The sequence below is a fragment of the Hyperoodon ampullatus genome (assembly GCF_949752795.1).
Source record: "Hyperoodon ampullatus genome assembly, chromosome: X".
Taxonomy (NCBI): Eukaryota; Metazoa; Chordata; class Mammalia; order Artiodactyla; family Ziphiidae; genus Hyperoodon; species Hyperoodon ampullatus.
This window is the reverse complement of record NC_136913.1, coordinates 48389044-48461132: the sequence shown is the minus strand read 5'-3', so window position 1 is coordinate 48461132 and position 72089 is coordinate 48389044. Positions and strand designations below refer to the sequence as shown.

General features: G+C 41.6%; 1 protein-coding gene and 2 pseudogenes across 4 annotated transcripts; 2 read left to right on the top strand and 1 right to left on the bottom strand.

Annotated features, from left to right (window-relative positions):
• Window positions 1-22602: 22602 nt before the first annotated feature.
• Window positions 22603-23389, top strand: LOC307069943 (small ribosomal subunit protein eS4-like; annotated as a pseudogene). The gene has a single exon. The product of its transcript is annotated as a small ribosomal subunit protein eS4-like (transcript).
• Window positions 23390-24915: 1526 nt separating this feature from the next.
• Window positions 24916-28611, top strand: LOC307069645 (ubiquilin-1-like; annotated as a pseudogene). Its single transcript has 2 exons — window positions 24916-24927; window positions 27200-28611. The product of its transcript is annotated as a ubiquilin-1-like (transcript).
• A 13282-nt stretch (window positions 28612-41893) lies between these two features.
• On the bottom strand, window positions 41894-66604 carry GNL3L (G protein nucleolar 3 like; the record flags this gene model as incomplete). 2 transcript variants are annotated; one of them, XM_079726938.1, is made up of 15 exons in its annotated part: window positions 41894-42195; window positions 44027-44246; window positions 47777-47904; window positions 49719-49855; window positions 50163-50305; window positions 50392-50566; window positions 51053-51140; window positions 53169-53313; window positions 55462-55565; window positions 56491-56626; window positions 57159-57242; window positions 57982-58098; window positions 58840-58947; window positions 59781-59821; window positions 66571-66604. In XM_079726938.1, the coding sequence occupies 15 exons, from the start codon at window positions 66587-66589 to the stop codon at window positions 42113-42115; spliced, it is 1728 nt and encodes a 575-aa protein (XP_079583064.1). In that variant the 3' UTR covers window positions 41894-42112. The 2 variants fall into 2 exon arrangements, with proteins under 2 accessions (XP_079583064.1, XP_079583065.1); XM_079726939.1 differs by having other exon boundaries at window positions 59760-59821; window positions 66571-66589.
• Window positions 66605-72089: the final 5485 nt, after the last annotated feature.

Here is a 72089-nt window from a genome sequence, read left to right as displayed (position 1 = left end):
TCAATGTAATCCTCCAAATTAACAGGCTTAAGAGGAAAACCCATATAATCATATTGATTGATGCAGAAAATCAACTGAAAAAATTCAACGCCATTCATGATTTTAAAAAAAACTCAGCAAATAGGAGTAGAGGGGAATCTCCTCAACTTGATAAAGAGCAATTATGAAAAACCTACAGCCTACATCATACTTAACAGTGAAAGACTAGATGTTTTCCCCTAAGATTAGGAACAAGAAAAGGATGTTTGATCTCACTACACTTTTTCAACATCTAACTGGAAGTCCTAACTAGTGCAATAAGGCAAGAAAAGTAAACAAAAGGCATGTATATTGGAAATAAAGAAATAACACTATACTTATCCACAGATGATATGATGGCTTATGTGAAAAAAAATCACACGGAATCTACAAAAAAAAAAAACTATTAAGACTGCTATGTGAGGGATACAGCCACATCAGCAAGATACAGGACTAGGAGGTCCCAATGTTCATCACCCCCATAAACAACAAATAAATAACTACAACTCAACAAAAATAGGGATTGCATTGAATCTGTAGATCACTTTGGGTAGTATGGATATTTTAACAATTTTAATTCTTCCAACTCATGAACATGAGATATCTTTCCATTTATTTGTGTCCTTTCCAATTTCTTTCATCAATGTCTTATAGTTTTCAGTGTAAAGATCTTTCACTTCCTTGATTAAACTTATTCACAAGTATTTTATTCTTTCTTGTGGTACTGTGAATGGGATTGTTTCCTTAATTTCTCTTTCTAATAGTTCATTATTGGTGTATAGAAATGAAACTTATTTTTGTAAATTGATTTTGTATCCTGTGACTTTATTGAAATTGTTTATTAATACAATAGTTTTCTAATGGAGTCTTTAAGGTTTTCTACATATAATATTATGTCATCTGCAAATAGAGACAATTTTACTTCTTCCCACTCCAAAACTATGCCTTTTACTTATTTTTCTTACCTAATTGTTCTGGCTAGGGCTTCCAGTACTTTGTTGAATAAAAGGGGTAAGAATGGTAATTCTTGTCTTACTCCTGATCTGATAAAAAGTGTTCAGCTCTTCACCATTCTTTCTGGTATTAGTTGTGGGCTTGTCCTATATGGCCTTTATTATGTTGAGGTATAGTCCCTCTATATCCAGTTTGTTGAGAGTTTCTATACTAAAAGGATGTTGAATTTTGTCAAATGTTTTTTCTGCATCTATTGAGAAGATCATATGACTTTTATCCTTTATTATGTTAATGTGGTATATCACATTTATTGATTTGTGTATGTTGAACCATCCCAGCATCCCTGAAATAAATTGTGCTTGATCATGTTGTATAATCCCTTTAATGTATTATTGAATTTGGTTGGCTAATGTTTTGTTGAGGATTTTTGCATCCATGTTCATCAGGGATATTGATCTATAGCTTTCTTTTCTTGTAGTGCCCTTGTCTGGCTTTGATATCAAGGTAATGTTGGCTTTGTAAAATGAACTGGGAAGTGTTCTCTCATTTTCTATATTTTGGAAGAGTTTGAGAAGATTTGGTATTAATTCTTCTTTAAATGTTTGGTAGAATTCACCCAAGAAACCATCTACTGTTGGCCTTTTCTTGTTAAGAGATTTTTTACTGTTTATTCAATTTTCTTTCTAGTAATTGCACTGTTCAGATTTTCTATTTCGTCCTGATTCAGTCATGGTAGGTTTTATGTTTCTAGTAATGTATCCATTTCTTCTAGGTTGTCTAATTTGTTAGCATATAATTGTTCATAGTAATCTCTTATGAGCCTTTGTATTTCTGTGATATCAACTGTAATTTCTCCTCTCTCATTTCTGATTTTATTTATTTGAGTCCTCTCTCTTTTTTCCTTGGTAAGTCTAACTAATGATTTTTCAGTTGTTTATCTTTTTTAGAAAAAGTAGCACTTAGTTTAGTTTTATTGATCTTTTCTATTTTCTTTTTAGTCTGTTTCATTGATTTCTTCCCTGATCTTTGTTATTTCCTTCTTTCTGCTATCTTGGGGCTTATTTTGTCCTTCTTCTAATACATTGGGTGTAAAGTTAAGTGTTTATTTCAGATTTTTCTCATTTCTTAATGAAGGTTTTTTTCACTAGAGACTTCCCCCTTAGAACTGCTTTTGCTGCATCCCATAAGTTTTAGTATGTTTTGTTTTCATTTTCATCTATCTCAAGGTATTATTTTTATTTCTCTTTTGATTGCTTCTTTAACATGTTGGATTTTCCAAAGCATGTTATTTAATCTCCACTTATTTGTGATTTTTTTCCATTTTCTTCTTGTAAATGATTTCTAGTTTCAGATCATTGTAATCAGAAATGATACTTGATATGATTTCAATCTTCTTAAATTTATTAAGACTTGATTTGTCACCCAACACATGATCTATCCTGGATAATGTTCCATGTGAGCTTGAGAAGAATGTGTACTCTGCTGTTCTTGCATGAAATGTTCTATATATATATATATATATATATATATATATATATATATATATATATATATATATATATATATGTTTGTTCCATCTGTCCTAACATGTAGATTAAATCCAATGTTTTCTTATTGACTTTCTGTCTGGATAGTCTATTGTCGAAAGCAGGGTATTGATGTCCCCTGCTTTTATTGTATTGATGTATATTTCTCCCTTCAGATCCGCTAATATTTGCTTTATATATTTAGGTGCTCTTATGTTTGGTGTATAAATATTTAAAATTGTTATACCTTCTAGATGAATTGATCCTCTTATTATTATATAATGACATTGTTTGTCTCTTGTTACAATCTTTGTAAAGTCCATTTTGTCTGATATAAATGTAGCTTCTCCTGCTTTCCTTTAGTTTTCATCTGATGGAATATTGTTTTCCATCTCTTCACTTTCCCTTTATGTGTGTCCTTAAAGCTGTGGGGAGTCTTTTGTAGGCAACATAAACTTAATATACTTGGAACTTTTTAAATTCTTATTGATATTTCTTTCAAGACAGTTTTTTTTTTCTTTTTTTTTTTTTTTGGCCTCACTGTTCGGCTTCTGGGATCTTAGTTCCCTGACCAGGGATTGAACCTGGGACCTCGGAAGTGAAAGCACAGAGTCCCAAAAACTGGACCGCCAGGGAATTCCCCAGCTGGAACTTCTTTTTAAGCCATTAAGCCATTTTATGCCTTTTGACTGGAGAATTTATTCTATTTATATTTAAAGTAGTTATTCATATTATGGACTTACTGTTTCCATTTCATTCATTATTTTAAGGTTGTTTTTTAATTCCTCTGTGCCTTTATTCCTTTCTTGTTCTCTTCATTTGTGATTTGATGTACTGTACTGGTATGCTTAGATTCCTTTCTATATACTGTAGACATTTGCTTTATAGTTACCTTGAGGCTTACATAAAACATATTACACTTATAATAGTCTATTTTAAGCTGATAACTAACTTTTAACACGTAACAAACTCCTCCACCCCCAAATTGTATATTTTTGATGTCAAAATTCCACCTTTTTACACTGTGTATCCATTAAAAATTTATGTTACAGTTACAGTTATTTTTAACACTTTGGTCTTTTAACCTTCATACTAGAGTTATATGTGATTGACCTAACAGCATTATATTAGAATATTTTTAATTTAATTATATATTTAACTTTACCAGTGAGTATTTTACTTTCATATGTTTTCCTGTTGCTAATTAGCATCTTTTTGTTTCAGCTTGAAGAACTCCTTTAATATCTCTTTTAAGGCAGATCTGGTGATGATTAAACCCTTCAGCTTTTATGTGTCTGGAAAACTTTTAATCTCTCTTTCAGTTCTGAAGGACAACTTTGTTGAGTAGAGTATTTTTGGTTGGCAGGATTTTTTTTTCTTTCAACACATTGAATATATTATCTCACTCTCTTCTGGCCTGCAAGGATTCTTCTGAAAAATTGGCTGATAGTCTTATGTTGGTTCCCTTCTAGGTAACAAGTTCTTTTTCTCTTGCTGCTTTTAAGATCCTCTACTTGTTTTTAACTTTTGACAATTAATATGTGGATTATTCTTTTTTTTAACATCTTTATTGGAGTATAATTGCTTTACAATGGTGTGTTAGTTTCTGCTTTATAACAAAGTGAATCAGTTATACACATACATCTGTTCCCATATCCCTTCCCTCTTGCATCTCCCTCCCTCCCACCCTCCCTATCCCACTCCTCTAGGTGGTCACAAAGCACCGAGCTGATCTCCCTGTGCTATGCGGCTGTTTCCCACTAGCTGTGTATTTTATGTTGGGTAGTATATATATGTCCATGCCACTCTCTTACTTTATCATAGCTTACCCTTTCCCCTCCCCATATCCTCAAGTCCATTCTGTAGTAGGTCTGTGTCTTTATGACCTTTTACCCCTATGTTCTTCATGACCTTTTTTTTTCTTAGATTCCATATATATGTGTTAGCATATGGTATTTGTTTTCCTCTTTCTGACTTACTTCACTCTGTATGACAGACTCTAGGTCCATCCACCTCACTACAAATAACTCAATTTCGTTTCTTTTTATGGCTGAGGAATATTCTATTGTATGTATGTGCCACATCTTCTTTATCCATTCATCTGATGATGGACACTTAGGTTGCTTCCATCTCCTGGCTATTGTAAATAGAGCTGCAATGAACATTTTGGTACATGACTCTTTTTGAATTATGGTTTTCTCAGGGTATATGCCCAGTAGTGGGATTGCTGGGTCGTATGGTAGTTCTATTTTTAGTGTTTTAAGGAACCTCTATAGTGTTCTCCATAGTGGCTGTATCAATTTACATTCCCACCAACAGTGCAAGAGGGTTTTCTTTTCTCCACACCCTCTCCAGCTTTTATTGTTTGTAGATTTTTTGATGATGGCCATTCTGACTGATGTGAGGTGACACCTCATTGTAGTTTTTTTTTAACATCTTTATTGAAGTATAATTGCTTTACAATGGTGTGTTAGTTTCTGCTGTATAACAAAGTTAATCAGCTAAACATACACACATCCCCATATCTCCTCCCTCTTGTGTCTAAGACTTGGCACTGCCAAAATAAATATATTTTAAAAATAAAAACAAAACTAACAAAAACAGAAAACAAAAATCAAAACAGGGACTTCCCTGGTGGCAGAGTGGTTAAGTTCTGCCTGCCAGTGCAGGGCACATGGGTTCGAGCCCTGATCCGGGAGAATCCCACATGCCGCAGAGCAGCTAGGCCCATGTGCCACAACTACTGAGCCTGCTCTCTAGAGCCTGCAAACCACAACTACTGAGCCCACGTCCCCAGAGCCCATGCTCCGCAATGAGGGAAGTCACCACAGTGAGAAACCCTCGCACTGCAATGAAGAGTAGCCCTTGCTCACTGCAACTAGAGAAAGCCCTTGCACAGCAACGGAGACCCAACACAGCCAAAATGAATAAATAAATAGATAGGTAGATAGATAGATAGATAAATAAATAAATTTTTTAAAAATCAAAACCAAAACAGAAAGCAAACTAAGAAAAAAAGCAAAGAATACATAAAACAAACACACAAAAACAGTGGGAAAAAGATAAAAGCAAAACAATAGAAAATAAAGAGAAAAACCAAAAAATGAAAGAACAAAAACGTAAAATAAAAATGGAAAAATAAAAAATATATTACACAAATTTTTTTAAAAGAAAAGAAAAAAATTTTAAAAAGTGAAAGAATAACAGCAGAGCAAAACAAAATAAAACAAGAAAATTTTTCCTGGGGTCTCAGCTGTCAGTGTTCTTGCCCCCACAGTGAGGCACCGCCAACCCCGACCTCCCAGGAGGCCCTCCAATACCTCTAGGTAGGTCTCTGGACCCACTGTGGGCACTCTGGGGGTAGTTCAGCCTCTGACCCGCCCCAACTCCTGCATGTACTTGCCCCCAAAGTCCACGGCTGCTAAAGCTAGACTGGTCTCAGTTGTGGGAGCACTCACTGTCTATTCAGATATTCCACAGGTGCAGGATTTACCAAGCTGATCATGGGGATTTAACCCACAGCTTGTGCAGCTGTACAGAGAGATTTCTGTTCCTCTCCCTTGTGCAGCTGTACAGCCCCTGGGGCTCAGCTTTGGTTTTGGTCCCACCTCTATGTGTGGGCCACCCTCAGGCATCTGTTCCAGGTGAGAGGGGGCGAAAGCAACAGCTGACTGGGGCACAATTGCTTGGTCAGGCCAGGGAGGGATAAGGTGGGCACAACTGGGGCACTCGCACTCACTCTGATGGGATACCCCTCTAGTGCATGCAGCTGCAGAGACCAGCAGGAAGTTGCAACAGTCTGAGGCACTCTGGTGGGCAGTTCCCACAGAAGCAGGGGCTGGCGTGTGGGGAGAGAGTCCACGATGGCAGCCCAGCCCCTTGCGCACCACTCAACAATGGCACCTCATTTCCAAGGCAGATCACGCTTCCTCCAGGAGGATTCCCAATCACAGAACCCCTCACTCTTGTCCCCTCAGGTTGTCTCCGTGCACCTGAGCTCGTCATTCCCATCCCTTCAGGCCATCTCCATGCAGCCAACAGCAGCCTTCTCTCCAGGTCCACTCTCACAACCCCACACTTTAGCACTCAGCCCCCGCCAGCACTGGCAGATTCCCCTCTCAGGCTGGGGCACCCAGGGCTGATTCCCTGGAGGCTTTGGTTGGGGCAGCGCTCAGGACCCTGGACCCTATGTGGGCAGAGGAGGCCTAGGCTTGAGGTGCAGGCTAGCCTGCTCAGATGTGTGCCCCTCCACTGCATGCGGAGTCAGGGGCCGGAGGGTAGGGAACAGCATTGCAATGGTGGCCCCGCCCCTTGTGTACCACTCAACAGTGGTGCCTTGTTTCTATGGTGGCCTGGCTGTGGATCTCCTTATTCCCATCCCTTCAGGCTGTCTCTTCACAGCCAACAGCTGTCCCCTCCCTGGGTCCACTCTCCAAACCCCACTTTCCAGTACCCAGCCCCCCTCCACACCAAGAGACACACAACTCAAGCTGGGGTGCACAGGGCTGCAGCAAGGACCATGTGCATAGATCTTACACTGTCCTGCCTTCCACAGACCTGTTGCTGTGTTCTCCTCTGATCTCCCAATCCCGCAAAGGTCCCTCTCTGTCCCAGCTGATTTCTCCACCATGAGGGGGCTTCTCTGAGTGCAGGAAGCTCTCCTCACCTTCATCTCCCTGCCAGCGGTGCTGGTCCTTTCCCGTTTCCTCTTTTCTTTTTCTTTTTTTTCTTTCTTTCATCCTACCCAGTTGCTGGGGGGTTTTCTTGTCCTTTTAGGTGTCCAAGGTCTTCCACTAGGATTCAGCAGGTGGTCTGTGAGAATTGTTCCATTTGTAGATGTATTCCTGAGGTACTTGTGAGGAGAGGCGAATTCCATGTCCTCCTATTTCACCATCTTGACTCCTAGAGTCAGCAATGATTTTTTAAATATGACACCCAAAGTATAAGCAACAAGAGCAAAATGAAGCAAGTGGGTTACATCAAACTAAAAACCTTCTTCATACCAAAAAAAAAAAAAAAAACCAAAATGTAAAGGCAACCTATGGAATGGGAAAGAATGTTTGCAAATTATATATCTGATAAGGGGTTAATATCCAAAAATATATAAAGAACACATACAACTCAATAGCAACAAAAACCAACAACCCAATTTAAAAACAGGCAAAGGAAATGAATAGACATTTTTCCAAAAAAGATATACATATGACCAAAAGGTACATGAAAGGGTGCTCAACATCACTAATCATCAGTGAAATGCAAATTAAAACCACAATGAGAGGGACTTCCCTGGTGGCACAGTGGTTAAGAATCCACCTGCCAATGCAGGGGACGTGGGTTTGATCCCTGGCCCGGGAAGATCCCACATCCTGCGGAGCAACTAAGCCTGTGCACCACAACTACTGAGCCTGCGCTCTAGAGCCCACGGGCCACAACTACTGAGCCCGCATGCCACAACTACTGAAGCCCATGTGAATTTATATACATATGTGTGCATGTATACATATATAACACTCACAAATAATGGAATATTATTCAACCATGAAAAGAAGGAAATCTTACCATTTGCAACAGTACAGATGGACCTTGGGGGCATTTATGCTAAGTGAAATAAGTCAGGCAGAAAAACACAAATACTTATGATCTCACTTATATGTAGAATCTAAGAAAGCCAATGTCATAGAAACATAGTAGAATAATGGTTGCCAAGGAATGGAGAGTGGGGGAAATGGAGACATGTTGGACAAAGGATACAAACTTCCAGTTAAGATGATTGAGTTTGGGGGATCTAATGTAGAGCAAGGTGAATACAGTTAATAATACTGTATTGAATACTTGAAAGTTGTGAAGAGAGTAAATATGAAATGTTCTCACCACAACAAAAAGCAATTATGTAACATAATGGAGGTGTTAACTAACCTTATTTGGTAACCATTTTGCAATATATACATGTATCAAATCATCATGTTGTACACCTTAAACTCAGACAATGTTATATGTCAAATACATCTCAAGATAGCTCAGGAAAAAATCAATTGTATTTCTGTGCACTACCAAAGTTCAACTGGAAAATGGAATTTTTAAAATTAACACTTATACTAGCTCCACAAAAATGAAATATGTAAAAACCTAAAAACATGTACAGGATATGCAGGATGAAAACTAAAAAATACTGATGAAAAATCAAAGAACACCTAAATTAACTGAGAACCATACCATGTTCATGGATTAAAAGACTTGTGTAGGTGCAGGAAATTTTTCAGCTGTCTCCAAATTGACCTAAGGATTAAACATAATTCCAATCAAAACTCCACTGGATTAGTTGTAGATACAGACAAGCTGATTTTAAACTTTACATAGAAAGGCAAAAGAACTAGAAGAAAAGAATATTAAAAAGAAGAAATTTGGAATAATCACAGTAACTTCAAGACTTACTATGAAGCTATAGTAATTAAGACAACATGGAATTTGCATTGATAGACATAAATCGACATAATAGTCGAGAAATAGACCCACGTGAATATAGTCACTTGATTTTTTTTTACAAAGATACAAAGGCATCTTGATGGTGGGAGAATAGTAATTCTTTTAATGGTTTTGAGAAAATTGGGTATCCATATTTTTTAAATGAACCTCAACTTAAACTCCACACCTTTTATAAATATTAAGTCAAAATGGATCATAGATCCAAATATAAAATTACAAAACATTCAGAAGAATACAGAGAGAAAATCTTAATGGCATTGGTATAGGCAAATAGTAGATATGACACTAGAGATACAATCCATTAAGATATAATTGATAAATTAGAATTCATTAAAATTTAACATATTTGCTCTGATAGTCACTGTTAAAAGAAGGAAAACATAAACCACTGACTGGGAAATAATATTTGCAAATTACATATCCAATGACGACTTGTAGCCAGTACTCACAACACTCAATGCTAAGAAAATAAGTGACACAATTCGTATGTGGGCAAAAGACATGAGCAGGCACTTCACAAAAGAGGATTATAGGATGACAGATAAGCAGATGAAAAGATGTTCACCATCATTAGCCATTAGAGAACTAAAAGCTAAAACTATGAGTACCATTACACACCTATTACGATATCTAAAGTAAACAATTATAACAACTCCAAGTGCTGGTGAGGATGGAGCAGAACTATAGTTGGCAGAACTATAACTCTCATACCTGCATAGTGGGTGGGCAAAATGGTAGAGCCACTCTGAAACACAGTTTGGCAGTTTCTTACAAATATAATTCGTATCACCAAAAAAAAAAAGGATGAAAGGAAACTTGTAGAGGTGATGGGTAAGTTTATTACCTGATCGTGGTGATCACGGGTGTATGAATAGGTTCAAACTCATCAAATTGTATACATTAAATGTGTGCCCTTTTAATATCAATTATAGCTCAATAAAGCTATAAAACGTTAAACATAAATGTACCATAAGGACCAGCAATCCTAAACCAAGTATTTGCTCCACAAAAATAACAATTCTGTACCTGCAAAAAGCTCTACACAAATGTTTGTAAAAGCTCCATTCATAATCCCCATATATTGGAAACAACCCAAATAGTCTTCAATGAGGGAATGTATAAACAAACTGTGGTATATCCATACAATGGAGTACCACTCCAGAATTAAAAGGAATAAAACACTGATACATGGAACAAAATTAACTAATCTTAAAGCTAAGTGAAAATAAAAGCTGTTCTCAAAAGTCCTATATTCTATTCTGTGATTCCATTTATATACTGACAGAAAACAGACCAGTGGTTGTCAGGATTTAGGAATGGAAGGGAAACATGAAAACAAAGGGATAACACAGGCAGTTTAAGGGGTAATAGAACTGTTCTGTATTCTGATTGTGCTTGTTTTTAACCAATCTATACATTTGAAAATTAATACAGGAAACCTCAACTAAAATTAAAAGTTGGGAATGGCCTGTAGAGGGAACTCTCATGCATGCATTATCACTGGCCATCCTTTGCATGCACTGACTTTGATTTGCATGCCCAACAGGAAGAAGCATAAATTGCACTCCCAAACAGAAAGTGCAACTACTTTAGTATCCTGAAGGAAGAATTTTACTTGCTCAGCAACAGCCCAACCAATAAAGAATGGGTGCAGCTCAGCCAATGAGAAACCATCATCACCATGAACTCCTACTTTTCTCCAATGAACTTTTATTTAGAGCTGTTCCTCTCAACTACACCTGCTTCCCTATAAAAGCAGCCTCTTTTCCTTTGCTCTCTGTACCTGTCTATGGTTTGACATAGATTGCATGTCTCAAAGTGCAATTAATTGCTGTTTCCCAAATAAAACCCATTTTGCTGGTAAAATAACTTCTGTTTTATTAGTTTTCAGTTAATACATGTTGAAATTCATATGACAGACAAATCTGAAATCCATGAGGCAGTATGCAAAAAATATATTTTAAGGAAAGTCTTTAAATATTGTATTTTATTATTTTACAGCAGTTTTAGGTTCACAGCAAAATTGAGAGGAAGGCACAAAGATTTTACATTCACCTCCTGTCCCCACACATGCATAGCTTCCCCCACTTTCAACATCACTCACCCGAATTGTACATTTGTTATAATTGATGAATCTACATTGACACATTATAATCACCCAAAGTCCATAGTTTACCTTTGGGTTCACTCTTGGTGTCATACAATCTATGGGTTTGGGCAAATGTATAATGCCATGTATCTATTATTATAATATCATACAAAGTATTTTTACTTTCCTAAAAATTCTCTTTGTTCCACCTCTTCATTCCTCCCTCCACCCCAACCCTTGGCATACACTGATCTTTTTACTGTCTTCACAGTAAAAATGGAGACAAATGTTTTCTTTACCAGAATGTCATAAAATTGGAATCATACAGTATGTAGCCTGTTCAGATTGGCTTCTTTCACTTAGCAATATGCATTTGTTTCCTCTATGTCCTTTTATGACTTGATAGCTCATTTCTTTTTATTATTGAATAATTTCCCACTGTCTGAATGTACCACAGTTTATTTATCCGTTCACTTACCAAAGGACATCTTGGTTGCTTCCAAGTTTGGATAATTATGAATAAAGCTGCTATAAACATCCATGTCCAGGTTTTTGTGTGGACAAAATTTTCAACTCCTTTTGGGTAAAAACCAAGGAATGTGATTGCTGGATTATATGGTAAGAGTATATTTAGTTTTGTAAGAAACTGCCAATCTGTCTTCCAAAGTGGCTGTATAGTTTTGCATTTCCACTAGCAATGAATGAGAGTTCCTGTTCCACATCCTCACCAGGATTTGGTGTTATCAGTGTTCCAGATTTTGGTCATCCTAATAGGCGTGAAGTGGTATCTGTTGTTTTAATTTGCATTTTCCTGATGACATAGAATGTAAAGCATCATTTCACATGTTTATTCACTATCTGTATATCTTCTTTGGTAAGGTATCTGTTAAGGATTTGGGCCCATTTTTAATCAGGTTGTATGTTTTCTTATAGGAAACTTTTAAGAATTATTGGTATAGGGCTTCCCTGGTGGTGCAGTGGTTGAGAGTCCACCTGCCGATGCAGGGGACACGAGTTCGTGCCCCGGTCCGGGAAGATCCCACATGCCGCAGAGCGGCTGGGCCCGTGAGCCATGGCCGCTGAGCCTGCGCGTCCGGAGCCTGTGCTCCGCAACTGGAGAGGCCACAACAGTGAGAGGCCTGTGTACCGAAAAAAAAAAAAAAAAGAATTATTGGTATATTTAGGATAACAGTCCTTTATCAGTGGTGCTTTTGTAAATATTTTCTGTCTGTAGCTTGCCTCCTATTTTTCTTGGCATCTTTCGCAGACCAGAAGATTTTAATTTTAATAAAGTCTTGTTTCTTATTTCTTTCATAGATCATTCCTTTAGTGTTTTATCTAAAAAGTCATCACCATACCAAGGTCATCTAGGTTTTCTACTATGTTATGTTCTAAGAGTTTTATGGGTTTACATTATACAATTAGGTCTATGATCCATATTGAGTTGATTTTTTGAACTGTGTAAGGTCTGTGTCTAGATTCATTTTTATGCATGTGGATATCCAGTTTTTCCAGCACCATTTATTGAAGAGACTCTCTTTGCTCTATTTTATTGCATTTGCTCCTTTGTCAAAGATCAGTTGACTATATTTATGCAGGTCTATTTACGGGCTCTCTATTCTGTTCCACTGATCTATTTGTCAGTTCTTTCCCTAATATCTCACTCTTGATGACTGTAGCTTTATTGTAGTTCTTGGAGTCAGATGATGTCAATCCTATAATTTTGTTCTCTCCTTCAATATGTGTTGGCTATCCTGGGTCTTTTGCCTCTCCATGTAAACCTTTTTTTTCTTTGGCCAGCGGCTTGCAGGATCTTAGTTCCCCGACCAGTATTTGAATCCCAAGTCCTAACCACTGGGCCACCAGGGAATTCCCTATAAACTTTTGAATCAGTTTGTCAATATCCATTAAAAAACGTGCTGGGATTTTGATTGGGATTGCATTGAATCTATAGATCAATTTCAGAAGCACTGACATCTTGACAATATTAAATATTCCTACCCATGAACATGGACTCTCTCATCATTTACTTAGTTCTCTTTTGATTTCATTAATCGGCATTTTATAATTTTTCTCATATAGATCTTGTACATGTTTTGTTAGATTTATATCTAAATATTTCATTTGGGGAAGCTAATGTAAATGATATTACATTTCTAATTTCAAATTCAACTTATTTGTTGCTGATATGTAGAAAAGAGATTGATTTTTGTACATTAAAATCTTATTCTGCAACCTTGCTATAATCATTAGTCCCAAGAGTTTTTTGTTGATTCTTTCAATTATCTACAAAGACTATCATGTTATCTGAAAACACAGTTTTATTTCTTCCTTCCCAATCTGTATACATTTTGTTTCCTTTTCTTGTCTTGTTGCATTAGCAAGGACTTTCAGAAATGGAATGGTGAGAGAGGAAATCTTTGCCCTGTACCTGATCATAGTGGGAAAGCTTCAAGTTTCTCACCATTAAGTAGGATGTTAGTGATGGATTTTTTCATAGATAGTCCTTATCAAGTTGATAAAGTTCCCCTCTGTTCCTAATTTACTGAGAGTTTATCAGGAATGAGTGTTGGATTTTGTCAAATGTGTTTTCTGCATCTATTGATATGAACATGTGATTTTCTTTTTTAGTTTATTGATGTGATGGATTTCATTTATCGATTTTCAAATGTTGAACCAGCCTTGCATACCTGGAATAATTTACACGTGGTTGCAGTGTATAATTCTTCTTACACATTGCTGGATTTGATTTGCTAATATTTTATTGAGAATTTTTGCATCTGATAAGCCAATCTTAAAAATAAAAGTTAAGATAATAGGGTTCAAAATGGCAGCATAAAAAGAGCCTGAACTTACCTCCTCCCAAGGATACAATAAATATACAGCTATATAAGGATCATTTCACCTGAAAAGAATGTGAGAATTGACTTGAGATGTGGGGGCGAGCAGTCACAGCACTATCCCACCACCTTGCTGAAGCTAGGGAATGTCTGTGGTTGCAGCACACACACACACACACACACACACACACACACACACACACACACACACACACACCATTCCCTGGCTGGGACGAGCGAGTATGACAAGTTGCAGTATTATTCCTCTCCCAGCCTAAAGCCAACTCAACACTTCCCTGCCACCAGGCTGGGTCTTGCAAATATGAGCACTTTCAGCATTCTCCTACACCTGGCCTAAAGCTGACATGCACTCAGACAAGGCACTCTACTGCTGTGTTGCTGAAGCCTGCAACTGTATGCAGTCGTTTTCCCACTGCCTTTCTGAAAAAAGGGAACAAGCTCTGCACCATACACTCTCCAGCTTCCTAGCTAAAGTTGTTGGGCATGTACAATTCACAAAAGGGACAGCACTTGATTGCCTGGCCCTGTTGACCAAGAGGGCTGGCATTCCAGAGCTCCATGGGACTGTAACAATCAGAAAGACAGTTCTCAGCAGGCCACCAACACCAGGGTACTGCACAGACAGCAGACTGAAACACAATCTCAGTCTTCCTGTGAAAAAGGCCTATTTACTTAGTCTGGAACTTCACCATGAAGTAGAGGCTACAGGTTTCCCACACATCTAGAGGTTAAGGAGGTGCTCCCAGGGTACATAAGCAGGGAGACACCATCCTTGCCCACCCTCTTGGCCTCACTAATGCTCAACAAGGCTCCCTGGAGTGTAGCCTATACACTAGTCAGGAGCCCCAATTTTTGCAGCTGTTACCCAGAGGACAACTCCAGGTCTCCTGGTCTGGAAGCCAGCAGAGAATACAATTATGGCTCCACTGGACTGTATATATCTGCATACTTTAAAAGTACTGCCTAAGGGTCTGGCTTCCAATCAGACTGACACTTGTGTTAAATGAGATTCCTCCCCTTGGAACACTGAGAGGTCTCAGCACATCCTCAACATCAGGGGCATATCAAGAATAAATCAGGTGGTATAGACAACTGCAAAGATTTGTGAGACAACCAAGTGCTAGGACGAGGTTGAATGAGAAGGATCATCACCTACACTAGGTCACTCCTTCAAGAATGAGAGAGGTAGCAATATTGCCTAATACATGGAAATAAACATAGAGACCAAAGCAAAGTGAGGAAACAGAAAAAATATGTTCAAAATGAAAGAACAAGACAAAACCCTCAGAAATAGATCTTAATGATATGGGAATAAGTAATATAATTTATAAAGAATAAAAATGGGCTTCCCTGGTGGCACAGTGGTTGAGAATCCGCCTGCCAATGCAGGGGACATGGGTTTGAGCCCTGGTCCAGGAAGATCCCACATGCTGTGGAGCAACTAAGCCCGTGAGCCACAACTACTGAGCCTGCATTCTAGAGCCCATGCGCCACAACTACTGAAGCCTGTGCGCCTAGAATCTATGCTCCGCAACAAGAGAAGCCACCACAATGAGAAACCCACGCACCACAAAGAAGAGTAACCCCTGTATGTGGCAACTAGAGAAAGCCTGTGCACAGCAACGAAGACCCAACGCAGCCAAAAATAAATAGATAAAAATAATAATAATAATAAAAAAAGAAGTGGTGGCCCCTTAAAAAAAAAGAATTCAAAGTGATGGTCATAAAGATTCTCATTGAACTTGGAGAAGAATGGATGAACACAGTGAGAACTTGAAAAAAAAATTATAAAATATAAAAAAGAATCAATCAGAGGTGAAAAACACATAACTGAAATGAAAAATACACTAGAGGGAATCAATGGAAGGTTCGATAATACAGAAGAACAGACCAATGATCTGGAAGACAGGGTAGTGGAAATCACCCAATCAGAACATCAAAAAGAATACAGAATTCTGTGGAATGAGGATAGTTTAAGGGAACTTGGGGCAACCTCAGGCATACTAACATTTGAATTATAGGGACCTCCAGAAGGAAAAGAAAGAAAGGGGCAGAAAACTTCTCTGTAGAAATAACGGCTGAAAACTTCCCTAACCTGGGGAAAGAAACAGACATCCAAGTATGGAGAGTCCTAAACAAAATGAACCCAAAGAGATCCACACCAAGACACATTACAATTAAAATGTCAAAAGTTAAAAATAAAGAGAACTTTTAAAGCAACAAGTGTAAAACAACTAGTTACATATAAGTGAACTCCCTTAAGATTATCAGTGAATTTCTCAGCAGAAACTTTGGAGGCCAGGAAGAAGCGGCATGATACATTCAAAGTGATGAAAGGACAAAACTTACACCAAGACTACTCTATCCAGCAAGGTTATCATTCAGAATTGAAGGAGAAATAGTTTGCCAGACAAGCAAAAACTAAAGGAGTTCATCACCACTAAACCAGCCTTACAAGAAATGATAAAGGGACTTCTTTAAGCAGAATGGAAGAGTCCATAAATAGAAATAAGAAAATATGCAAAAGAAAAATCTTCTTGGTAAAAACAAGTATATAACAAAGCCACTTATGAAGCTAGAATGAAAGGTAAAAAACAAAAGTAGTAATATCAACTAAAAGTACAGTAAGTAGTTGAGGGATACACAAAATAAGAAGATGTAAAATAGGTTGTTAAAAATATTAAAAGGGGGAATAATTTAAAATATAGTGCTTTTAGAATGCATTTGAATTTAAGCAACTATGAACTTGAAATAATCTGCTTTATATACAGATTGTTATATATGAACCTCATGGTAACCAAAATCAAAAAACTTATAATAGATACACAAAAAATAAAGAGAAAGGAATCCAAATATAACACTAAAGAAAATCATCAAACCACAAGGGAAGAGAACAAGAGAAACAGAAAAGAACTGCAAAAAAAAAAAAAAAAAAAAAACCAACCAGAAAACAACGAACAAAACGGCAAAAAGTACATACCTCTCAAAAATTAACTTAAAGGTAAATGGACTAAATAATCCAACCAAAATACATGAAGTGGCTAAATGGATTAAAAAACAAGACCCATATATATGCTGCCTACAAGAGACTTACTTCAGATGTAAGGACACACACAGACTGAAAGTTAAAGGATGTAAAAAGATCTTCCATGTAAATGGAAACCAAAAGAAAGCTGGAGTAGCTATACTTACACAAAATAGACTTACAGACTGCAATAAGATACAAATTAGGTCATTAGATAATGATAAAGGAGTCAATCCAACAGGAGGATACACAGGCATACCTTATTTTATTGCCCTTTGTTTATTGTGTTTTACAGACATTGCATTTTTTTACAACTCAAAGCTTCATGACAACCCTGCACTGTCTGATGATGGTCAGCATTTTTTAGTACTTTTTTTTAAGATATAATGTTGTTGGACACAGTAGACTACAGTGTAGTGTAAACATGCCATTTATATGCACTGGAAAACCAAAAAATTCATGTGACTCACTTTATTGCAATATTCACTTTATTGAAGTGATCTGGAACCAAGCTCTCAGTATTTCCAAGGTATGCCTATAATAATTTTAGATATTTATGCACCCAACATAGGAGCACCTATATACAAAGAAATATTAATAGACCTAAAGGGAGAAGAAAAGGCAATACATAATTGTAGAGGGCTTTAATACCCCACTTTTATCAATGGATATATCATCCAAACAGAAAATCAACAAGGAAATATTGACCTTAAATGACAAGATGAATTTAACAAAATATACACAACATTCTATCCAAAAGAAACAGAATACACATTCTTCTCAAGAACACATGGAACATTCTCCAGGATACATCATATGTTAGGGCACAAAACTGGTCTTAATAAATTTAAGGGACTTCCCTGGTGGCACAGTGGTTAAAAATCCACCTGCCAATGCAGGGGCACAGGTTTGATCCTTGGTCCAGGAAGACCCCACATGCTGCGGAGAACCTAAGCCCATGTGCCACAAGTACTGAGCCTGCACATCACAACTACTGAAGCCTGCATGCCCTAGAGCCCGTGTGCCGCAACTATTGAGCCCACACACCACAACTACTGAAGCCCATGTGCCTAGAGCCCATGCTCTGCAACAAGAGAAGCCACTGCAATGAGAAGCCTGCGCACTGAAACAAAGAGTAGCCCCCTCTCGCCACAACTAGAAAAAGCCCATACGCAGCAATGAAGACCCAACATAGCCCAAAAAAATAGATAAATAAAAAATAAAATAAAATAACTTAAGAAAATAAATTTAAGAAAATTGAAATCATATCAAGCATCTTTTTGGACTATAGAAACTAGAAATCTATTAGAAGAAGAAAAGTGGAAAATTCACAAATAAGTGGAGATTAAACATGTTATTGAAAAACCAATGAATTGGTCAAAGAAAAATCAATAGAGAAATAAAAAATGCCTTGAGTCAATGAAAATGGAAATACAACATACCAAAACATATGGGCTACAGCAAAAGGAGTTGCAAGAGGGAAATCCATGGAGATAAATGCTTACATCATAAAACAATAAAAAGCTCAAATAAACAACCTAACTTTATACCTCAAGGAACTAGAAAAAAGAACAAATGAAGCCCAAAGTCAGTAGAAGGAAGGAAATAATAAAGATCAGAGTGGAAATAAATGAAATAGAGACTAAAAGGACAATCTAAAAAAATCAATAAAATTAAGAGCTCATTCCTTGAAAAGATAAATAAAATTGACAAAACTTTAGCTGCACTCACCAAGAAAAAAAGAGCAAGTCTCAAATAAATAAAATCAGAAATTATAGAGAAGATGTTACAATTGATACCACAGAAATACAAAGGATAATAAGAGACTACTATGAAGAATTATATACCAACAAATTGGACAACCTATAGGAAACTGATAAATTCCTAGAAACATACAACCTACCAAGACTGATTTAGGAAGAAACAGAAAATATAAATAGACCAACCACTCCCCAAAAATTAAAAGCCCTGGATAAGATGGCTTCAATGGTAAATTCTACCAAACATTTGAAGAATAAATACCAATACTTCTCAAACTCTTCTAAAATATAGAAAAGGGAGGGGGCAACACATCTAAATGCATTTTTTGAGACCAACATTACCTTAATCTCAAAATTAGACAAGGACACCAAGAAAAGAAAATTACAGTCCAACATTCCTGAGGGACACAGAATCAAAAATCCTCAAAAAAATATTTGCAAACAAAATTCAGCAACACAATAAAAGAATTGTAACCATAATCAAGTGGAATTTTTCCAGAGATTCAATAATGGTTCAACATCCACAAATCAAACAGTATGCCATACCACAGTAACAAAATGAGTGACAAAAATCATATGATCATCTCAAAAGACAGAAAAGACATTTGACAAATGTCAACATATATTTATGATAGAAACTCTCTCTCAACAAGGTGAGTATAGAGGGAATATATCACAACATAATAAAGGCCATAGAAGACAAGCCCATGGCTAACTTCATGCTCAGTGGTGAAAAACTGAAAGCATTTCCTCTAAGGTCAGAAACAAGACAAAGATGCCCACTCTCTTCACTTTTATTCAACATAATATTGGAAATCCTAACCACAGCAGTCAGACAAGGAAAAGAAATAAATGGAATCAATATTGAAAATGAATAAGTAGAATTGTCACTGTTTGCAGATGAAATGATACTACATATGGAAAATCTTAAAGACACCACCTAAAAGGGGTGGGATGAACTGGGAGATTGGGATTGACATATATACACTAATATGTATAAAATAGATAACTAATAAGAACCTGCTGTATAATACAGGGAACTCTACTCAGTGCTCTGTGGTGACCTAAATGAGAAAGAAATCCCAAACAAGGAGATATATGTATACATATAGCTGATTCACTTCACTGTACAGCAGAAACTAACACAACATTGTTAAGCAACTACACCCCAATTTTTAAAAAAAAAAAACACCTAAAATTTATTAGAACCAATTAATGAATTCAGTAAAGTTGCAGGATACACAATTAATACACAGAAGTCAGTTGCCTTTCTATACAATAATAATGAATTATCAGAAAGAGAAATTTTTAAAACAAGCCTTTTTACAACTGAATCAAAAAGAATTAAATACCTAGGAATAAATGTAACCAAGAAAGTAAAAGACTCATACTTGGAAAACGAATAGGTATTGATGAAAGAAACTGAAGATGATACAAATGGATGGAAAGATATACCATGTTCATGGGTTGGAAGAATTAATATTGTTAGGCAGAACACTCTATGACATAAATCACAGCAAGATCCTTTTTGACCCACCTCCTAGAGGAATGGAAATAAAAACAAAAATAAACAAATGGGACCTAATGAAACTTAAAAGCTTTTGCACAGCAAAGGAAACAATAAACAAGACGAAAAGACAACCCTCAGAATGGGAGAAAATATTTGCAAATGAAGCAACTGACAAAGGATTAAGCTCCAAAATTTACAAGCAGCTCATGTAGCTCAAGCAGCTCAATATCAAAAAAACAAACAACCCAATCCAAAAATGGGCAGAAGACCTAAATAGACATTTCTCCAAAGAAGATATACAGATTGCCAACAAACACATGAAAGAATGCTCAACATCATTAATCATTAGAGAAATGAAAATCAAAACTACAATGAGATATCATCTCACACCAGTCAGAATGGCCATCATCAAAAAATCTAGAAACAATAAATGCTGGAGAGGGTGTGGAGAAAAGGGAACACTCTTGCACTGTTGATGGGAATGTGAATTGATACAGCCACTATGGAGAACAGTATGGAGGTTCCATACAAAACTAAAAATAGAATTACTATACAACCCAGCAATCCCACTACTAGGCATATACCCTGAGAAAACCATAATTGAAAAAGAGTCATGTACCAAAATGTTCATTGCAGCACTATTTACAATAGCCAGGACATGGAAGCAACCTAAATGTCCATAAACAGATGAATGGATAAAGAAGATGTGGCACATATATACAATGGAATATTACTCAGCCATTAAAAGAAAGAAAATTGAGTTATTTGAAGTGAGGTGGATGGACCTAGAGTCTGTCATACAGAGTGAAGTAAGTCAGAAAGAGAAAAACAAATACCATATGCTAACACATATATATGGAACCTAAGGAAAAAAAAAAGGTCATGAAGAACCTAGGGGCAAGATGCGAATAAAGATGCAGACATACTAGAGAATGGACTTGAGGATATGAGAGAGTGGCATGGACATATATACACTACCAAATGTAAAATAGATAGCTAGTGGGAAGCAGCTGCATAGCACAGGGAGATCAGCTCGGTGCTTTGTGACCACCTAGAGGGGTGGGATAGGGAGGGTGGGAGGGAGGGATATGCAAGAGGGGAGAGATATGGGGATATATGTATATGTATAACTGATTCACTTTGTTATAAAGCAGAAACTAAGACACCATTGTAAAGCAATTATACTCCAATAAAGATGTTAAAAAAAACTTTCTGTTATAAACAAACAAACAAACAAATAAATAAATAAAGTGGCAGAGCCGGGGGTGGGGGGAAAGAATTAATATTGTTAAAATGACCATACTACCCAAGATGATCTATAGATTTGATGCAATCCTTATCAAAGTACCAATGAAATATTTCACTGAACTGGAACAAAGGATCCTACACTTTGTATGGCATCACACACACACTAAAACCCAAGTAGCCAAAACAGTCTGAGAAAGAAGAAAAAGCTGGAGGTATCACACTCCCTGATTTCAAACTATACTAAAAAGCTACACTAATCAAAACAGTATGGTACTGGCATGAAAACAGACACATATATCAATGTAACAGAATAAGGAGTCCAGAAATAAACCCACATTTATATGGTTAATTAATCTATGACAAAGGAGGCACAAATATGCAATATGAGAAAGACAGCTTCTTCAGTAAATGATGTTGGAAAAACTAAACAGCCATATGCCAAAAAAAAACAAACTGGACTACTTTTTCATACCATGTACAAAAGTAAACTCAAAATGGATTAAAGACTTAAATGTAACACCTGAAACCATAAAATTCATAGAAGAATCACAGGCAATACATTCTCTGACATTTATCTTAGCAACGTGTTTTTGGATAGGTCTCCTCAGGCAAGGGAAACAAAATGGGACTACATCAAAATAAAAAGCTTTTGCACAGTGAAAAAAATTATCAACAAAATGAAAAGGAAATGAGAGATTATATTTGCAAATGATATATCCAACAAGAGGTTAATATGCAAAATATGAAAAGAACTCATACAACTCAACATCAAAAAAACAAACCCAAGTAAAAAATGGGCATATGGGGCTTCCCTGGTGGCGCAGTGGTTGAGAATCTGCCTGCTAATGCAGGGGACACGGGTTCGAGCCCTAGTCTGGGAGGATCCCACATGCCATGGAGCACCTAGGCCCGTGAGCCACAACTACTGAGCCTGCGCGTCTGGAGCCTGTGCTCCAGAACAAGAGAGGCCACGATAGTGAGAGGCCCGTGCACTGCGATGAAGAGTGGCCCCCGCTTGCCACAACTAGAGAAAGCCCTCGCACAGAAACGAAGACCCAACACAGCAAAAATAAATTAATTAATTTTTTAAAAAATGGGCATAGGGCTCTTTTCGTGCCTAGTGCAGCCATGGCTCGTGGTCCCAAGAAGCACCTGAAGCATGTAGCAGCTCCAAAGCATTGAATGCTGGATAAACTGACTGGTGTGTTTACTCCTCGTACATCTACTGGTCCCCACAAGCTAAGGGAATGTCGCCCCCTAATCATTTTCCTAAGGAACAGACTTAAGTATGCCCTAATAGATGAAATAAAGAAGATCTGCATGCAGCGTTTCATTTGGATTGATGGCAAGGTCCGCACTGATATAACCTACTGCTGGTTTTATGGATGTCATCAGCATTGACAAGACTGGAGAGAATTTTCGTCTGATATATGGCACCAAGAGCCGCTTTGCTGTTCATTGTATTACACCTGAGGAGGCCAAGAATAAGTTGTGTAAAGTGAGAAAGATCTTTGTGGGGACAAAAGGAATCCCTCATCTGGTGACCCATTATGCTCCCACCATCCACTACCCTGATCCCCTCATCAAGGTGAATGACACCATTCAAATTGATTCGGAGACTGGCAAGATTACTGATTTCATCAAATTTGACACTGGTAACCTGTGCATGGTGACTGGAGGTGCTAACCTGGGAAGAATTGGTGTGATCACTAACCGGGAGAGACATCCTGGTTCTTTTGATGTAGTTCGTATGAAAGATGCCAGTGGCAACAGCTTTGCCACCTGGCTCTCCAACATTTTCGTTATTGGCAAAGGCAACAAACCATGGATCTCTCTTCCTCATAGAAAGGGTATCTGCCTTACCATTGCTGAGGAGAGAGACAAGAGACTGGTGGCCAAACACAGCAGTGGATAAAATGATCTCTAAGTGACATGATTGGAAAAGTCTTTGTACTTAAAGATAATACCACATTAAAAAAAATGGGCATAGGACCTAAATAGATATTTTTCCAAAGAAGACATACATATGGCCAACAGACACATGAAAAGATGCTCAACATCACTAATCATCAGAGAAATTCAAATCAAAATCACAATGAGACACCACCTCACACATGTCAGAATAGCTATTACCAAAAAGACAACAAAATACAAGTGTTGGTGAAGATGTGGAGAAAAGTGAACACTCCAGCACTGTTGGTGGAAATACAAGTTGGTGCAGCCAGTACGGAAAACAGTATGGAAGTTCCTTGAAATTTAAAAATAGAACTGTCATATAATTCAGCAATTCCACTTCAGGGGATTTACCCAAAGAAAACAAAAATACTAATTCAAAAAGTTATGTGCACTTCATGTTTATTGCAGCATTATTTACAATAGCCAAGATAGTAAAGCAACCTAGGTGTCCATCAATAGACAAATGGATAAAGAAGATATGGTATTGTATCTCAATAATTTTAAAAAAAATTTTAATACACTGAATTGGATTGAGTTGGATGGAAATGAAAATAAATCATATCAAAATTTGAAGAATAAAGCTAATGCAGTGCTAACATGGCTGTTTCCACATTTGTAATCAACCAGTGTAATCCATCACATCAACAGACTAAACAAGAAACATCATATAATCATATCAATTGATACAGAAAAGCCTTTGACAAAAATTCAACATCCATTCATGATAAAAAATAATGCTCAGAATAATAGTGATAGACAGAAATTTTCTTAATTTGACACAGAGAATGTAAAAAAGAAACTATAATGTTAAACAAAATGGTGAAAGACAATGTTTTCCCCTAAGATATGGAATAAGACAAGAATTCCACTTTCACCACTTCAACATTATACTGGAAGTTCTCACCAGTACAATGGGCAAGAAAACAAAATAAAAATCATACATACTGAAAATATAGAAATAAAACTGTCTAAATTTGCAGAAGGCAAAGTAATCTACATAGAAAATCCCAAGATATTCACATACACAAAACCTAGTACAAATAAGTGAGTTCAGCAAAGTAACAGTATACAAGAAAAACATACAGAAATCAAACATATTTCTATACGCTAGCAATGAACATGTGGAACCTAAAATTAAAAGCACAATCCCTATTACAATTGTTCAAAAAATTAAATAGATGTTAACCTAACAAAACACACACAATACTTGTATGCTGAAAACTACAAAACTGAAGAAAGAAATCAAAGACCTAATTATGTGGGGACATACCATGTTCAAGCTTTAGAAAGCCTATTATAGTAAAAATGTCAATTATCTCCAATTAATACACAGGGTTAATGGAATTCCTATCAAAACCCCAATGCCCAGAAAGATTTTTTAAATATTGAAAAGAAAATTTACATTTTTATATGAAAAGCTGGGAAATGAGATGTCCACAGGGTCCTTGAAAAGCTCCAATGTATTCCTGGGAATCAGAGTGCCACATGCATATGCAGGTCTGTGTTTATGACTAAGGTTGTGTGTACACTGGGGAAATACCTGAGAAAGCCTTAGGCTCTCACCTCTGCCTGTTAATGAGGCTCTGTGCTAGTAGGAAGTTAAGGTCAAGACAGAGTTGTAAACTGCCTGATGAACTGATAAAAGCATGTCACCAGTAAAAACACAGAGCCCCTCAGAAAAGACAAGGAGTGTTACTATTTCCAGATATTTAAAGAATCTCTGTTGGGGGCTTCCCTGCTGGCACAGTGGTTAAGAATCTGCCTGCCAATGCAGGGGACATGGGTTCGAGACCTGATCCAGGAAAATCCCACATGCCGTAGAGCAACTAAGTCCATGGGCCACAACTACTGAGCCTGCCCTCTAGAGCCCATAAGCCATAACTACTGAAGCTAGCATGCCTAGAGCCCATCCCCCGCAACGAGAAGCCACCACAATGAGAAGCCGAGGCACCGCAATGAAGAGTAGACCCCACTCGCTGCAAGTAGAGAAAGCCCGCGAGCAGCAACAAAGACCTAACTCAGCCAAAAATAAATAAATAAATTTATTTTTTTTTTAAAAAAGGAATCTCTTTTGGTCATTAGCTAACCACTTTGCTCACCAAGCAGAGACTTCAGTGCTCACACATGACAAAGAATACAGGCTTTACAAAATTAATTCAGAAAAGACACTAAATTAAAAAAAACAACAAAGAGCAAAAATAACAAAGCATGGGAAAATGGAAGAACCTGACTTCCAGAGTTGCCACATTTTAGATATACATACATATACACACACATATATGTTACTGAGGTAACACTGATTTATAACATTATATAAGTTTCATGTGTACAACATTATATTTCTAGTTCTGTATAGCCTACATGCTCACCACCAAAAATTTATTTTCCATCTGGCACCATACAGTTGAGCCCCCTTACCCATTTTGCACTACCCCCCCATACCACCCCCTCTGATAACCACTACTCTGTTTTCTATATCTATGTGTTTGTTTTTGTGTGGTTTGGTTTGTTCATTTATTTACACATTATAATATTGCAAATGTCCAGTTTTCAACAACAACAAAAAAATGAGGCATGCCAAAACCCAAGAAACTATGGTTCATATACAGGAAAAAAGCAATCAGTTGAAACTGTTCCTAGGGAAGCCCAGAGGGTAGACTTAAAGATAAATATATTAAATCAACTGTCTTAAATATGTTCAAAGAGCTTAAGGAAGTTATGTGAATAATGTCTAAATACATAAAGAATATCAATAAAGAGATAAAAATTAAACAAAGGAACAAAATTAAAATTCTGGAGCTGTAACGTTAAATACTGAAATACAAAATTCACTAGAGGGATTCAATAGTAGATTTTTGCAGGAATAAAAAAGAATCATCAAAAGAAGATCAATTAGAGTATCCAATCTGAAGAGCAGAAAGAAAAAAGAATGAAGAAAAATGATTCAGACCTAGGAGACCTGTGGGACAGTAATAAACATATCGACATGTGCATAATGGAAGTTTAAGCAAAAGGGGAGGGAAATGGAGAAAAAGAACATTTGAAAAAATAATAGGGGCTTCCCTGGTGGCACAGTGGTTAAGAATCCACCTGCCAATGCAAGGGACACAGGTTCGAGCCCTGGTCCAGGAAGATCCCACATGCCGTGGAGCAACTAAGCCCATGCGCCACAACTACTGAGCCTACACTCTAGAGCCTGCGAGCCACAACTACTGAGCCTGCATGCTACAACTACTGAAGCCCATGCACTTAGACCCTGTGCTCCACAACAAGAGAAGCCACTGCAATGAGAAGCCCACGCACCGCAATGAAGAGTAGCCTCCACTCGCCGCAACTAGAGAAAGCCCACATAGCAACAAAGATCCAACACAGCCAAAAATAAATTAAATAAATAATTTTTTTTAAAAATAGCTAAAACTTCACAAATTTAATCAAATACATGAATCCATACATCCAAGAACCTCAAGGAACTCCAATGAGTTAAATTCAGAGAGATCCACACCAAGACACATTATAATCACATCACTAAAAGATAAAGACAAGAAGAAAATCTTGAAAGCAATAGGAGATAAATGACTCATCATATATAAGGGATTCTCAATAAAAATTAACAGCCGATTTCTTATCAGATACAATGGTGATTACATGTTTAAAGTGCTGAGGGCCTGCGCTGGAACCCACACTGAGCTCTGTGCCCCCTAGCCTGCCACGGCGGCCCTGCACCCAGCTGTCACTGAGGCAGTGTGCCCCACATTCTCCGCTGTCCCAGCCGGCCAGCTCAGGTGTTGCCTGGCTTCCCTTTGCTCGCCCACTCTCTCCTGCACACCTGAGGCACTGCTGTCCCTTGGCCAAGAATGATGAAAGTCTCAGCCCTCCAAGCTCCCAGGACAGCACCACCGCTGCCGAAGGTGCCGGCCCCCCTGCCACCGCTGCCTCCACAGAACGCAAGATCACGAAAGTCACCCTGAAGACCCCGAAGAAGAAGGAGTACTTCACAGTGTCCAAGAATAGCTCCGCCCTGCAGTTCAAGGAAGAAATCTCTAAATGTTTCAAATCACATACCAACCAACTTGTGTTGATATTTTCTGGAAAAGTTTTAGAAGATCAAGATACTTTGAGTCAGCATGGAATTCACGATGTACTTATTGTTCACCTCGTCATCAAAACACAAAACAGACCTCAGGATCATTCAGCTCAGCAAAAAAACACCAGTAGAAGCAGTGCTACCACATCATCAGCTCCTAATAGTAACTCCACATTTGGTTCTGCAGCTAGCAACCTTTTTGGTTTAGGTGGCCTTAGAGGACTTGCAGGTCTGAGTAGCTTGGGTTTGAATACTACCAACTTCTTTGAACTACAAAGCCAGGTGCAGCAGCAACTTGTGTCCAATCCTGAAATAATGGTCCAGTTCATGGAGAATCCCTTTGTCCAGAGCATGCTTTCAAATCCTGACCTGAAGAGGCAGTTAATTATGGCCAATCCACAAATGCAGCAGTTGATACAGAGAAATCCAGAAATTAGTTATATGCTGAATAATCCAGATATTATGAGACACACATTGGAACTTGCCAAGAATACAGCAATGATGCAGGAAATAATGAGAAACCAGGACCGAGCCTTGACCAACCTAGGAAGCATCCCAGAGGATACTACAATACTTTATGGTGCATGTACCCAGATATTCAGGAACCAATGCTGAGTGCTGCACAAGAACAGTTTGGTGGTAATCCATTTTCTTCCTTAGTGAGCAATATATCCTCAGGTGAAGGTAGTTAACCTGCCCGTACAGAAAATAGAGATCGATTACCCAAAACGTGGGCTCCACAGGCTTCTCAGAATTCATCAGCTTCTGAGGGAGGCACTCAGAAGTGCCTAGGAGGCACTAGTGGTAGTGCTGTCAGTGGCACTGCTGGGCAGAGTTCTGTGCCAAATTTGGGGCCTGGAGTAAGAGCAAGTATGTTCAACACACCAGGAATGCAAAGCTTGTTGCAACAAATAACTGAAAACTCACAACTTATGCAAAATATGTTGTCTGCCCCCTACATGAGAAGCATGATGCAGTCACTAAGCCAGAACCCTGACCTTGCTGCACAGATGCAGACTGCTGATAAGTTATTGGCAATGTCAAACCCTAGAGCAATGCAGGCCTTGTTACAGATTCAGCAGGGTTTATGTCTGTAACAATAGGAAACATCAATGAAATTAAAAGCTGGTTCTTTGAAAAGATAAACAAAATTGATAAACCTTTAGCCAGACTCATCAAGAAAAAAAAAGAGAGGGCTCAAATCAAAATTAGAAATGAAAAAGGAGAAATTACAACAGACACCACAGAAAAACAAAGGATCATAAGAGACTACTATAAGCAACTATATGCCAATAAAATGGACAACCTAGAAGAAATGGACAAATTCTTAGAAAGGTACAATCTCCCAAGACTGAACCAGGAAGAAGTAGAAAATATGAACAGACCAATCACAAGTACTGAAATTGAAACTGATTTTAAAACTCCCAACAAACAAAAGTCCAGGACCAGATGGCTTCACAAGCAAATTCTATCAAACATTTTGAGAAGAGTTAACACCTATCTTCTGGAACTATTCCAAAAAAACTGCAGAGGAAGGAATACTCCCAAGCTCATTCTATGAGGTCGTCATCACCCTGATACCAAAAACAGACAAAGATACCACGGAAAAAGAGAATTACAGGCCAATATCACTGACGAACATAGACATAAAAATCCTCATCAAAATACTAGCAAACCGAATTCAACGATACATTAAAAGGATCAGACAACATGATCCAGTGGGATTTATCCCAGGGATGCAAGGATTTTTCAATATATGCAAATCAATCAGTGTGATACACCATATTAAAAAACCGAATACTAAAAACCATATATGATCATCTCAATAGATACAGAAAAAGATTTTGACAATATTCAACACCCATTTATGATAAAAACTGCAGAAAGTGGGCATAGAGAGAACACACCTCAACATAATAAAGGCCATATATGACAAAACTACAGCTAACATCATTCTCAATAGTGAAAAGCTGAAACCATTTCCACTAAGATGAGGAAGAAGACAAGGATGTCCACTCTCACCACTTTTATTCAACATAGTTTTGGAAGTTCTAGCGATGGCAATCAGAGAAGAAAAAGAAATAAAAGGAATTCAAATTGGAAAAGAAGAAGTAAAACTGTCACTGCTTGCAGATGACATGATACTATACATAGAAAATCCTAAAGATGCTATCAGAAAACTACAAGAGCTCATCAATGAATTTGGTAAAGTTGCAGGATACAAAATTAATACACAGAAATCTCTTGCATTCCTATACAATAACAGCAAAAGATCAGAAACAGAACTTAAAGAAACAATCCCATTTACCATTGCATCATAAAGAATAAAATACCTAGGAATAAACCTACCTAAGGAGACAAAAGACCTGTACTCTGAAAACTATAAGAAGCTGATAAAAGAAATCGAAGATGACACAAACAGATGGAAAGACTGTGTTCTTGGATTGGAAGAATCAATATTGTCAAAATGACTATATTACCCAAAGCAATCTACAGATTCAATGCAATCCCTATCAAATTACCAATGGCACTGTTCACAGAACTAGATGAAAAAATCTTAAAATTGGTATGGAGACACAAAAGACCCCATATAGCCAAAGCAATCTTGATCTGGAGGAATCCTGCTCCCTGACCTCAGACTATACTACAAAGCTACAGTCATCAAAAGAGTATGGTACTGGCACAAAAACAGAAATATAGATCAATGGAACAGGATAGAAAGCCCAAAAATAAACCCACACACCTATGGTCACCTAATCTAGGACAAAGGAGGCAAAAATATATAATGGAGAAAAGACAGCCTCTTCAATAAGTGGTGCTGGGAAAACTGGACAGCTACATGTAAAAGAATGAAATTAGAACACTTCCTAACACCATACACAAAAATAAATTCAAAATGAATTAAGGACTTAAGTCTAAGACCAGATACTATAAAACTCCTAGAGGAAAAACATAGGCTAGACACTCTTTGACATAAATTGCAGCAATATTTTTTTGGAATCATCTCCTAGAGTAATGGAAACAAAAACAAAAATAAACAAATGAGACCTAATTAAACTTAAAAGCTTTTGCACAGCAAAGGAAACCATAAACAAAGCAAAAAGACAACATATGGAATGGGAGAAAATATTTGAAAACAATGCAACCAGCAAGGGATTAATCTTTAAAATATACAAACAGTTCATACAGCTTAATACAAAAAAAACAAACAATCCAATCAAAAAATGGGCAGAAAACCTAAATAGATATTTCTCAAAAAAAGACACACAGATGGCCAAGAAGCACATGAAAAGATGCTCAACATCGCTAATTATTAGAGAAAAGCAAATCAAAACCACAATGAGGTATCACCTCACACCAGTCAGAATGGCCATCATCAAAAAGTCTACAAACAATAAATGCTGGAGAGGGTGTGGGGAAAAGGGAACCCTCCTACACTGTTGGCGGGAATGTAACTTGGTGCAGCCACTATGGAGGACAGTATGGAAGTTCCTTAAAACACTAAAAATAGAGCTACCACATGATCCAGCAATCCCACTCCAGGGCATATTCCCAGAGAAAACCATAATTTGAAAAGATACATACACCCCAATATTCATTGCAGCATATTCACAATAGTCAAAACATGGAAGCAACCTAAATGTCCCTCGACAGACGAATGGATAATGAAGATGTGGTACATATATACAATGGAATATTACTTAGCCATAAAAAAGAACAAAATAATGCCATTTGCAGCAACATGGATGGACTTAGAGATTATCATACTAAGTGAAGTAAGTCAGACAGAGAAAGACAAATATTATGATATCATTTGTATGTGGAATCTTAAAAAATTATACAAATTAACATATGTACAAAACAGAAACAGACTCACAGGCTTAGGAAACAAACTTATGGTTACCAAAGGGGAAAGGTGGGGAGAAGTGATCAATGAGGAATTTGGGATTAACAGATACACACTACTGTATATAAAAGAGATAACCAACAAGGATCTAGTGTATAGCACAGGGATTTCTGCTCAGTGTTCTGTAATAACATAAATGGGAAAACAATCTGAAAAAGAATAGATATATGTATATGCATAACTGAATCACTTTGCTGTACACCTGAAACTAACATCACATTGTAAGTCAACTATACTCCGATATAAAATGAAAATTGAAAGAAAATACAACGAGATATCACCTCACATCTGTCAGATGGCTATCATCAAAAAGAACACAAATAACAAATGTTGGCGAGGATGTGGAGAAAAGGGAACCCTCATACACTGTTGGTGGGGATGTAAATTGGTGCAGCCACTGTGGAAAACAGTATAGAGGTTTCTCAAAAAACTAAAAATAGAACTACCAAGTGACCCAGCAATTCTACTTCTGGGTATTTATCCAAAAAATACGAAAGCATTAATTTGAAATCATACATGCACCCCAATGTTCATAGCAGTATTATTTACAATTGCCAAGATATGGAAGCAATCTAAGTGTCCATCAGCAGATGAATGGATAAAGGTGTGATATATATATGCAATGGAATACTGCTCAGCCATAAAAAAAGAATGAAATTTTGCCATTTGCATGGATGGACTTGGAGGGTATTATGCTAAGTGAAATAAGTCAGACAGAGAAAGACAAATACTGTATGATAACATTTATATGTGGAATCTAAAAAATAATAAAAAGAAACTAGTGAACATAACAAAAAAGAAACAGACTCACAGATATAGAGAACAAATTAGTGGTTACCAGTGGGGAGAGGGAAGAGGAGAGGGGCAAAAGAAGGGTGGGGGATTAAGAGGTACAAAGTACTATGTATAAAATAAATAAGCTACAAGGATATATAGTACAACACAGGGAATATAGCCAATATTTTATAATAACTATAAATAGATTATAAGCTTTAAAAATTGTGAATCACTATGTTGTACACCTGAAAATTACATAATAATATACATCAACTACACCTTAATTTTTTAAATTTCTTATGCAAAAGTAAAAAAAAAAAGATGTACAATCCTTATTTCCAGAACCTTTGAACATGTTACTTTACGTGGTTAAAGGGACTTCCCAGATGTCCTTAAGGATTTTGAGATGTGGAGATTATCCTGGATTATGCTAGTGCATTCAGTGTAATCACAAGAGTCCTTATAAGTGGAAGGCAGGAGGATTAGAGTGAGATAGAGAAGATACTACATTGCTGCTTTGAAGATGGGGGAAGGGGACATGACCTTAGTAATCTAAGCAGCCTTTAGAAGCTGGAAATAGCAAGGAAATGGATTTTCCCCTAGAATCTCTGGAGGGAGTGTGACCCTGCCAACACTTCTATTTTGGCCCAGTGAAAGTCATGACCAACTGGGATTTATTCACATGATTGAAGGTTTGATTTGACATTAGAAAGCCAATCAATGTAATTCACCATAAAAACAAACTGAAAAAGAAAAACAATGTGATTATCTCAATCAATGTATAAAAACAATTGAGAAAATCCAAAATCCATTCCTAAAATAAAACAAAACAAAACAAAAAACCTTGTATCTCATACTGGTAAAGGGAAATACAAAAAAATCTACAGCTAACATACTTAATGGTTAAAGACAGAATGTTTACCCCTATGATCAGGAAAAAGCCAGGGATCCCCAAACACACCATTCTTATTCAATGTAGTACTGGAAGTTCCAGCCACCACAATAAGGCAAGAAAAGAAAATAGAGGTATGCATATTAGAAATGAAGAAGTAGCACAGCAAAGGAAACCATAAACAAAATGAAAAGACAGCCCACAGAACAGGAGAAAATATTTGCAAACTATGCTACTGACCAGTGATTAATTTCCAAAATATACAAACAGCTCATACAGCTTAATAGCAAGAAACAAATGATCGAGTCAAAAAATGGGCAGAAGATCTAAGTAGACAGTTCTCCAAAGACATACAGATGAGCAAAAAACACATGAAAAGATGCTCAACATCACTAATTGTTAGAGAAATGCAAGTCAAAACTACAATGAGGTATCCCCTCACACCAGTCAGAATGGCCATCTTCAAAAAGCCTACAAACAAATAAATGCTGGAGAGGGTGTGGAGAAAAGGGAACCCTCCTATACACTTGGTGGGAATGTAAATTGGTACAGCCACTATGGAGAACATTATGGAGGTTCCTTAAAAATCTAAAACTAGAGTTACCATATGATCCTGCAATCCCACTCCTGGGCATATATCAAGAGAAAAACATGGTTCGAAAGGATTCACACCCCATTGTTCATTGCAGTGCTGTTTACAATAGCTAAGATGTGGAAGAAACCTAATGTCCATCGACAGAGGAATGAATAAAGAAGATGTGGTACATATCTACAATGGAATATTACTCAGCCATAAAAAAGAATGAAATAATGCCATTTGCAGCGACATGGATGGACCTAGAGATTATCATACTAAGTGTAGTAAGTCAGACAAAGACAAATATCATATGATATTGCTTATATGTGGATTCTAAAAAATAAATGATACAAATGAACTTATTTAAAAAACAGGAACAAACTCACATATTTAGAGAACGAACTTATGGTTACCAGAGGGGAAGGGTGGGTAGGGGATAGATTGGGAGTTTGGGATTAACATGTACACACTGATATATTTAAAATAGATTACCAACAAGGACCTACTGTATAGCACAGTGAAGGTTGCTCAATATTCTGTAATAACCTAAATGGGAAAAGAATTTGAAAAAGGATACATGGATATATCTAACTGAATCACTTTGTTGTACACCTGAAACTAACACAACATTGTTAATCAACTATGCTCCAATATAAAATAAAAAATTTTTAAATACAAATTTTAAAAAATGGGCAGAAGATCTAAGTAGACATTTCTCCAAAGACATACAGATGGGCAAAAAGCACTTGAAAAGATGCTCAACATCACTAATTATTAGAGAAATGAAAATCAAAACCACAATGAGGTATCACCTCACACCAGTCAGAATAGCCATCATCAAAAAGTCTACAAACAATAAACGCTGGAGAGGGTGGAGAAAAAGGAACCCTCCTACACTCTTGGTGGGAACGTAAATTGGTACAGCCACTATGGAGAGTAATATGGAAGTTCCTTAAAAGATTAAAAATAGAGTTACCATATGATCCTGCAATCCCACTCCTGGGCATATATCTGGCGAAAATTCTAACTCGAAAAGATACATGCACCCCTATGTTCACTGTAGCACTATTTACAATAACCAAGACGTGGAAGTAATGTAAATGTGTATCAACAGATGAATGGATAAAGAAGATGTGGTATATATATACAATGGAATATTACTCCACCATTAAAAGAATAAAATAGGGACTTCCCTGGTGGCGCAGTGGTTAAGAATCTGCCTGCCAATGCAGGGGACACGGGTTCAATGCCTGGTCCGGGAAGATCCCACATACCGCGGAGCAACTAAGCCTGTGTGCCACAACTACTGAGCCTGCGCTCTAGAGCCTGTGAGCCACAACTACTGAGCCTGTGTGCCACAACTACTGAAGCCCATGCACCTAAAGCCCATGCTCAGCAACAAGAGAAGCCACCGCAATGAGAAGCCTGCACACTGCAACGAAGAGTAGCCCCCACTCACCACAACTAGAGAAAGCCCATGCGCAGCAACGAAGACCCAATGCAGCCAAATAAATAAATACATAAATATTTTTTTTAAAAAAAGAATAAAATAATGCCATTTGCAGCAACATGGATGGACCTAGAGATTATTATATTAAGTGAAGTAAGTCAGTCAGAGTAAGACAAATATCATGTGCTATCAGTTATCTGTGGAATCTAAAGAAATCATACAAACAAACTTATTTACCAAACAGAAATAGATGTAGAAAACACACTTATGGTTACCAGAGGGGATAGCGGGACGGGGGAGATAAATTAGGAGTTTGGGATTAACATATACACAGTACTATATAACATAGGTAAACAACAAGGACCTACTGTATAGCACAGGGAACTATGTTCAGTACCTTGTAATAACCTACGATGGAACAGAATCTGAAAAAGAATATATATATATATTACATATATATATAATATATGTATAACTGAATCACTTTGCTGTACACCTGAAACTAACACAACATTGTAAATTAACTGTATTTAAATTTTTTAAAAAAGAAAAGAAAACCTTAAAAAAATCTTGAAGATAGGAACAAATTTAAAAAGAGAACAAAAAAGAAAAAAACAATCTTTATTCACAGAGAACACGATTATCTACGTAGAAAGTATAATGAAATCTAGAAAAAAGCTACTAGAACTAAGTAGGTTTAGCAAGGTTTCAGGATATAATATCTATATACAGAAACCAATTGTATATGTATATACATTTTTGGCCATGCCGTGAGGCATGTGGTATCTTAGTTCCCCAACCAGGGATTGAACCCGTGTCCTCTCTGCATTGGGAGTGCACAGTCTTAACCACTGGACCGCCAGGGAAGTCCCACAATTGTATCTTTATATACTAACAGTGAATGACTGGAAATTCACTGCTACAATTGTATTTTTATATACTAGCCGTGAATGACTGGGAATTGAAAATTTTTAAATACCATTTATAATAGCATCCAAAAATATGAAATAAGTGGGGATAAATCTGAAAAAATGTGATAGACCTGTACACTGAAAACTACAAAAAATATTGCTGAGAAAAATTAAAGGCCTAAATAAATGGAGGAATACATCTTGTTCATGAGCCAAAGACTCAATATTGTTAAGAGCTCAATTCTTCCCCCACATTAATCTATAGATTCAATGCAATTCCAACCAAATCCCAGCAGACTCTTTTGTAGAAATAGACAAGCTGATTCTAAAATTCATGTGGAAATGCAAAAGACCCCCAAAGAGCCAAAACAATCCTGAAAAAGAACAAAATTGAAGGCCTAAGACTATCTGATCTCCCAAATTATTATACAGCTACAGTAATCAAAACAGTGTAATACTGGCATAAAGGTAGACAAATACATCAATGGAACATAACAGAGGGTCCAGAAATAAACCCACGCATATACAGACAATTGATTTTTGACAAAAGTACAAAAGCAATGCAATGGAGAAAGGATAGCCTTCTCAGCACACACTGCTAGAACAACTGGGTAACTATATGCTAAAAAAAAAAAAAAAAAAAATGAACGTGGTGCCATACCTTCTGCCATATACAAAAATTAACCCCAAATGGTTCATGGACCTAAATGTAAAGCCTAAAACTATAAAACTCATAAAAGGAAACATAGGAGAAAACCTTTGTAATCTTATGTTAGACGAAGATTCCTTAGATATGACACCAAAAGCATATTCCATAGAAGAATAAAATAACATTCATCAAAGGGAAGGGGGGATGGGATGAACTGGGGGCTTGGGATTCACATATATACACTACCATGTATAAAATAGATAACTAATGAGAACCTACTGTATAGCACAGGGAACTCTATTCAATGTTCTGTGGTGAACTAAATGGGAAGGAAATCTAAAAAAGAGTGGATATATGTATACATATAACTGATTCACTTTGCTGTACCTCAGAAACTAACACAACATTGTAAAGCAACTATACGCCAATAAAAAATTTTAAGCTTCATCAAAATTTAAAATGTCTTCTCTTCAAAAGACACTGTTTAGATAAAGAATAGAGTTGAGAAAATTGGATATCCACATGCAAAAGAATGAAGTTGGACCCTTTCCTTATACCATATATAAAAACTCAAAATAGATCAAAGATCTAAATGTAAGAGAGAAAACTACAAAACTCTTAGAAATAAACATAGGCAGAAAGCTTCATGACATTGGATTTGGCAATGATTTTTTGTGTATGATACCAAAAGTACAGGCAACAAAAGAAAAAACTGAACTATATCCAAATTTAAAACTATGCATTGAAGGACACAATCAACAGAATGAAAAGGCAATCCAGGAGATGGGAGTAAATATTTGCAAATCATATCTGATAAGGAGTTAATATGCAGAATATATAAAGAACTTCTACAACTCAATAAAAAAAATTTTTAATGGGTGAAGAAGATATACAGATGACCAATAAGCACAAGAAAAGATGCTCAACATCACTAATCATTAGGTAAATGCAAATCAAAATCACGTATCACTTCACACCCTTTAGGATGATGAAAGAAAAAGAAGGAAGGGAGGGAAGGAGGGAGGAAAGGAAGGGAAAGAAAGAGAAAGGAAGAAAAGAAAAAGTGTTGGTGAGGATGTGGGGAAACTGGAATCCTAGAGCACTGTTGTTGGGAACATAAGATGGTGCAGTCTCTACAGAAAATCGTATGGCAGCTCCTCAAAAAATTAAAAATGAGTTACCATATGATCCAGCAATCCCATTCTTGGGTACATACCCTAAAGAATTAAAAGCAGGGACTCAAATAGGTATTTGTTTACCCATACTTAAAGCAGCATTATTCACAACAGCTAAAAGGTAAAAGCAACCCAAGTGTCCATCAATGGGTAAATGGATAAACAAAATATGGTGTACACTACAATGGAATATTATTTAGCCTTCAAAAGGAAATTCTGCCACATGCTACAACATGTATGAACCTTGAAGACATTATGCTCAGTGAAATAAGCTAGTCACAAAAGGATAGATACTGTATGATTCCACTTACATGAGGTACACCAAGAGTAATCAAATTCAGAGGCAGAAAGTAGAATGGTGGTTGTCAGGGGCTGGGGGGAGGATGAATTAGTGTTTAGATGGTAGACTTTCAGTTATGCAAGATGAAAAGAGTTCTGAAGATGGATTGTGGTGATGGTTTCACAAATGTGAATGTATTTAATGCCACTCTATACTTAAAAATTGTTAAGATGGTAAATTTTATATGTATTTTACCACAATATTTTTTAAAATTTTAAATGTTTTAAAAGCTTTTTCAGGGGACTTCCCTGATAGTCCAGTGGTTAAGACTCCGGGCTTCCACTGCAGGGGGCACGGGTTCAATCTCTGGTTGGGGAGCTAAGATCCCGCATGCTGTGTGGCCATAAATGAAAAGCTTTATCAGAATGAAAAAAGACACTTTTTAAAGAATGAAAAGACAAGCCACAGACTGGGGAAAAATGTTACAAAACATACATATATCTGATAAAGAATTTTTATCCAATTATATGTAGAATTCTCAAAACTCAACCATAAAATGAGCAACCCAATACAAAATGTGCAAGAGTTGAACATTTTACCAAAGAAGATATTTGGATGGCACATGAAAATACTCTCAAATCATTAGTCAGTAGAAAAATGCAAATCAAAACTACAATGAGATACCACTACATCCTACTAGATTAGCTAATGTCAAAAAACTGACAATGCCAGCTGCTGAAAAAGGTGTGGAGAATTTTCACACACTGATGGGAATGCCAAATGGTAGAGCTACTTTGAGAAAGTTTAGCAGTTTCTGAGACTGTTAAACATATACTTACCATATATCCCAGCAAACCAACTCTAAGTATTTAAAGAAATGAAAACACAAAAAAATCCATGCAAATGTTTACAGCAGGTTTATTTGTAATCACCCAAACCTGGAAACAACCCAATGTCCCTTCAACTGGGGAATGGATAAACTAATGGTGGTACATCCATACAATGGAGTGTAACTCAGATAAGGCACTATTGATAAACCCAATAATGTAGATGAATCTCAAATGTGCTTAGAGAAAGAAGCCAGTCTCAAAAGGCTACATATTGTATAATTCCATCTATATGACATTCTCCAAAAGATAAAACTATAGGGACAAAAAACAAATCAGGGTTGCCAGGAGTTAAGAGGTAGGGAGGTTTTTACTATAAAGTAGCAGGGATGAATTTGATGGGGGAGAGCAGAGGGTAATGGAACTGTTCTATACCTTGATTGTGTTGGTTACACAACTCTATGCATTTGTCAAAGCTTATAGAACTGTACACCAGAGGTTATCTTATTCTAAGTACACCAAAGGTTATTTTATTCTATGCCTATAGGCATAAAATAAGCCTACATGCTGTATGATTCTTTTTACGTGACATTCACACGAAGGCAAAACTATATGGACAGAAAAAAGATCGGGGGCTCCCAGAATCTGAGGGTGGGGGTAGGGGTTGACTACAAAGAGTTCCGGAGAGTTTTGGAGGTGATGTAAACTATACCTTGATAGTGATGGTAGTTCACTACTGTATACATTTGTCCAAACTCACAGAACTTATACTATAAAGGGTGAACTTTATTGTATATAAATTATACTTTAAAAAAAAAAGCAAGAGGGAAAAGACTCGAAAAATAGCATTGTAAGAAACTTGTGATAGGGCTTCCCTGGTGGCGCAGTGGTTAAGAATCCGCCTGCCAATGCAGGGGACACGGGTTCGAGCCCTGTTCCAGGAAGATCCCACATGCCGCGGAGCAACTAAGCCTGTGTGCCGCAACTACTGAGCCTGCGCTCTAGAGCCCGTGGGCCATAACTACTGAGCCTGCATGCCACAACCACTGAAGCGCGTGTACCTGCAGCCCGTGCTCTTCAACGAGAAGCCACTGCAATGAGAAGTCCACACACCACAACAAAGAGTAGCCCCCACTCACCGCAGCTAGAGAAAGCCCACACGCAGCAACAAAGACCCAACTCAGCCATAAGTAAATAAATAAATGATTTTTTTTAAAAAAACTTGATATGCTGTAGAAAATCTGGAATCCCAAATTCTTATCCTGACATGACTACTTTAGTCCTTCTGTTTGACTTGGGCCAAATTTTGTTCCCATGATGTTTCTTACTCAACGAGATACCTCTTATTCCTAGTATTTAGTTACCAGTATCTCTTAGGAGTACTAGAAAATATTTTTAAAGTTAAATTATGAATTGCCATATGGTTATGAAGCGGCATTAGCTGTCCTGGTATGCAATTTTTCATTGTAGCACTATTATCTATCAGGAGACTTTGATAGGATACTGTGAAGTAAGTTGGACCCCATTAAAGAGTATTTGGAGTGGCATTTTGTCAAGGCCCTATTTTTTAAAGCCAAAAAAAAGAGAGAATGTATTTAAAAGACTTGATAACAGAGGCTGGCACACCATAGGTGCTTAATGTTAAGAAGGCAGTACAATGCAGAGGAAAGGGACTGCATAACGTTTTTATCACACCTGGGTTCCAATCCTGGCACCACCACTTAGTATGTTGTCTTGGGTACTTCCTGACAACTTTGAGCCTACTTATCTTTCATACGGGGAGACTAACCTCTTATTGGCAGAGCTGTATTCAAGGCTAAAGGAGGTAACAGGTTTCCAGGGTCTGGTACAGTTTGTGTTCAAGCAGTATGTAATTCTCTCCTCTGGCTGCCCCAGAATGCAGAAGTGGTCTGCACTTCCCTGCCAACCATCCTGCAACCAAGGGCCTATCAGGCCATCACACGGTTCCAGTCTCAGGATTTGAATAGGGTGACAGCAAGAGAGGCAAGCCTAAGATGTGGCTGTGGATCCACAGATGATGTGGAAGTTTGGGGTGGGGGGCAAAGCCTGCAATCTAACACCCATCCCCTTCAAACATGTCCAGTCTCAGGTAGACTGCTGGGAACTGAGGTCCTATGCATAACCCAAACAACCCCTGGTAAAGTAAGATTCTGTGTTTCTGTTGCCATCATTTACCCTAGTCCCTTTCTGAGGGGCCCTGACACTGCCTGGGCCTTTGTCTGATGGAGTATGCTCCCCAGAAGAGGTGGCTAATATTTTTATGGGGTATAATGTCTTCTAGACACCAGAAAAGGAGTTTGCTGGTGTACCCCTGATATAGCAGCTCTTGAGGATGCAGCCTATGAATAGATGATACCAGAACTCTTTTGAATCATGGAATTCAAATGCTGGTGTTGGGTGAGACATAGTCACACAATGACGGGTCCCAGCCAGAGTGCTTCAGTTCAAGCGATTCCAACTCACAGTCTGCCCAGAAATGCCCCACAGCAGCAACCTACCAAGAGGTACCTTATTTTCCCTTTGTGTGAACAGGCAGTGCTTACCTCACCTCAGCACCAGTCAGGCTTGTGTGTTGTCTTTCGTCGATTCTATCCCTAGACCCTTCCAGAGACTCAGAAGGCTCATCACTGTTCCCCCTACTCCTGCTGCCACCCAAGCGAGGATCTGTGGGCTTGGGTGGGAGGAAGATGTGTGACCTGCAGCCCATTGCAGGGATGTCTTGCTGCTGAGCTCTGTTGTGGACTGGTAAAGAAATCATCACCCCCACCACCACCGAGGAAGCCCCAGATCTACAAGCAGCCTAGCCTCCAGTTGCATGTTTAGCTCTCCAAGAGGGTTTTGTGAGGGGTCGGCCCTCCAACCAGCCCAACCTATAAGGTGGGGGATAAATTGTTAGCATAAGGGATCTGCTGATAATTTTTTTTTATTTCTCTTGAAAACAGAGTACGGATTAAATAAGGGTATTCGGTTTGTCAGTTTCAGACACTTGGGACTTTTTTTCCCTGGAGAATGGAGGGAAGGGGGGTTGGGGGAAGGGGCTCTTTTAATATGTAGGTGCTTCAGGGAGAAGCAAACCATTTCATCTGTTATTTCCACCAGAACTGATGCTTGGAGTGGGGAAAGGAGGTGAGATCAGTCACCAGCACTGTCATCAGCGTTGCCAGAGAGGTCAAGGGCGGACATCATGGAAGCAGACAGCTTGCTGGCGAGTTTATCTGAAGATGGAGAAAAATGGGCAGTCACTTGGTGGCTGGCTTGCCAACAGGAGGCCTGCAGGAGCTAGCCTACATTTACCTTGGTCTGCACCAAACTCCCAAACTGGCTCCCTAACCGCCCCCTCCCCACCCAACACTAAACAAAACAACTGGTGAGCTACTGGCAGCCACTGCTCAGCCTCACAGGAAGACCCATTTGTCTACCTATGAAATGATCACCCCAAAATAGCTTGTATCTCAGAGTGTCAGACTACTGAGCTTCAAGTATTTTTATCTCTTCCTAGTATCAAAACAGCTGTTTTCTTTTACTGTGATGAACTTATTAGCACTCTGCCATGACCCTCAAAGCTCTCACTGCAAAGGGGCAGGATGGCAGTAGGGGCTTTGAGCCTGAATGCTCACCTCCATCCTCCAGGCACACCCTATTGTTCCTCAGGATTCCCCTCAGACATCACCTCCTCCTGGAAGCCTTCTCTGATCACCCCTACCCCACCACGACCTCCAGGCTGGGTTAGGTTCCCTCACTGTGCTTTCTATGTCTTCACAGTGATCACGTTGTGTTGCCAATGTCTGTTTTCTTGTCTCCTCCCCACTCCCCAATAAGACCAGCAGTTCAAGGGCAATTCATCTCTGTATTCCCAGGACTCAGCGTGGAACCAGGCCAAGAGCGAACGGCTATGAACATAGTCTAGTTCAAAGAACAGGGCTCATGCGATCAGTCAAATCTAGGTTTGCATTTTGGCCCCATCAAATACCTTGAGTGTGTCACTTAATGTCTCTGGGCCCCAGTTTCCTCACTTACCAAATGAGAATAAGACTTTTGCAATGAGTTAGTGAAAATTAGTATAGCATGAAGACCTAAATGGACCAGCCATACAACAGACCACCATTCAAATGAAGGGAGAAGTTCTTTTGTGAATTGATGGGGAAATATCTATAATATATATTGAGTGGAAAAATGATGTGGCACAACTATATGTTCAGGAGACTAGCCTCTGTCTACAAAAAGAGAACAAAGAATATACAGATATTTGCCTGTGTACCTATCTCAGGAATGAGATACAAGAAATTAACTGGTTGCCTCTGGAGGGATGCCTGGAAGACTGGGGGACTGGAAGGAGACATTTTATTGTATATTCTTTTGTACCCTTTGGATTTTGAGTATATCGCCTGTTGATAAAGTAAACATATATAGCCCGAAAGCTTCTTAACACATAGAAAGCAGGTGATAAATAAATGGTGGGTATTTGATACATAAAACTAGGCCAGGGCTTCCCTGGTGGCACAGCGGTTGAGAGTCCACCTGCCGATGCAGGGGACACGGGTTCGTGCCCCAGTCTGGGAAGATCCCACATGCCGCGGAGCGGCTGGGCCCGTGAGCCATGGCTGCTGAGCCTGCGCGTAGCGAGCCTGTGCTCTGCAACGGGAGAGGCTACAACAGTGAGAGGCCCGCGTACCGCAAAAAAAAAAAAAAACTAGGCCAGTGGTTCTCCAAGTGTGGTCCCCAGAGGAGCAACATCACCACTAACTGGCAACCAGTTAGAAACACAAATTCTCAGCGCCCTGCCACCCACCCACCCAAGGTCCAATTACTCAATTAGAAACTCTGAGGGTGGGTCCCAGAAACCTGTGTTTTAATAAGCCCTCCAGGCAATTCTAATACAAGCTGAAGTTTGAGAACCACTGTGCTAGCAGGTAAGCCTCCTAACCCATCCCTGCCCCCTAACCCTGGCCTGTGGCTGGACACAGAGAGATGCTCATTCAGGAGCCCCTAATTAAGGCCTCAGGTAGGTTCTTTTTGGAGCACAGGGGGGTGGTCAGGTACCCCTACCTGTACGCTTCTGGAGCTTCTTCTTATTCTTCAGGGCAGATGTCAGAGCCTGGCCCTGCTGCAGGGGGTCTGTCTCCATGATCCTCTGTAGCATCGGGCGGCGGTCCACTGGGCAGACATCCACTGAGCTGTTGTTCCTGGGGTGAAGGTCCACATTGCGCTTAGCCCACCCCATCTGATGACGGTTTGGATTGGTGCAATACCCAGTGAGATCTCCAATCTGGGGAAAGAGAGGACAACAGTGAGGTCTGGGCCCCCAGAGTACCTCCAAAGACTTCTGCAGAGGAGGCAGGGACAGGCTTGCATAAGAACAGGAGCCTTGGAGCCACACAGAACTAATAAGCTTCAAGTCTGGCTCCACCACAGACTAGCAGGTGCTTCGTTATCCTTTCAGCCACAATTTGCTCATCTGTCAAATAAGGGTGGACAGTAGGTAGCTTGCATGGCTTTTACAAGAATAAAATGAAAAAGCAGAATTACTTGTCAATGACAATTGGTATTACAATGATTCTTTGTTCAAGTGACCCTTCAAGGTCTTACTCAATTTAACAAATATGTTCTGACACCTATTTTGTGCCTAGCTCTGTATCGGGAAATGTTGGAAAAATGGCTCGGATACAGTCCCACCTTCGGGAAGCAACCAGGCTAAAGAGGAAAAAACCCAACCACACCACAAGTTAGAATGTGGTAAGTGCCCACCAAAGAAATGCAGCATAAGTGACAGAGGCTGAGGGGATGGTGGTGGTCAACATACTTCTGCTGATGGGAGGGTCATTCCTGACTGAACACTGGAAAAGCAGAGAGCATACCTGGGCACCCAAAAGGGTGTCTATGTGGCTGTAATAGAAGGTACATGTGGTCAGTAAAAGGTAATATTGACAGGAAGCTCACTATGTGCCAAGTACCTTTCTAAGCATATACATATATGTGTGTGTTATACATATACATACATATGTATATGTATACATGTACTCACACACACCTGTGTATTAACTCATTTAATCCTTGCAACAATGTCTTTGACAAACAAGGCACGTAACGTCACACAGCTAGTAAGCAGTAGAATAAATGAGAACCCAAGCAGTCAGGATTCTGTATGTATGACTACCTGCTACACTACAGTGGATAAAAGGCAAGGCTACCACACTGTACAACTGTGGGGTTGCAGGGGTGGGAGGGGGCACCATTTACAATATAGCACACCTAAATGGAGTTGTGCAATGGAGTGGCCCTACTCAGGGCCCTGAACCTGAGCCTAGAATTTGCAGTATGGAGTAGGGAACTACTGCTGGTCCTTGAGGAAAAATGGTATGTTCTGGGGCTTATGGGCTCAGTGAGCAATATCAGGGGATGGCCTTAAACTCACAACTTTAAACTGATTTTCCTATAAGCACTGGCGGGACTTTCAAAACTATGTGAAGATGGGAATGGCATGATTCCTACCACTGCCCTAACGCAGGCCTCATCATCTCTTACAGAGCTCAGGCAACAGTTTCCTTCCTGGACTTTTTACCTCCACTCTGGCTCCTTTCTTTCCAACTTGATTTTTACCCCAGCCACTGGAGTGATAGTTCTAATACATAAACTTGACCATGTTGCTTCCCTGCTTAAGAAACCCTTCCAGATATTATATAGCCATCAAAAATGGAGGACAGAGGATTTCCCTGGTGGTCCAGTGGTTGAGAATCCGCCTTCCAATGCAGGGGACGTGGGTTCGATCCCCGGTCGGGGAACTGAGATCTCACATGCCGTGGGGGCAACTAAGCCCACGCGCCACAACTACTGAGCCCCCGCATGCCACAACTAGAGAGAAGCCCTCGCGCTGCAACAAAGAGCCCACATACCGCAGTGAGGATCCTGTGTGCCACAACTAAGACCCGATGCAGCCAAATAAATAATTTTCTTTTTTAAAAATGAAGGACTGTTCTTTAAGTAATCATGTGGAACAATCTACAGGATGAATTTGTAAGTGAAATAAGCAATGTACAGAACAATAAAAACAGCATACGACTATTTGAATTGAAATTGATCTGTTGGGACTTCCCTGGTGGCTCAGTGGTTAAGAATCTGCCTGCCAATGCAGGGGGCATGGGTTCGAGCCCTGGTCCGGGAAGGTCCCACGTGCCGCGGAGCAACTAAGCCTGTGTGCCACAACTACTGAACCTGCACTCTACAGCCCACAAGCCGCAACTACTGAAGCCTGCACACTTAGAGCCCGTGCTCCACAACAAGAGAAGCCACTACAATGAGAAGCCCATGTACCGCAACGAAGAGTATAGCCTCACTCACCACAACTAGAGAAAACCCGCGCACAGCAATGAAGACCCAACACAGAAATAAATAAATAAATAAATAAATAAAATTTTTTTTAAAAAGCATTGAGATAGATGTTATCTGTTTTTATGTATATGTGTGTATAAAGATGGAATAGCTCTGAAGGGACACTCAGGAGTGGGCAGGGTGGCTGGGAGAGAGAAGCAGGAGAGAGATTTACTTTTACTGTATACCCTTTACCTTTCCCTTTTTTTTTTTTTTTGGCCACGCCACACGGCTTGTGGGATCTTAGTTCCCCGACCAGAGGTTGAACCCAGGCCCTCAGCAGTGAAAGCGTGGAGTCCTAACCACTGGACTGCCAGGGAATATCCTACCTTTTCAGTTTTATACCATGTACCTAATCAAAAAAATATCTTAAATAAAATGGGGAAAAAATTTTAAACCCTTTGCCTCCCCTCCCCCACAAAACATAACCAACTTTCAGTGTTTACCTATTACCCATGGTTTAAAGTCAAACTCAAGGCCTTCAATGATCTGATACCAGATTCATCTTTCCCCGCCTCTACCCTCACTCCAGCCACCTCAGACCACTAGTGATTTCTGCAAAATAACACGCTCTCGCCCTTTTGGGTCTTGGCACACGCACAGGCTGAGCCCCTGACCACAGGCTGCTGCCCACCTTGTCCAGAGAATTCCTCAACCTTCAAGACGTGGCACAAGCATCAAGGCCCGCTGGAATACTTCCCTGACCCACAAGTAGTATAGGTTAGGGCCCTTAGATCCATGCTTTCCCAACCTCTGCCCCCAACCCCAGCCTGTGTGTCTCCCATCACAGTGTAGATATCTGTGGATGAAACCACTAAACTGTGGCCTCTTGAAGGGCAGCGATGGGGGACTGGCCGACATAGAGGCTGAAACAGCCTCCAGAAATCATAGCACAGCATACCAACTTGATCCTGTAGGTGCTGGGGAGCCATGAAAGGGCAGGTGACCTTTGGGACCTGCCATATGGAACAAATGTCCAGGTGGGAGACAACTGGAAGCTTAGGCTAGGGTTACAGGAATGGTAGGAATAGAAAGAGGCCAGGAGCATCTCTTAAGATTCAGGAGGGAGAAGGCACAGACTTGGTGACTGACTGTACATAGGATCCAGGATACTAGCTAGAAGGAAGGAAGAATCAGGGTTGCCCAGGTTTGTAACTTGAACAAGCGGGTGGATAGACGGGGATCCTGTTCTCTAGGCTAGAGCTGGGCTGGGAAAGCTGCTTGAGAGAGCATGCCTCCTCCTTGGACCTGCCACTGGTTGGCAAAGGATGCACCCTGCCTAGCACCGAGGAAGCCCACAGGGTGTGAATGAACAACCCGCATCTCCCCAGTATTATAGGCGGACCTTGTGGGAGCCAGGTGGAAGGGACTGACCATTTCCCAGAGCCCAGGGTAGAGGAGAGTGTTGCCATGAAGAAAGAGAACAGGTACCTTATACACCGTGGTTTTATTTTCCATGGCATCTGCTATTTTCACCATCGGAGAATGGAGCCACTTGATCTCCATTTCGAGCGGGTCCATGTCACCCAACAGCTCATCAGATTCTCCAGTGGCCAAGCCTTTAACACAATAAATACCACTGTCAGGGCCCTGGCTCCTCCCTGCTACTAGCCCCCTGGTCAGGCCTCAGTGGAAAGGATATGTGGACGCTGCCCAGGGGAGTCAGGAGGGAAGGCTCTTTTATTCCTGCTGGGAGGCCACATGACAAAGGATTCAAGATGTGGGTTTTGCAGTAGGGTACTCGCCTGCTGGGAGCTCATCTTGGAGCCTCAGCTTCCTCATCTGGAAAATGAGAATGCCACAAGCCCTATAACAAAGGGCTGCTGTGAATCACAGCAGAGGGTGCCTGAAATGCACTGGCCTGAGACACTGCTCTGTAAATGGCAGCTACTGGGATTCCCTCCCCAGGACCGGGCCGGGCCTCTCTCCCTCTCTCTCTGGTGCCTTGCCTACAGCTGGCCTCCACTGCAAACCACAAATGTGTCCATTGCCCTGGGCCCACACTACCTTCCCACCTTCTAAACTTTGCCCCATCCCCTTCCCTGGGCCTCTAATCCCTAATCACTCTTCAAGATTCAACACTAGGGCAACTAGGAAATTCTCACTATTAACCACTCCCTCTTCTCAATTTCTGGGACCTCAATCTTTTGCCAAAGTACATTCTCACTGCCAGAGCCCCGCTTGCCCTCACACACAGCCGGAGTCAAGCATCATCATAAAAATGTGAGCACTAATTCCTCCCAACTACCCACCAGATAGAAAAGCAAAGTTCGGAAAGAGGGCTGACTTGCCCAAAGCCACATGGGGGTAGGCAAGCCTCTTGTCCTCATTTGTAATCCAAGCACACTAAAAGGCCCAGAGAAGGAAAGCTACTGGCCCTCAAGAGAAACAGGGTAACTAGAAGCCAGGCCAGCCAAGGCTTTCTCCACTACCCCGGAGTGTCCAGACAGGCCCAGAGAGCAAGGGCACCTTTCTTGGGTGGGGTAGAGAAGAAAGGAGCCATCAACCAGAGCTGCAGATGGTAGAGTATCTGAAGAGAACAAACTTCCTACAGGAGTTTCTGAAAGTCATACCTCTGTACCTCAACAAATAACCATCTTAATAACAGCTAATATTTACCAAGCATGTACTATATGCCAGGCAGTGTTTTTACATATCAAGTAAGTCTTCACAACTATCTTATCAGGTGGGTGCTATTGTCCCCATCTTACAGATGACATCATTGGACATGGAGAGCTTAAGAACTTGTACAGCACCACACAACTAACAAAACTCAAATTTTAATCCAGGCAGTCCATTCTTTTAACCACTTAGATACTGAGTTGGGAGAATCTTCAAAACAAGGCAAGAGAGCTAGTTTGAATGCCACGTCTGCCTGTCAATGACCATGCACCATTTATCAAATATCACCTTTCTGTGTCTCAGATGTCTCACCTGCCAATGCAGATAAAAGTAAAACTCTAGAAATGGACATGCAATGGCTGTGACAAAACCTGGAGCAAAATGAGAAAAGGGGTTTTTGAGAGGAGTATCTCAGTCCACTCCAGGCCTCAAGAGATGGGGAAAGGAAACTCATACTTCATAAATACCTCACCATGTTCCAGGTACTGTGCTGATTTTTTGCCTATCTACCAAGAGCCCACAACCAGCTGCCTCCCTACCCGACCCCACCCCCATATTCCCGTGACCCAGATTACAATTCTCCACCTTGTGGGAAAAGACATTAAGGTTAAAGCTAGTTAAACAGTTTTCCCCAAGCCAGAGTAGAGCCAGAGCAGGGGGAGGTCAAATGTGGGACCTGTTGTCAGGTCTGTGTGGCTCCACTAGGGCAGGACCAGGTGCCAGGCAGGCCGACCTACTCGCCCTTACTTACATTCCATGGTGTCCTCATTGGCCTGCTCAGTATCCTCAATGTCGAAGACCTCAGTCATCTCCTTAACGATCTCAGCACTGAGATGGGCAGGCAGAGTGTGGGTGGAGGGTGGGAGTGTATAGAAGCTGATCTTCCCGCTGAATTGGGAGGTGGGAAGAAATTGGTGATCTCATTAAGACAACAAATGACCAATCAAAGAGAGAATGAGTTCTCAGGTCAGAAACACTGAGGGTCAACTAGAAAACCCAGACAGTTGCTTCTGAACAAGAAGTTGAGCTGCTGGATAATCACTGGGCATAAGTTGCCAAGCAGTATGTGACCTGGTGCCTTGGACTCCCCTACCCAAGAAGCTAGGCTGCCCCGCCGCTGCAGTGAACACAGATGATCCCCTTTGTGGAGCCTGACTCCCAGCAGGCTTCATCCTTACGCTTACCCCCTCCTCACCTCACCCAGTCAGCCAGGACAGCTTTGGCTGCCTGCTCCTGACTGTATATGCCCCCCTTCTTCTTCTTCCCCAAGCGGTGGGCCACTGCAGTCAGAAAGTGCTCAGTGGTCTGGAACCCAGAGACACCGTAATAGTTGGAAATCTGGTGAAGAGAGGAAGAAGAGAAATCATGAGGAAGAACGAAGGGCCCTTGGAGCAGGGTAGGGCATAAGCAAGAGGCCCGCGTACCTCCTCCAGGTTGCAGCGCTGCAGAATGGTCTCCACTGGGGTCACAGGATCCGCCAGCTTCTGCACATGAATGCAGTTGCACAGGATGGTGCCCACCTCCGAGTTGGGTCCTGGGACAACGCCCGGGGCATCCAGCAGCCTGATGAATTTGTCCAGGTAGACCTCCTGCATGAACCTGGGGCGGGAGAGGGGAGATATGAGGACACAGGACGGTGATAAGCCCAGATGTGCCTGGCATCCTCTAGGCTCCAAGCACCCAGTTGAGAGATAGGGTGGGACAGATGGCACATAGATGAAGGTGGAGAGATGTGGGGTCTGATTCTAGTCTAGCCTCCACCACCGGGGACTGAGCTGCAGGACCACAGGCAAGCTTCTGACTCTCTGAGCCTGCTGCTTCACCGAGGAAGTGGAGCTGCTTATTCAGAGCCCAGTCTTGCGTGGTGTCGGGGAAGCTTCAGGGAGCTAAGTGGGGGAAACACCCAGCTGGGTGCCTGGCCCACAGCCAGGGTGTGCCAGGTAAATGAGGGCTATTAGTGGGACTCCCATGCCCAGGGAAGAATCAAAGGCTGGTCCAAGATAAGGGACAGGGGCTGAAGGCGTGGGAGTTGGGGGAATGGTAGGGTGAAGGATCTGTGAAGTGGGGGAGCAGGCAGGTGCTTACTTGGTGACCCCAGGAACGGCTCCCACACTGCACGCACGGCTGCGCTTCAGACTATTGATCAGGCTGCTCTTCCCAACATTGGGAAGGCCTACAAAGGAGCAGCAGATGGCTCAGGGCAGGAAGGGTCCGCGGGAATATCTGGGACAGCCTGTGTGTGGGAGGCCCAGGCAGGGGCAGTGTGACCAGGCCATGGGGAAACCAAAAAAAGAGCCTGGCCTCCTGCCTTCCCATCCAAGGCCCTGACCAACCCCCTCCATGACCTTTCTACCCCTCTTCTCCATATGTGAGCACCCTGGCTAGACGTGTCCCTCTCTCTAGATGTGACACTCACCTCCTACCTACAAACAACCTGGGAAAGACGCTCAATGCAAGGCCTCTGTGACAAAATCCAGTGGAGGGTGGACACTGGGAAATGTTGTAAGACAGAACCATCCATCCTGGTGTATAATTCACCTGGCAGGGGGTGGGGGGAGCTCATCTCCAGATGTCAGTCTCTGAGCAGCTTTCTGCCTGTGGTGTGTGTTTTTTTGTTTGGGCATCTGTGAGCACCTCTCAGCCTATGGATGTCCTTGTCTATTTCTTCCTCACTGGGTCTCTCATTCCCACCATTCTCGTTCTCTGTGTGCTAGAACTTACATGTGTACTGCTCCCTCACAGATGTGCCTGTGTATATATCCCTCGTGTACAGAAGTCTCTGTATATCTTCTGTCTCTTGGTTGTTCTCATTCTAAATACCACTGCTTTTCCCATTTCTGTCTTTCCCACTCCATCTTTTTCTCTATCATATCTTTGTCTGTGTATCTCTGTGTATCTAAGCACCTCTTTCTCTGCCGGTTTGTCTCACTGTATCTCATTCTGGCCATTGTCCTTTCTAATTCTCCCCACCCCACCAATTCTCCCTCTTTGTAATTCCCTCTATGTCAACTCCTCTCAGCTCTTTCTGTACATGTTCCTTCTCTCCATGGGCTTGTCTCTATACATGTATGTCCTTCCATACGTGTTCCACTGTGTCTCTTTTTCTCTGTGCCTCCCTAATGCCCTCTGTGTCTCTATTTCTCTATATATACATATATATCCGTCTCATCACAGACGTGTATCTGTCTCTGTGACTCTGGGGTGTGACTACGTCTGAGGGTCGAGTGTATCCAGGCACGTGTCTCTCCGTGGCTCTATTTGATTGGGGAGGGGAAGCAGAGTTGGGTGAGTGTATGGGAAGAGCTTGGTCTGCATGTATTTTGCCTCTGGGTCTGTACGTGTCTCCATACATGTGGATGTGTACATGTGTTTGTGGACCTGTATGTGTGCATAGGTCTGGGGGTGCATTCCTCTGTGTCTGCATCTTTGTTCCTGCCTCTTTCTATGTGTATCTCCCTCTGAATCTCTCTCTATCCCTGTGTTTTTCTCACTCATTCTTTCCTTGGGTATGCATGTCTGCCTCTCTACTTACATGGGAGGGTCTCTAGCCCTCTTACGTTTCTCTGCAAGTCTCTGCGCACACGTCTTTGTGATCATATCTCCTTCTCTCTGCATGCCTCTGTCATTCACATCTGTCTTCCCTTTCCACTCCCCACCAATCCCACCATTTGGCTTCCCAAATCTTCTGTGTCTATTCAGGTATGCAAATCTACACCTTTTTCTCAGTGTCCAGCTTCACTTCCTCTCCCTGCGGGTCTATCTCTGCCTCTCTCAATTTCCCTGTTCCCTTCCCACCAGCCTTCCCTCAGTACCCTGGGTTCCAGGTTTGAGCCTCAGCTCTGCCTTGTCTCACCCAAGGCTGAGCCCTACAATCCCTTTCCCTCCCCTGAGCCCCAGAGTTCTTATCTATGAAAAGGAGGTGTTCACCCTTCCCTCCCACAGCTCTGGTAGAATGAGATGGGGCCAACTCCAAGCCTGGCCCCGCACATTTGGTCCACGGTTCTAACGCTCAAACCACGGTGGTGATCCTGAGTATGCCTTCCCACGTCCACCTATCCAAATTACAAATCACAAGACCCTTCCTGAACAGCTCCTCTCCTCCCCCCACGAAAGTAACATGAAGTTCCCAGAATCCTCTGCCCCAGTGAAGCCCCTGCACAAGGAAGAAGCCTGGGTCCCATGACCTCCCCCAAGGCCTTACCCACAACGCCCACACGGATATGGGTGCGCACTTCACCCAGGCGGCAATAGTTCCCCAGAACCCTCATGAGATTTTCAGCTCCAAAGCAGGCTTTGCTTTTCAGCAGTGACTCGGAGGCTTGATCCACTGGCACACTGCAGCGATTCTGGAAAATGAGGGGTATTATAGAAGAGGCATCAGGTGGGAGATGTGGCCTCAGCTCAGATTTCCAACTTTCAGGGCCGCCTCCCTGTGATCACTGAGACCCCCAGCCTGAAGCAGAGGGCTTCTCACACAGGCCCTGAATACCTGCCATTTCCCTGCTTCCACGAGGCCTATTTCCCCACTGTCTTTGCATCTCCAGTCTTCCCTGTCCCTGCCTGTCTCTTGCCTCCCTCAGCAGGGGCAGGATAGCATCCTTGCCTCTAGGCAGGCCAGGTTTGAGTTCAGCTCTGCCTCTCACAGGCGTGTGTCTGGCAAATTCTGATTCCATTCTCTGGGCCTCAGTGAACCTCGCCTACACAATGGGGACGTTTGCCTCCCTGTCTGTGGAGAGAAGAGATAGTGCCTGGCCCACATAAAGTCTACCTTCCCTTGATTCCTCACACAGGACAAGGCCATTTCGGCCTCCATCTCCTTACTCCTGATGCTACCTCCTCTGCCTACAATGCCCTTTCAGCTCTTCTTCTGTCCTTACTTACCCACCACAGTACTTCAAAATAGGAATTGACTTAAATATCTATTAATAAGAAACAGATTAAGGAGCTATATCCTTGAAGTGGAACACAAATGAAAGAAAGCTGTTAAAAAAGGATGCTTATCACATTTTTGCCATGAAAAAGGCCAAAAAATTATAAAGGAGATATCATGTTTCTCCCAGATGAACAAAGATTTAAATGTTTAATGAGGCGAGGACCCGCCCGTCACAGGGGCACCGAGCGACGGTGGCGGCGGGGTCGCCGGCTGAAGGCTCTCTGCCCCTGAGGCCTGATCGGGCAGTCGCGCCCTCCCTGGCGGCCTTCGCGCACCCGGCAGGGCCGGTGCCCAGGCCTTCGGCTGGGGGCCTGCTGGCCCTCCGTCGGCGACCCCAGGCGTCCGTCGGTCCGTACATCCGGCGAGCTCGGCCTGCCCCGCGGGGAGGGTCTGCCGGGCCTGAGCCTCCCTCCCCGTACTCGGGAGCCGCCGCTGCAGCGTGGTTTATTGACAATCATTTAACGTGCTGAAGAGTGCTGGTGAGCCAGCATAGTAGCTAATGCAGCAAAGAAGAACAGATGCAGATATCTTTTTTTTTAAATAAATAAATAAAAAATAAATGTTGAATGATATCAAATGTTGGCAAGGGTGTAGGGAAATAAGCCCTCTCACACATTCATCTATCCCATTAGTGGGAAGATAAACTGGTACAGCCACTGAGGGGTAGGGGTGGAGGAGGTGGGGTGCTGGGGAGCAATTTGTCAGTGACTAGGAAAATGTAAAATGCAAAAAGCCTATGACCCAGCCACTCTACCTCTCAGTGCCCAACCTACACAAACACTTGCCCACTAGCCAAGACGTGTAAGAATACATGTTGTAGTACTGGTTATAATAATAAAAAAAATTGGAAACTAATTTTATTTAGCATCAAAAAGGTAGAACTCTATAGAAAGATCTTCAAGGGAAAAAAAAAACAAAACGCAGGATGACATATATGATACTCGCTAACACTATTTTCTCTTTATAAACACATCCACATATAATATAAAGCACAGAAAAATATCTAGAAGGATACACACCAAACTAACAATGGTGGTTGCTTCTGGGTATAGATAAAGGAGATTGGAATTAGAGGTACCAGCGTAAGGATATTCAAGCTTCATCTATACAGTTGACCCTTGAACAACACGGGTTTGAACAGCACAGGTCCATTTATATGCAAATTTTTTCACTAGTAAATACTACAGTACTACATGATTCGCAGTTGGTTGAATCTGCAGATACAGAACTGCAGATATGAAGGGCCAACTATAAGTTATACACAGATTTTCCACTGTGCAGAAGGTGGATGTCCCTAACCCCTGTTTAGTTCAAGGGTCAACCGTAATTGTTTTTATTTTTTCTACTTTATTTTTTTAAATAAATAAGTTTTATACCTGGTGCAAAACTGAAAAAACAAATGTCCCCCAGGACCCAGTTTCTCTCCATCAAAGCAACAAATGTTTCTGTATACTTTAATATCTTACATTGAAAACACATTTCTATGTTAATGATATAATTAGAAAACAGTGTAGCCCCAGGCTACCCTGAAAGAGGCTAGATGTCCCTGGCCCCAGCTTACCAGGTTTTTGACCTGATGCTGGGTGCTGGCCTTGAAAGCCACGATTGGCAGCTCATTCCGAAGGTATTCCAGCCACTTCTCCACAACCTCCTTGGGGACCAGGTCTGGGGAAAATAGGAACAGAGAGGACTGGAAAGGAGAACATCACCTCGATGGCTCACTCCAAAGATGCAGCCACCCACATCCAAGACTTGGCCCACCTCCTGCCAACAGATATCTCCCTAGCACTCACAGTCCCTGTCCAGTCCCCAGGTTAGAGTTAGAAAGGACAGTCTAGTCTAGGGGACCAGTTGGCCCTCCCTGAGGAGACCCCTGTTTCCTCAAGGAGAATGGGTAACCAGCTGTATGGTCCTAGATGCCTTCCTTCCAGACCAGGGGGCCCAGGGTACCAGAGGCCTCCCAAAGATTGTGCTTCCCATCCCCTCCCTGGATCATTCTAGGTTGGGCCAAATGTCAAGAATAACCTTGACAAAAATGCCTACCATTTATGAAGAACTGAACATGTATGTACCAAGCACTTTATCATTAATTCTCCAACAATCCTGTGAGATTGGGACAATCACAGCCCATTTTACACCTAGAGAAACAGAAGCTCTCAGGTGACATGACTTGTCCAAGATCCCAGAGAAAACAGACAGCAAAATTGGGATGAGACCCAGACCTGAGTGACTCGTGAGCTGATGTGCTCTTCTGCCCCAGTGTCTGGGTTCCAGCTTGGGAGAAAAGAGGAACTCTCCAGGGTTGGCCAGTCACAGATAAAGCTCAAAATGGCAAAAACAGGGGACTGAAAGGCAGACAGGCTTTAACTCCATTCCCAACTTCTGCCGCACTGGGTGTGTGGTGTGTGTGTGTTTAGACAAGTGACCTCACCTCTCAAATCCCTGGCTTTAAAAACTCGAACAAGAATTCCTACCTTGCACAACTGTTATGGATACCACTGAGTTGCTGAGTGTCAGGGTCTGGGCCAAGCTAGTTTTTCAACAAGGCCTCGCCCCTGCCTTGCCTTACCCAATACTGTCCAACACCCACCAATCTTGTTCAAGACCAGGACCAGCTTCTTGTTGCCTTCTGCCCGCAGGACAGTCTCCTCCATTTGGAAGCAGCGGCAGCCCAATGGGTCCCTGGCATCCAGGACTTCTAGAATCACATCAGAGTATTCCACAACCTGCAGGACAGGGAATGAGGGATGAAGGCAGGGAAAGAACTGGGTAGCAATCAACAGGCCCATGAAAGAAGAGGTCTCCATCTTAGGAAAAACAGAAGCAGAGAGGAGACAGGACTGGATTGATGCCCTCCCTAAAGGGCCTTAAGAAGTGCGCCCCCGCAACTTCCCTGGTGTCGCAGTGGTTAAGAATCCGCCTGCCAATGCAGGGGACACGGGTTCAAGCCCTGGTCCAGGAAGATCCCACATGCCGCAGAGCAACTAAGCCAGAGCGCCACAACTACTGAGCCTGCACTCTAGAGCCCACAAGCCACAACTACTGAGCCCGTGTGCCACAACTACTGAAGCCCGCATGCCTAGAGTCTGTGCTCTGCAATAATAGAAGCCAGCACAATGAGAAGCCCACGCACTGCAACGAAGAGCAGCCCCCGCTCGCTACAACTAGAGAAAGCCCACGCACAGCAACAAAGACCCAATGCAGTCAAAAAATAAATAAATGAATAAAAATTTAAAAAAAAGAAATGGGCCTCCATACCTTACGGAACTCCTTGTAATAAGCCTTCCTTGTGGCCTCATCATCCAACTGAGGAAACATATTTAATTCCTCCAAAACTGCCTCCTAAAGGGAAAAAAAGACAATGGTCCAGGGGAGGAAAGAGAGTGAGAGCTGTCTTTGGCAACCATGGGAGGCTGGGAGAGCCATGCGAGTCCCAACCCACCAAAGAGCAGCTTGTATCGGCGAACAAAGCCAGGAACTAGAAGAAGAAAGGACAGACCCACATGGTCCATGTGTGTGCCTATTTGTAAGTCTGTGTTCAAGCACCAGCTAGAGGCCTGGGATTGCACCTGAGTGTATAAGGGAGGAATGTAAGAGGGAGGTATAAGTGAGAAAAACAATCTATGGGGAATGTGGGATGGAGGAAGCAAAATGTGTACTTTATATTAGAAAAGGAACTTTGAGTTGGAAAGTATATATTCTGTGAGATGAGGATATATGCCAGAAAGGCAGTAAGAAGTCCTAGAAGAAAGACTCTTCTCTTAACTTTCCCCTCATGTTCTCACTCCTTCTCTCCCCCTGTCCCCTAGTCCAACGCCTCCCCACTCCCAGACCCCAGTCTTTGGGTTCCAGCTTGGGAGAAAGGACCTAACCAGGGTTGTCCAGTCACAGATAAGGCTCTTCACCTCCCTCTCACCCTCCCTCCATGTCCCTACTGTTTCCTGTCCTCTCTGAACTGATTCCCTACTCCCCCTCCAACAATCTCACACCCTTCCTCTTTCCTTTTCACAGATCAATGGCAAAAGATGCTTTTGAGCAAACCCACACCAGTCCTACCCAGGGGCAAAGACTGCTCTCTTACCTTGTGCTCAAACTCCTCCTGGCGTCGCAGGACATCCTGACAATAGCTTTCAATGGTCCTGTGTCGGTGTTTCTCTTGCTCCCGGGCAGCCTGCTGCTTCTCCCTCATCTCCTCAACCTAACAAGTGAACGCACACCAGGGCTGTAGCTGACTAGGTCTGCAGTCTAAAGGAAGGATGGAAGACCAAGAGTAACAGGGAGCAGGTGACAGAGGGAGAAAACAGTGTGACATGGCACAGGTGGGAGGAGCAGGGATACAGGAAGGGAGAAGATATGACAGCAAGAGATAAGGGGTTTGAGAGAAAGAAAAAGACAAAGAGATGAAGGAAGGGAAAGCATGGCAGACACTAATACAAGGAAGGTGTATGAAGTTGAGAGAGAATGTGTTCTAGGTAGCGGGAAGCACTTAAGACCAGAGAGGAAAAGAAAACAAGGTTCTGGGATGCTCCATCATTTACAGAGCAGCAAAAGAGACTGCAGAAAAGAAAGAAGGACATCCAGGAGAGTGAGATGACAGGAAAGCCAAAGTGAGAGTGTTTCAAAAAAAAATCATGGTCTGAAATGCTGAGAATTTGAATAAGATGAGGGAAGAAAGCTATCCATGAGTCTGATATCAGAGAACATGCTGGTGAGGCTGGCAGGGGTCATTCCAGTGGAGCAATGAGAACATAAACCAGACAGCCATGGACTGGGAGGTGAGCAAATGGAGACACTAAATCAAGTATCAAGGCAACCGCCCTCTCTTCCCCTTTCCACAAACAGCCTCTAACAACCCTAACAGTTCTGGCCTTTGCCTTTCAACATTTCTGTGGACCTGGCAGTCAAGCCAGGCCCTCTCTTTCCAAGGGAAAGGGCTTACCCTCTTCTTCTTTAATTCAGCCTCCCGACTGGCATGATCACTGGAGTGAACAAACTGGGGAGCGGAGGCCACTTTGGTGGCTGCTTTCTTCCCATTCTGCTTTGCAGGCTGGTCACCACACAACAGGGAAAAAATGAACAGACCTAATGAACCCATGGAAATCACCCTTCCCAGTGGGTGTTAAAGCTGCTCAGAAGTGTAGTTGTTGGGGGAAAGAGGAGAGAAGCAAACAAAAAGGGCTCTGTCCCCAGAGGTCTGCCCATCTGACTAGAGAGAGACCCTTCTTCCCCTAGCCAGGCAGGGACGTTGCAGCCCTTGGAACAACAGTAACAGCATCACCTAGGCACTTGCTAGAAATACCAATTATCAGATGCCAAGACAGACCTACCAAATCAGAAACGCAAGGGTAGAGCCCAGCAATCTGTGTTTTAACCAGCCCTCCAGGTGATTCTGGAGGGCTAGTTAAAGTTTGAGAACCGCTGCTCTGACCCAAGTCCTACTTGTCCACAACTTTCTCAGCAGGACCAGGAGATCCAGGAGCTGGGGCCAAAGACTGTTTGAACCTCCCTCCTCTCCATGAGCAACAGGGACTTGAGAATTAGATAGACTCAAGTCCTAGCTGTGCTACCTTGAACCTAAGAACTTTCTCACTGAGGCTGTTTCTTCATCTAAAAAATAGGATGATGACAATCCCTAACCAAGGTAAACCAAGCACAAGGCAGTATATGGCTTGTGGTGGGAACTTAATAAATGCTGCTGCTTCTCTGCTGAAGCCACCCTGAGAGGGAGGGAAAGCCAGATCTACTGATTCCAGTGCAGTGCTCTGTTTGGAGTCACCCAATATCTACCTGGTTTTGTGGGCCTCTTCTAGGGTGGGTAACCTGTTCCTGACCTTGTCACCAACAATGGGTATACCTTACCTGAGCGTGGAACCAACTTACCTTCTTGCAGCCTTTGGAACTTTTACCTGGCTTTTTATTTTCTAAAGAAAAAAAAAAAACCGCCATCATCCACCTACCCAACATTTGTTGAACCTTAATGGAGGTCAGGCCGCACTGGGAACCTAAAGAAGCCTCAGACACCATGTCTGTCTAGGCACACAGGACAGACACGGAGCTGGCAGCAACAGTGTCAGAGGAGGTACTGGATATAAATGTTTGGGGTATTCAGTGCAAACTGAAACAATTCTTAAGGGAATCCTGTGAAGAGAGCAACTTGAATGTGTGCTTCTGACTCCTCTTTCTCTCTTCCAACTTCTAGCTGGGGCAGCTCAACAATTCTGGCACCAGGCTGAGGTGAGGGGCTGGTAGCATGGGAAAGTGATCTGAGGGTTAGAGTTAGGGACCCTGGTTAGGGACTCTGAGGAGTCCCAGCCAGCTAAGCCAGAGGAGATGCCCTCAGCACATGGGGAGAGAACTGTCCCTTCCTGCTGACCCTGCTCATGTCATTGCCTCCAAAGGGAATTGCGCTACACAGCTAAACTGCAACCTCCCTTTGATTTAAGGAGGAGAGAGTTCACCTTCTACAATCACGCCTTAACAAAGCCCAGGAACTTAAGGGGCCTCTTCCCACTTCAATGAGGAGTCCCGTCTGTCATCTCCTTCACAGCTGGCCTCTCAGAAAGAATGGTTTCCCTTAATTCTCACCATTTGCAAGGGGGCTAAAGGAATTCTTAGAGGGGGAGGTTCTGGAAGGTCAGGATATATGCTACAAACAAATATAGGAGCAGCTTGAGATTATCAGAGAACAGGCTCCCCAATCACACTAGGTGGTTCACACCAAAGCAGAGTTAATGTAGGAAACAGAGGATTTAAATACTACTGCAGGACTTCCCTGGTGGCACAGTGGTTAAGAATCCACCTGCCAACGCAGGGGACACAGGTTCGAGCCCTGGTCTGGGAAGATCCCACATGCTGCGGAGCAACTGAGGCCGTGTGCCACAACTACTAAGCCTGTGCCCTAGAGCCCATGCTCTGCAACAAGAGAAGCCACCGCAATGAGAAGCCCGCACACCACAACGAAGAGTAGCCCCCACTTGCCGCAACCAGAGAGAAGCCCGTGCGAGGCAACAAAGACCCAACACAGCCAAAAAAAATTTTTTTAATAAATTAATTAAATAAATAAATACTACTGCAAGTTCTTAAAGAGATTCAAGAAGATACTTCAAATGAACTGTGTGAGAAAAAGATTCCCAAAATTTGATATTGAATAAAAATTCAATTGATGTAGTGAAAAAAAAGAATAGACATCACTAATAACCAAATTAATAAGCTAGAAGGTCAAGGGAAGAGCTTGCTTAAAACAGGACAAAAATCCAAAGAAAAGTAAAAACAGGGGCTTCCCTAGTGGCGCAGTGGTTGGGAGTCCTCCTGCCGGTGCGGGGGACTCGGGTTCGGGCCCTGGTCCGGGAGAATCCCACATGCCCCGGAGCGGCTGAGCCTGCGAGCCACAACTGCTGGGCCCGCGTGCCACAACTTAAAAAAAAAAAAAAAAAAAAAAGTAAAAACAGAAAATGGAGAATGGACTCAGGAGAGCTAGTATCTAAATTAACAGGAGTTCCGGAAAGAGAAAAGATACAAATGGAGAAGCAATTATTTTTTAAAATAATAGATGAAAGTTTCCCAAGTTGAAAACAGGATTGAGGCTTCAGACTAGAAAGGCGCATGGAGCATCAAGATTAACAAAAAAGACATATGCCCTGGGCATACACTGTCGAAATTTCTGAACTCCAAGGATAAAGAGAAAATCTTGTAAACTTCCAAATAGAAGGCATTCCCAACAAAGGTGAGAGAAGCAGACAGCCTTCTCAAATCCACAATTCTGAACACTTAAGACAGAAGAATAACCATTACAAAGTACTGAGACAAGGGACCGTGTTCCAAGCTAAATTCCTATAACTGATCAATATATCACTCTTACGTGAAGGTAAAAGACAGACATGTGCAAAGATTACCACCTGTGTTCCCTTTCTGGTAAAACTACTTGAGGAAGTATACCAGCAAAAATAAGCATAAAATCATGCTAAAGGTCTCACTTTGGAAGAGTAGGGCAAAAATAATTATTTAACTTTGGTAAAGTGATAGAAAAATTTAGTTATGCTTGATATAAATACGAATGCAATTACCAACATAATTTTAAGTCCTGGTGGAGGATTTTTTTTAACTTGTTAAACTTTTTAAAAGTAATAAGGGAATAAGAAGAAACAAACAAAAAATATAAAATAAGATGGTAAAAATCAGACCAAACATATTAGTTATCATAATGGATGTGAATGGGCCGAATTTCCCCATAACAAAAAAAAAATCAGATCCCAAGTCTCCTTTTCTTCCAAAGGACTCATGTTGCAATGAAAAGAATGTGAGGTTTGGAAGGAACCAGGTCTGGCCATTTTACTCAACAATTTCCATCAGCCTAATTTCCCTGGAAAATGAGGGCCTGCACTGGATACAGGCACACGATGAAAGAAGATACATCACTTAAAGTGGGGAAAAACATCTGCTTCAGAGAGGAGAAGGAGGGGGGAGGAGAAGCGAGGAAGAGGGTAGGGGTGCAGTCACCACTCATAACACTGCAACACCCAGGAGCCGCTGTTACTGTTTTTTAATAGCTTCAGAGAGAAAACAGCTACCATTTTTTAGCCAGCCATACCTAGGTTCCTGTTCTGGCTCAATACCTACCTAGCTATATGACCTTGAAGAATTTCCTTAAATCTCTCTGACCACCAATATCTCCATCCACCAACTCTCATATCAATACTCAAAGGTGGATCTCTCCATTCATCCATCATCTCCCATACTCTCACCCCACTACATCCCTGTATCCCCAGCCTGGCAGTGACTCTGCCCCCATCCTCCATCTACCCTGCATCCGACTTCCCACTATGCCCTCTGAAACTCCCACTTGGGAGATCAGCACTCCCCTAATTCTTCCATCTTTTCTTGGGAACAATTCCTCAAACTCCTGCCTTAATAGAGACTCAGCTCTCCCCTGAGGACACTGCTTCACCTGCAGACCTGAAAGGTGGCTATTAGTTTATATGAACATGAATACCTTGGAGCCAGTAGGTGCAGGAGGTATCTTGCAGACTCACCACTGCCAAACCAATTTCTCCCCCTTGTTAAAAAAGAGGGGGGCGGGGGGGAATCCTGCTTTTTTTTGAGACTGCTGCTATGCCTGTCACCTATGAGTCACTTTTCCTCTTTTATTGAAGCACCTAGATCATAGCTTTTTTTTTCTTAATTATTTTTTTTTAAATTTTTGGCTGCATTGGGTCTTCGTTGCTGCACGTGGGCTTTCTCTAGTTGCGGCGAGCGGAGGCTACTCTTCACTGTGGTGCACAGGCTTCTCATTGCGGTGGCTCCTCTTGTTGCAGAACAGGGGCTCTAGGTGAACGGGCTTCAGTAGTTGCAGCATGTGGGCTCAGCAGTTGGGGCACACGGGCCCTAGAGCGCACAGGCTTCGGTAGTTGTGGCACGTGGGCTCTAGAGTGCAGGCTCAGTAGTTGTGGTGCACAGGCTTAGTTGCTCCGCGGCATGTGGGCATCTTCCCGGACCAGGGATTGAACCTGTGTCCCCTGCACTGGCAGGCGGATTCTTAACCACTGCACCACCAGGGAAGTCCATAGCTTTACTTTCAACTGAACTCCTGCCATCATCAACCTGGGCAACTTTGGTGATCACTGGGCCCCTTCCAACTCTCAGGTTTCCCACTTCCTTGACATCCCCATTCCATGTAGCCACCTGCCCACCCATTGCTATGGTGACATCTATGATCATCATCTATAACTGCTTGTACTTCAGAAAGCAATCTCAGACACCCCTCTCAACTATCTTCAAGCACATTTGTTCAACCTCCTAGAGACTTCCAAAACACTGGCGCCACTCCGTTCTTTATTCAAAGGCCACCCTATTTCCCTCCCTGTGCAGCTTACATTCCAGTCTGTCATTACGATGGATTACATACCTGTGCCAGCAATCACTGATGGTTGTAAATCTTTTAAATGATAAAACATACCCTCCTTTTTAATAGCCATTCAAAAACGTACAACAGTTGAAACTGTATCTGAACACTCTTTCTAGGTCTTCTCAATAACCTTCTCAGATTTAATCATTATCATTACCATTTGGGTCCAAGGTATCTCTAGCCCAGGGTGTAGGGAGCTGCACCATGAAGCACCTCGCCCATCTTCTGCTGCAATCATCCTAGTTAGTCTGATCAAGACTTCAGTTGCAATTTAACAGTGAAAGTCTTTGTTTTGTGTGCACATGTAAAGTTTTTCTATTTAATTTAATGGTCACCATTTTCCCACTAATGCAGATATGTATGATTGTTCTTTAACAGGTAATACAGTCATATGGTTCCAAAGTAAAACCATGTCAGATGTAGAAAACAAACTTATGGTCACCAGTGGGGAAAGGGAGGGAGATAAACTGGGAGGTTGGGACTGACATATACACACTACTATATATAAAATAGATAACTAATGACCTACTGTATAGCATAGAGAACTCTACTCAATACTCTGTAATGGCCTACGTTGGAAAAGAATCTAAAAAGGAGTGGATATATGTATAAGTATAACTGATTTACTTTGCTGTACACCTGAAACTAACACAACATTGTAAAGCAACTATACTCCAATAAAAATTATGAAAAATAAATAAATAAAAATAAAACCATGTATTCTGAGAGATCTCCCTCCCACACTTGTCCCTAGCCACTGCAGTCCCCTCACCACAAGAAACCACTTTATTAGTTTGTCATGCATCATTCAGTTTCTTTATGCAAATACAAACATATATTCTTATTTCCTTCCATTTTCTCCCAGGAAAGGAAACATACTATGTACTCCTGTCAGCAACATGCTTTTTTCACTTAACAAATCCTGGAGATCTTTCCATCTAACAGTTTTTCCATATAATAGTCTTTCCATATACTACTTCCTCATTTTTTTAAACTCCCAGGGTTCCTTTGTATGCATATACTCTATTTCACCAGGTAATTATTGTTTTTCATCACTATTAATAATTCTATTACCAATAAAAATTAATTTAAAAATAATAATTCTATTATTATCTTGTATTTGATATTCTTAAATAGAGTATAACTAATTTTGTTCACTTTTCTTGTGTTGCGTGAAAAAATGATTATTTGCTTTTGGTATTAACATAACCAAAGTCTGATTCTTGATGAAATTTTTATGATTATATAAAGTAAATCAATTTTTTTTTCACCAAGCCCTACATAGGCAGGGCCACAATTCACACAGAATACAAGGCCACTGGGTTGCACAATTCTCATCCAGTCTATCCTGTGTGCTATCCAAATGTTATCATTTTCTGCTTGGGCTATAGCAGGATAAAGGCAGGGAAGCACAGAACCAGACCTGTCCTACTGCCTTTGCCTTCCCTCTTATAAGGAAGAGTCCATGCATCACATTTGTCTTCTCCCTCTAGGCTGTAAGCATCATGGTGGGAGGAGGGGGGGGATTGAGTTAGCACTACTAATTGAGACATTCTAGTGCCTGGCATACAGTAAGTGCCAAATAGCTATGCCTGGTCATGCTGGGCCCTTGGGACACAAAGATGAACCAGATGTCAGTGAGCAGTTAACAATGTTGTGAAAGAGACAGCCCCAATCATAGAGTCAACAGCCCTGGTTCCTGTGGGTACACAGACAAGTGGAAACCAAGGGAGGAGGTTAACAGGAGGGATTCCCAGAGAAAATGATGTATAAGTTGAAATCCGAAAAACAAGCAAGAGTTATCCCGTTAAAGGATGAGAAGGAAAGGGAAAAGAGTCCTGAAGGCAGAAAGAACAGCAATTTATCCACACTGTCTGTTTTATAGGGAAGAAAAATCCAAAGCTCAAGAGAGGTCAGACAATAATTCAGTGGCAGACAGTGTATGTATCCTCTGAGGGGCTAAACTCCAAAGAGAAGTGAAGGATGAATCTTTAAAGCTAATACTTACAGAGCGCTAATTATGTGCCAGGCACTGTTCTAAGTGTTCTACCTACTTTAATTCATTAAATCCTCACAACAACACTGTTAGGCAAATACTATTAAGTAGGAACTATTTTTACCTCTTCCTCCACTAGACTGAAGGTAAGTAACTTGCCCAAGGCCACACAAGTAATAAGTGAAAGAGCTGAGATTCAAACTCAGTCTGGCTCCAAGAGTCCATGCTCTTAACCACTAGTACAATCTATGATACCAACTTGAAGGTACAACTTATAAAGAAAAATACTAGGCTGTGTTGGGGTTATAGGCAGTGTAATACGGTATTTACTGCTATTCACCTGCAGTCTCTTTGTCAAGTCACTTAACCTTGCTGAGCCTCAGTTTCCTTATCTGTAAAATGGGTATGGGGGATAAGGGGAGCTGTACCTCAGAAGGAAGTTGGGAAGACAACAATAATACCATACGTAAAAGACAGACTGAATGATCTGGCTCATGCTGGGCAATTTTTTTTTTTTCTTTTTTGCGGTACGCGGGCCTCTCACTGTTGTGGCCTCTCCCGTTGCGGAGCACAGGCTCCGGACGCGCAGGCTCAGCGGCCATGGCTCACGGGCCCAGCTGCTCCGCGGCATGTGGGATCTTCCCGGACCGGGGCACTCACTGGGACTCTCAACCACTGCACCACCAGAGAAGCCCCATACTGGGCAATTTTTTAAAATACTATGAATATTCATTAAAGCTTAGGATTGGGAAGGAGTGGTAAAAGAAACTCACTGTGTCTAAGTTTCATCATGATGACTAGCTTGAAAGCAGGTAGATTCAAATCTGCAGGCTTTTTTTTTTCCTGTTGGAATGGGAGAAGAACCAATGTGAAGACAGAGAGTGGAACCACAATGCTATAAGCCCCTTCTGAGCCCCCTGAAGGCAAAATAAAATGTTAAAGAACATGGTAAGGAAGCCCTAACAATTAGAAGAATCTGAGAGAAGGGGTTATACTGGAGCTGGCACCTGGTATGGCTGAGTATAATTAATTATAATAATAATATTACAGGGAAAGTAGTGTCACACTACCCAAAGGGAAATTAGGTCTAAATCTGTCTTCCTGGGTGGAGTCAGTGCCTCAATGCATCAGATATGATACCCTAGGTAAGGGACTAGCACTAAACCTCTCTAAGGGGAGGGGGGTATGCAAGGACAATCTGTTTCTACATAAGGTATTAACTGCACCTCTTTTCCCCAAATAGGGGATTCTATGTCTCATTTACCCTGGAAGTGGGAGGGAAAGACATATCCCAGGAATCTACCCTGGGGAAAAGGGACCTCAGAATAGGGCTTTTTATCTGTATGTCTATGCGGACTGAGGTCAGTGCAAAATCTTGGGGGAGGGGGGAAAAATGTGCACCTGTATGTATGGCTGGGGTCTGTTCCTTGGTGACAGGGGGGAGGAGGGCAGGATGCCTTTTGTCACTCTACTCCAGGATACAGAGGGACTAGATAAACCGGCACAGTGGCTGTGTGCATCTCCGCTGCATGGGAGAGGAACACAAGTCTGTACATCTGTAAGTTGTGCAGGGACCGGGGCTGGGGGGTACTTTGAGTCGCTTTACGCTAGGGAGGGCCATGAGATGGGACTGATATACCGATCTCCACTACAAGGTGACATTAGTGCCATGCTAACAAAGGGGGGAATTATGCAGCTTTGCATGAATGGGGTCTGCACCTTGCCTGCAGTGGGTTACTCTAGCCCCTTCCACGGGAGATGGGATGGGGCACGATCTGTTTATCTTGTGTACGGGTTGAAGTCAGCAGTGTGTTAATATTGAAGGAAAAGGACCTCTGGTTCTCTGCACGGGGGAGGGGGGAATGCAGCTATACATTCAATGGAATGGCCCTTACAGTAGGTGGTGGTGGTGGGGGGGGGGTTCCTGTGGTTATTTTTCCTGGATAGGGAGAAAAAGATCTGAGCTCCTCTACCTCGGATAAGGGGGGAGCCCACATGCACACACTATATGGGGTGATCAGTGATGTCACTGCTTCTCAACATTGGAGGGCACCTCTCTGCTCCCTTGGGGTCTCTCCTTTCCTACAGTTGGTGATTCTAAATCCTTGGGGAAGGGAGGAGAGGAGGGATGATCTGTGTCTACGTAAAAAAGAGAATAAATCTGAGCCCTTCTTCCCCGGGGACCCCAGGAGAGGCAGTTCTGACTGTCTCTTCGTGGGTTAAGGTCTCCTGTTGTTTGCTGCAGGGCATTTTTGGTGGGTAAAGCCTTTACAAATTCAGTAAGCCAGCGTCTGGGGAGGAGGTGGTGAGATCTGATTTTCCATAATGGGGTCTCACTCTAGCCTAGAAGGGGTAAATCTCCGTGCTTCTCTGTGGGATGAGACTTGTGCCTCCAAACACTTAGGGAGGGGTGGTCTACCACCTCTGCAGGAGTGGGGGCGGGACACTGGTCAATTAGTTACACGGGGGCGAGGTAGGGAGGTCTCTAGGTCTTGACGCTAAGGGAAGGAGGCTCACTCCTCTATATATTAAAATTTCGGAGCTCCTCTATTCTGGTGGTCGGGCGCGGGTGGGGGTAAATACATCAAAGCCTCTGCCTAAGGGAAAAGGTGCGCGCCGAGGCGGATCTGTGTGCCTTAGCGCCGGTAGAAATCTGCGCTGTTAAGCCTCGTGAGAAGGGAGATGTGTCTCTTTACGGGTGGGGTCGATGTCGCCACACCTTCGGGGTGTCCACGCCCGTCTACACCGGGAAAATACGGAATGGAACCTCACTACCCTAAAAGGAGGAGGGCACTCGACGCTTCTCCACACAAGTGGGGTCTGTAACTCTCCATACAGTGTGTCCAGGGGTCTACACCTGTCCAGATGAGGTGCGTCCGTGCCCCTCACCCCGCAAGAATGTGTTTGGGCGCATGTCCACAGGCCGAGCAATCCCTGCCTCTCATCCGGGCCCTTCTACCCTGGAAGTAACCCGACTCTTCACCTCTCTATTCCAGGGCAGAGGGCGCCTCGGGTTTCACCTGAAATAGTTGATCCTTTCCGCGCGGCCGGCTGGGTGAGCGCTCACCACGAAAAAAGAGAGTCGTGTCTTACCTCCACTTCCGGCGGAGATCTGAGAAGAGAAGTCAGCACAACACTGTCGGCGCTCGCGGCATTAGACTACGACTTCCGGATCCCAGCCTCACTGTGCGCGTACCCGGGGGCGGGGCTTAGGATTGACGGCTCGCTCCCTCCCGTCCCTTCCCCGGGGCCGCGCTGGCCCCGCCTCCCGGACGCTCCGTAAAGTAAGGAAATGGCCGAGCAGGGGAGGCGGGGAGGCGGCGAGGCGGGGAGGCGGCGAGGCGGGGAGGCGGCGAGGCGGCAACAGTTCGTTGGCTGGTGTGGCCATATAACCTACTTGTAAGCCAAGTTATTGTCTGCGGGCCTCTAATATGTGTGGCCCTAAATATGTGTGTTCTCGAATCTTAGTGACCAAGTGATCGCCAAGGCCGCATCAGACAAGGGTGGGGGGTCGGTGCCTTTGTCTACAACGGAAGATGGCGACGGGCAGGGTGTGAGAAAATGGCCGCCAGGGTCACATGTTTTGCTGAGTATACCCACCTGAAATGACTACGTTAGCTGCTCCCAGCAACCGTCCCAGCTTGCGGGGTCCCAGAGGAACCCTGAGGGAGCCACTCAGAGCTCTGTCTGCTGCAGCGCAGATCCACGGCCAGGCCTACAAACCGAACAACTGGAAGCCTCTCCCACCCATTTGCCTTCTTCCCCTCCTCCTCCCTCCCTCCCTCCCTCCCTCAGGCCCCAGAGCAGCGTCTGCTGGAGGGAATGGATTTACCTCTGGAGTGGGGACAAGTAAGGGTTTCTTCAGAAGCCATCTCAGGGAGCTCCTGACCTGGCTGGAGAATGAGGTCTCCCCCTTAAGAAAGTAATTACCAGTCTGAAAATGTCTTCTTCCTGATAATTTAGTTCCAGCCACTCCTCTTCCTCTAGCCTAAACTTTGGGGTGAGGCCGAGCCCCTCTACCCCAAGGATATCAACCTCTAGCATATCCAGGCAGAAAATGACTCCCTCTGCCTACTCCTACCTCTTACATACGAAGGACTCACTGCCCCTACGTCCATGGAAGGCTTCTAAACTCTTACCCTAGAGAAACACAACTCCTCTGGACCCCAGACCAGCCCTGGCCACCTCCACCTTCCCCCCTGCATTAGCAAATTCTTCCTTTTTCTTTAAGACCTAACTCTTGTCGCTTCTATGAACTTTCCCAGCTGAGTGAGAAACTCAGAGCACGTTGTTGCATTTATCACTTAGTACCGTAATCATTTATGTGGCTGTATCTCCACAGGAGAGTGAATTCCCTGAGACTAGGGGCCATATATCTTCGCACCCTCAGCAGGACCCAGCACAAGACTGGTACAAGGCATGCTTCAGCAAATGTTTGTTAAATGGGTAAGTTTACAGGCCTACACCACAAATCAATGGGAAATGGACATTTCAGTAGATAGTGCTGGGAAGTTTGGCTCACCATAACGAGAAAACTAAAACTGGATCCCTATTTATTTCCACATGAGAGGGTGGAGAATATCTTTGTGACCTAGGACTGTGGAAGGACTTTTTAAACAAAGTCCCAAATGCACAAACCATGAGGAAAAAATTTGTGATGAAGTCTTTGATAGGAATGAAAATTGGTATTACTACTTTGGAAAACAATTAAGAAGTCATCAGAATAGTTAAAGATGGCCCTGGGACCCAGCAATATTCATTGCAGAACTGTTAGTAATAGAGAAAAAAATCTCAACAATCTAAAAGTTCACCAAAAGGAGAATAAATAAATAGTGGTATAGCCACACAACAGAATACTATATACAACAGTGGAAAAAAATGAACCAGAATTGGGTATATCAATCCAGATAAATTTCAGAAACATAATGCTGTGATAAAATGCAAGTTGTGGAAGGATACATGATGTGTGAGATCATTTATATAGATTTTTTTTTAACTAGAAAACAATGCACTATTTTGTTTATCAATTACATAAATATGTAAGCAATATTTTTTAAACAAAGGAATTAAACACCAAATGCAGAATGGTGATTACCTCTGGGGAACAAAATGAGAGAGAAATACACAGGGGACTTTGACTGTCTAATATTTTATCTGGGTAATAGGTACATGGGTGTGTGCTATATTATTCTTCATACTTATTTGTATGCCTGAAGTATTTCATATTTTTTTAGAAAGACTATGAGGATCTATAACAAAATTAATAGTGTCTAAATCTAGATCAGTGGTTCTCAAACTTGGGCTGCAGCAGAATCACTTGGGAGAGCTTGTTAAAATACCAGATGCTGGGCCCCACACCCAGAATTGTGTTTTAGTTAAGCCTGTAGTAGAGCCCAGGAATTTGCATTTCTAACAAGTTCCCAGGTGGTGATGGTGGTGTTGGTGGTGGTGGTGATGGTGATGATGATGATGAAGAAGATGAAGAAGTTGATGATGATGAAGCTGCTGCTGTTGCTAGTCCAGGTACCACATTTTGAGAACTGCTGACAGAGAAAATGAAATTATCAATGAATTTAGTTTTCTTCATTGTGCTTTTCTTTGTTTTCCATGTATTCTATGAGTGAGTGTTACTTTAGGGAGAGGTTTTTGTTGTTTTTTAAATTCTCTTTCATCTCTACTTCCCACTCTCATTTCCTTCATGTAGGCAAGCATTTTTTTGTGTGTGGTATGCGGGCCTCTCACTGTTGTGGCCTCTCCCGTTGCGGAGCACAGGCTCCGGACGCGCAGGCTCAGCGGCCATGGCTCACGGACCCAGCCGCTCTGCGGCATGTGAGATCTTCCCGGACCGGGGCACGAACCTGTGTCCCCTGCATCAGCAGGTGGACTCTCAACCACTGCACCACCAGGGAAGCCCTAGGTAAGCATTTTAAAGTGTTTTATACATATCTTTTTGTATATATGTGTTCTTGCAAAATATGTATTGTTGTTTTACATGCACGTATTTCCCCAAAATTTTCATTTTTCCGTTTTTCAAAATTCAAGACAGTTGAAAAAATAATACAATGAAAGCCCATATACTCTTAATATTTTGCCAAATTTGTTCTACTTCTCTTTATATGTATATGTATACATCTTCTTGCAGGCAGTATAACAGCTCACCCCTAAAAACTTCAGCACACATCTACTAGAATAAGGACATTCTCCTGCATAACCAGAATACCATTATCACACCTAAGAACACTTACTAATTCAATAATACCATCAAAGATACCCTATATTCAAATTTTCCAAT